Source organism: Hetaerina americana, unplaced genomic scaffold (assembly GCF_022747635.1).
Source record: "Hetaerina americana unplaced genomic scaffold, ioHetAmer1.1.p SCAF_100, whole genome shotgun sequence".
Classification (NCBI taxonomy): Eukaryota; Metazoa; Arthropoda; class Insecta; order Odonata; family Calopterygidae; genus Hetaerina; species Hetaerina americana.
In genome coordinates, this window is record NW_027286071.1 from 94976 (window position 1) to 155923 (window position 60948).

General features: G+C 36.3%; 2 protein-coding genes across 2 annotated transcripts; one reads left to right on the forward strand and one right to left on the reverse strand.

Annotated features, from left to right (window-relative positions):
* Positions 1–26603: 26603 nt before the first annotated feature.
* LOC139700423 (deoxyribodipyrimidine photo-lyase-like) lies at positions 26604–35741 on the forward strand. Its single transcript, XM_071599019.1, has 9 exons — positions 26604–26924; positions 26997–27123; positions 27198–27323; positions 27777–27979; positions 29417–29575; positions 32963–33161; positions 33636–33828; positions 34072–34313; positions 34762–35741. Exons 1-9 carry the CDS (start codon positions 26862–26864, stop codon positions 34926–34928), a joined length of 1479 nt encoding a protein of 492 aa, XP_071455120.1. The 5' UTR covers positions 26604–26861; the 3' UTR covers positions 34929–35741.
* A 6387-nt stretch (positions 35742–42128) lies between these two features.
* Mitofilin (inner membrane mitochondrial protein mitofilin) lies at positions 42129–60684 on the reverse strand. Its single transcript, XM_071599031.1, has 13 exons — positions 60561–60684; positions 60140–60207; positions 59800–60024; positions 59438–59634; positions 58834–59016; positions 55043–55181; positions 51288–51480; positions 49725–49862; positions 48234–48368; positions 46324–46552; positions 44159–44320; positions 43748–44069; positions 42129–43104 (listed from the first exon to the last, which is right to left on the reverse strand). The coding sequence occupies exons 1-13, from the start codon at positions 60603–60605 to the stop codon at positions 42882–42884; spliced, it is 2259 nt and encodes a 752-aa protein (XP_071455132.1). The 5' UTR covers positions 60606–60684; the 3' UTR covers positions 42129–42881.
* Positions 60685–60948: the final 264 nt, after the last annotated feature.

Below are 60948 nucleotides of genomic sequence, written 5' to 3' on the forward strand. Positions count from 1 at the left end.
TAATTTAATTTACAGCAAAATTCACTTAATATATTCAGAAATCCGGTTCATTACCTGCTTGAAATACGTACTACGAGCGTTTAAGTATTTATGGTAACCTCTAAAAACACTCCAAATTCTTTTTATAACTTCCCTAATGACGACATTATACGCAAATGAGTCATGAAAAATTTTCAAACCAATGACACCAAGCCACTTTCTCTAATTAAATAAATGATACGAAGGCGGAGGTTCACTAAAGAGACCGTTGATTTGCGGATTTCAATTAAATTTCTGAAGAAAAGCGTACACAAAAGGTGAATTTTCAAAGAAATTGATTAACAATGTTAATCTTAATTGTGACTGACATGCAAATTCATAAAGTATATCAATTAAATTTGAATATCTAATAGCTAACATTAACGAGATATTTTGCGAATAGTTTTCAACCTCGTTATGCCATTGATAAAAAAATCGCAGTGTGCGCAATCCTAATGCAATTCGACGATTGAATACTGACGATCAAAAGTACCAAACGTACATTCAACGTTTGTGCTAAGCTTCCCCTTCACTTCTTCCCCTCTTTACCAACGGTCATTTTCTCGATCGTGCAGCTCCCCCTCCCCTTCACAACATACCCAATCTTACCAAACTCCTCAACTGTCACTTCAGTCTATTGGCTCCCGTCCCTTTGACCCCCCCCCCCCACATTTCACACTATATATTCTTCGGATGCCCTAAACCCGTTCTCACTTCAACTTGTGTTGTCGTGACGACTCACCTTCAGTACGCTGAAGAGGGCTACTTTGTGGCAGAAATACGCGTACTCGTATTCACCTTTCTCATCCCTTTCTTTTTTACCCTTACCCCATCCTTCGACTTGTGGCGTTAGCCAACTAAATCTCATTTGTACTTTGTTTCGAAAGGTAAACTGTTTACGGCTATTGGGGTTTTTAATGTATTCAATCAGAAATACCGTCCCGAAATAAATTTCCTTCCTGCCCCTCTAGACATCCGTCAAATGAAAACTTCTGAAGAAACAAACCTGTCTTAATTCGTAAATCCTGAAAGGAAAATGAACACGCAACTGCTGTTGATCGCGGGTAATTACATTTAATATACCAATTGCTCCGCACCTTAGGGCAAGGGAAAACGCGAGACGAAGTCACATGCAAACTGACCGAATTCGGAAGAAGCATACGCGCGATGAATTTTTAATAAGAGAAAGATTCACACAAGAGTTGGCCCACTCAGACAAAAAAAAAAACGCTCAAATCCCTCCAGCTGAAGTGGGCGGCGATGTGAAAAGACCTCATTACTAGAGTAAAGCTTTGTGCATCCGCTTCCCATTCGCACCCTCTTAAAAACATCACGTAATTTACAGAAAAAAAAAGAACCACCCGCACTAGCTTCCTCCAGAAACCTTCCGCGATGAGCGGTGTGCCCTTTCTCATCGAGATGTGAGAGGAAAACATGCATTGGGGGTGGTTATGCACCTGAAAGCTTCTTACAGAGGCACGTTGAAGCTTAGCGTTTGAACACCAGTGGGATGTTACTCAGAAGCAAATCCAATTAATCACGGACGAAAACGAAACCTATGAATGAACACAAAGGAAATTCTCTGTGCGTGATCGCACTACAAGTCTTTGACGGAGAGTGAAACGCCTACGGAAGGTGTGTCGGCAAATTTAATTTCCTTCATTGCTTTTAGTTTGCATTAGCGGTGACGGTATACTATAGTACGACGTTGGGCATACATCGCTCAGGGAGTGAACGCCACCATAAATGAAAATGTTTTCGCAAGATTATCATTAAATAGGACAAGTTATTTACGATCGTTTGCGCTATATTAAAAAAATTGTGTACATTATCAAAATAGGCTACGCCCATAACTGAAAAATTATATTCTTACGTAATTATTAGGATTCAAAAACATTTTTGTTTCATAATGAAATGTAATGAAATAATTGACTTTGTAATTCCACACACTTTATTTAAAAACACGACCCAGGTTTAGGCGTTGAACGTCATCATCAGGTGGTCCTCATAGAAGCACGTTATATATACCTTCTGATCATACCCTCCTATGATCAGAAGTTATATATACTATAGTATAGCCAGCGTGCTTCCATGAGGACCACCTGATGATGACGTTTAACGTCGAAACCTGGGTCGTATTTTTAAATAAAGTGTGTGGAATTACAAAGTCAATCATTTCATTACATTTCAATATGTTATGCAAATTCCACAAAGTTACGCCTGAGACAACAAATTTTTGTTTCAGTTCCCCGTTTTCAACACAAAGGAGACAAACCAGGTTGCACTAACAGTAAGTAACCTTGGTGCTAAATGGAAATAAAATCTTAACTGAATAAATTTATGATTGAGTCAGGAAATTTTTAAACCACCAAATACAACCATAATCAAAATTCTCTCTGGGGGCCAATAAACGCATCGCATCTCTTGGGGGGCAATAAGCTTTATTGAATGCCCCAATATCAGCAACTTCCCTTTGGTTCAAGAATCAAAGGTCTCACGAGCATGTATTTCGGTTTCACCCAATTTAAATAAGTAACCTTGATTAGGTAACGATCTCGCTACAAAAGCTTAGCAATCTCTCGGTGTTATGCGAAACTGGGACCCTCATTCTAAGAAAGAAGATTAAAATTCCTGAAGAGGGCTTTACGGTTCCTTTTTGTTCTAGGGAGAACATTTAATGCCGATTGAAGGATTTAAACCCTTAATTTTGTGCTATCTTGATTAACATAAATGTAACCATGTAGATGGGCCTTCTCTTCATCCTTACTTCCTCAGATAATACAATCATAATTGATCTAATTATCTTCTTTAAGTGCTCATTTTGGTTTAATGACTATAATCCTCTTGAGCACCCGGACATCTGCCGTCACTCACGGGTTAATTATTATTGCAGTTATTATGTGCCGAGGAGAAAGCATTTTGGGATTATACCATTACGATTTCCATCTAGTATTTGATTTGAAAAGGATCCACAGGATGAGTAAGCATCGGAGTACAAAAGAAAATACGGATGAGATCGCGTTCAATGGAGCTCTGAAGAAGAGAGCGAATTTATCTGTCCATTGCAATCATTCACTTCAGAGGATGACAGAGCATTGTTTTTCTGATTAAGTCATTTCACTCATCCTTTCCCAACCCAAAACAAGCAATCACCCTAAATTGTCTCGGTGCCAAAACAATACACTGCGGACTCACGCCCTCCATTCGTCCAAATTAAAATTAACGACTGCACATCTCAGAGAGAACAATGAATTAGATGTGAAACGTAATTCAGAGTGTCGTAGTGTATTTAATTCCTAACATTCAGGAAATTTGAGTTCCGAAATCAGCACTATCGTCTGATTTCATTGTCTAGACACTTTTCCTCAGGAGTTTCATCATTTAAAAAATTCATTGTTTTGTTATGGTATGATTACATTAGGTAAACCAGAAACAGTTCCCTTGCGTCTCCGGGGAGTCGATAACGAGGGCATTACCAAGTCAATTTTATATCCTTTCCCTCGCTAAGTTATAATAAAAATTTAACCACTCAGGTCTGGAGGGGATCGAGATGGTGCGGTGGCTATCGTACTGGCTTCCCACCCAGAGAGTCCGGGCTCAAATCCGGCGGTGTTGAATATTTTTCAGTGGTATCTCGATCTCTACTTGAGGTGCCTTGTGGAGGGCACTTTGAGTGCCCTTTATGAGTACGCCGTCCGCCGGATGGGACGTTAAACTGCGGACCTCTTGGCGCCTTTCTTCAAGAGTAGGCTAATGCCGACGCCGGGTTTCTCTCCACCCTCTTCATTCTTTCCTGTACATCCCTTATGGCGCAAATGACCTCAGCTGTCGGTCGCCTCCACAAAAATACTACTACTACTCAGGTCTGGACGTATGAAACGCTCCAATCAACGCCATAGCTCGAACCTCCCTCTGGAAATTTAGTCACACTTCATTTCTCGTCCATTGCGAGAAAACTGCCGAAGACACCTCTCTGTGGGAAAAGCGCCAATCGGCTCCTGCTGATACTGAAGTCTTGCGCTATGAGTTCTAGGCCTAAAGGCGCCAAGTCATATATTGGGGGATAATGTTTTTTTAGTGAACGTATTTTTTTAAACATTCCAGCTTCCTTAGTTCTCGTCTGGGGATAATGAGATAGTAGCCTAGAACTTATAAAGTAAGGGATAAAATTAATGGAAAAACTATTCGGGTATTCATTTACGCCAAAACAACATTGGCTTTTTCCTCGATAATTCTCCTTTGCGATGGCAATTTATTAGTTACACTCTGATAAGACCCAAATATATTTTGGCCCTGAGACTGAAGCTAAAACATACACAATATGTAGACTCAAAGTGAAGAGAAGCCGAGGAAAATAGGAAAACCGGTTGAATACACTGACTCGTTCCTGTGCGAATGTTTGTACGTAAGATATCGGTCAGTGGGAAAGTTTTTAAATTATATTAGAATATATTTTGGCTCTTGGCCTTTGCTATGAATTTGTTTTTTAATATGTTTTATGAAATTTCTGAGCTCTGAAAATTCTTATAAATCCTAGGAACAAGGACCATTGGCACCATATCTGGTACTCGAGTGGATATGCGTTATTGAGATTATATAAAATACCAAACTTACCCTTGAAATTTCACATGTTACGTCCGACATATTCAAATACTGTACCGATAACTGCACTTTCTTCTCAAAAGGCGTTGATGGTATATCGAATGCATGTGGACTGCATTTCATAATGAAAGGAATTCACCCAGCGATAGAGATATCAGTCTAATATTGATCCTGGAATCACGAAACTTTTAAGATCTCTTCTGTGTCAAAATATCAAATAACTTTACACCAAACTCTCCCATTTTTCCATCGTAATTAATCTAAATTCATTTTGACCAGTGCATTTCACACAAAAATGGACTTGGCATCTACTAACTTTCAACGTTTCTGTTAATCACTGAAAGGAGGATATGTGTATTGATTTTTGACCCAATACAGGTTTAAGTTCTGCGAAGTGGATTGGAAATTAGCATACTTCACGACCATTAAGCATCAAGATGTCGGTTAAATTCCACTTTCCAAGGGCCTCTCCAAGTTGTTCATCTTCAATCTTAGTAATAATCTGCCGACAGCTGTGGTCCCGGAAATCACGTCCGGGGAAATTCATCTCGGAAGAATAAGGAACAGTAAAATTAAACCCCATTATTTAAAGAAAGATCTATATAGAGTTTTCTGGTTCACATGTAAGCAATATATCCAACGAATAAGGATTCGATTTACTGGATTTCGATAGTCGAAATAAATCGAATCGAAATATGCGTTTGCAATGAATCCATCGTAGTATTGCCTTACTCGTTTCACTTTGCTTAAATTCTTTCCCAACCAGGTGATGGAGAGATGGTGGCATGGAGAGCAGAAAGCTGTCCTCTTGACTACCAACTCCACAGTTAATGGCGAAAGTAATTCATAGTCCACTTAACGTTCAGTTAAGTGACAGGCAAAAAACGTTCTTTCCAGACATCTATTTATTCTATTTGCCTACATACCAATGAAATTTTACAAATAAAAAATAATGGAATATGATAACTGTTTTTTTATAGAACACATTCAAAGGAATTTTAAAGAAATTTATAATGAGTTCATGATTTTATGTTGATGATCTCAAGGTAGCTTACGTTTGCAAAAATTTAATTTTGGTTTTCTTCGATAGGGATGAACATACTATTCCGCAATTTACTGGTCACGAGTAAAAGTTACTAGAGTGCGAGGTACGTATTATTTACGTTCCATGTATTCCTCTTGAAAGCTTAACTAATGTCTGTCATCACTGCGCCCTTGCCTGTTGCGTAGATTTCGAAAAGGCGTTTGACAGAGTGAACTGGGCAATACTAATGAGTGTATTTCAGAAAATAGGAATAGATTGGAGGGAAAGGAGGCTAAACCGCAACATGTTCATGTCTCAGACTGCTCAGGTGCGAGTCGGGAACGGGGAGTCCGGATGGGCAGTTTTAGGAAGAGGTGTAAGGCAGGGTTGCCCATTATCCCCGTTGCTGTTCAACCTGTATGCAGAGGAAATGATCAAAGAGGCATGGGAAGAACTCGAGGTAGGAATGAAAGTGGGCGGGGAATTCGTAAAATCAGTTAGGTTTGCTGATGACCAAGCTTTAGTTTGTCAGTCAGCCAAGGGGCTGCAAGCATTGCTGAGTGAATTGGAAATTCAGTGCGACAGGTATGGGATGAGAATCAATATTAATAAAACAAAGGTTATGCGATTTTCTAGAAAGAAAAAGGCTAAGCTTAACATTAAAATAGGAGGGCAAAAACTAGAGCAGGTAGAACAGTTTACGTATCTCGGTAGTGTTTTGGACCAACACGGTCAAAGTAGTAGGGACGTAAGGAGAAGAATTGCGCTAGGCAAAGAGGCTTTCACAAGGAGGAGGGAGTTGATGACAGGGACTTTGAGTAAGGATGTTAAGAAAAGACTCGTAAAAACTTTGATATGGAGCGTAGCTATGTACGGCGCGGAAACGTGGTCATTGAAGCAGGAGTATAGATGTAGAATGGAGGCTTTTGAACTGTGGTTGTGGAGAGGTATGAAGAAGGTGAAATGGACAGAGAAGAAAACAAATGAGGAAGTAATTGGTATTGTGGGTGAAGAGAGGGGTTTGTTGGGAGAAATCCTATGGAGGCAGGAAAAGTGGATGAAGGTGGTATTTACCGGCAGTGGGATGTTGAAGACTGTAATGGAGTGGAGAATGTCAGGCAAACGAGGAAAGAGCTGGAACAGGATATGGATGCTGGACGGGATGAAGGGAGGAAGGAAGTATTCAGAGATGAAGAGGGACCTGGTGTAGAGTAGGATACTGGATTTTGTGTTTTGTTTTGTTATGAGTCACAAAATATTTATTTGGTAGTTGTGTCTATCCAAAACCTACCTTAACCGGTAGATTGCCTTGTAATAATAACTGCGCCCGTGAATGAAATCACATGAGTGAATCATGATATATTTTATTTAGTCTTCAGGCTAAATAAGAAAGCCTGATGGCTAAATAAGACTAAATATACATTGATAGAATACTGGAAGAGGAGAATACTGCAGATGATTACGAAAAACACCCCCATGCTAATAAATAAAAAGGCATAAAAATGTGAAAACCGCTTAACATATAATCTCACGATCGATGCCAGGTATCATTTAGTCATTGAGGATAATTCAACCGAGTGGTTAAACCAGTGCCTGTATACCTACTGATACAAGTGATTTCAGTTGTTTTTGTCCCGTGGAAGCATCCAATGAGATAAGGACCGAAATATTTTTAAAATATTTGATATAAAACAAACATATTTATGTAGTTTCCTTATAACCCTACTTATTTGGCATTGCTAGATGTCAAATTAATGAGTGTAGCCTTATAGCTCCTATATATAAGGTGTGGTTGTCTACTGTCATAGTTTATTCCAATTTCCTTAAGCGTTCATCACATTTCCGACGACCAAGTTTCAAAACCTTTATCCAGATGAACGAATGAAAATAGGTCGATTGATCTTTCTGTATCCTCCTCTCTACGAACGCTCAGCAGGCCCTAGTCGCAAAGCTCCGCTACCTAGTGAATGACGTTCAAAGGAAATACTACGTTACGGAAACTTATTGCTACAAAAACGGGGAAAACATCGCTATTTTATTGGCAGTCATAGGCTGATGTTCTCTTCAACATTGATGAAAAAGTTACAATTATAATGTGGCGTGGAAATGCGAATATTACCATTGGGATTTCCTTAACATTTTAATGAATTACGTGTATTTTTACCCTAGATGACCTGTTAGTGATTTTTACATTTATATTTATGATCCGATGACTACTTGTTTTGAAGAGGCGCCGTAGTCCAGGGGTAGATCTTTGAAATACTGACCGGAGGGGTCGGGTTCAATTCCTGGGGATACTTCTCTGGATGCTCTCACCTCCACAAGAGTTGCGTGATTTTTTTCGGGTATCCAGATCTTCCAGGGGAACAATACCCGCCACAGGAAAAGACACTTGCTGGCTCTGGCTCACCTACCCTGATGCGTGAATTCCACACACCGTTGGGCTGAATTTTGTGTTAATTACTACGACTGAAATTTGTGTTAATTACTGTATCGGGCATGTTTTTCATATTTATTTCGCAATAACATTTTTACCAAGTTTGGAGAGTTAACCACTTCTTGTATGGAAAACTCGGCAATATATATAAACTATAGAAAAAGTCACTATGAAACTTTCGTGTGAAAGATTTACGGATGCAAAACGAAAGAAACGAGTTTAGCTTCTCATCTATTGCCACTGTCCGGTATCAATCTACCACAAACGATTTCAAATACCGATACGCCACCGTCCGTCACGGAAAACAAATTAGTGCCGACAAGAATCAACTGATTGGTCAATCTGCGGATTTCCTCACGCCGCGGACCCTTCGTAAGAAAGTAAATATGAAAACAAACTAGGTTCCACTTTCCTAATTCTCTTCCCTTCCCTCCTCCTCCTTGCATCCCGGTATTCCCTATTCAAAAGTGGTGGTGGAATATATTAGTCTGAGGAAGGAGAGATGAGTAAACTTGTTTCCCGATCTGAGGAAAGAAAAAGCCAGCTTTAAGTTTTAGTCAAGTCTCCTCTCCTATCTAAGACTCTTCCCATTCAGACCCAACCGCGTCTTAAGAATTATTTACGAGGGTAAGCTGAAAACTAATGCACAAATACTTTTGGACCACAAACAAAATGACCTTCAGAAGCACTCCTGGTGGCATGTGGAAGTAACATTTTCCCTCAACATGCAAGCGTGGGTTTAAGTTCATAACATTTTATCCAGTTTATTTTTAGAAGGGGAAGTATGGAGACGTGTTCTAGTGCTATGCCAACGCGAGTTGAACAAAAGTGCTGTTATCGAATTTTTGACTGCTGAAAAAGTGACTCCTACTGAGATTCATCGTCGTTTAAAGGCTGTTTATGGTGACTATGCTGTTAGGTTTACTGTAAATCGATGGGTAGTAAATTTTCGTGGTTGCGAGGCTGGAAAAGGCATAATTGCTTAAGAAACTTCTTTTGACTGTGTTTTGGGATGCTCACCGAGTTTATGTGACCGATTTTCTGGAGAGAGGGGCAGCGGTAAATTCTTCTCAGTATATACAGACTCTAAAACACCTCCGACGTCGAGTTTGTCGCGTTAAAGGCAGCCTGGTGCCAATAGTCTAGGAACATGACAACGCTCGTCCACACACCTCGCGCGCAACTGGAGTGCGAAACCTGAAATTTGAACCGATTCCACACCCTCCTTATTTCCCCGCTCTTACACCTTGCCATTTTAATTTTTTTGCCTCAACTCAAGAGACACCTCAAGGTGATCTAATCATTACACCTTGGATGATGAGGTGAAGGCAGCTGTAAAGTCCTGGATTCGAGAAAAGTCGGAAGAGTTTTTCAGTGGCGGAGTGAAAAATCCTGTTACGCGTGGGGAGAAATGTGTTTGCCTTCACGGTGACTACATTTGAAAAATAAATATATGATTTTGAAACTTAAGAATTGTACTTTAATGTACTCTTTGCCGGATCTTGCTGTTTGATTTTGTTCGCGCTCTACAAGCATGTGTGAATTACTTTTCAGCCTACCCTCGTATTTTGTCGATATTATGGAAATCAATTTCAGCTGGGCGAAAAAATTTTCCTCGATCTCTCAAAAAAACAATATGCATCACATTTTTTTCGCACTTCACAATCGGGCGAGATGTTCTTCCGATTGGATTAACTCGATGACTCGCTCCTTCCGTAACAATGCTGAACAAAAGATGGACGTTTTTGCGCACCGCCATTAAAAACAAGCGCCATTTTAAGATTACAAAATACGGGTTATGTCCTTTGTTCCTACATTTCAGATTAGTTCTATGGGAACTTTTCTTGTGTGAGTGACGTATCCTGCTGTCTCGTAATAATTCAGGCATCCGGCTTCAATGAAATTAGATGTTGGTTTTCTATGGGTGTGCTCACGGGGTAAATTTTGAGATGAGAAATCCACTTCGCATAGCACTTGCTCGTAATTGATGATTTCATTTCGGTGAAATCTTTCGTCCAAGGTTTTAGAAGTCACTGAGGTGTGTATTTACCGTTCGAATACAATCAAGGCCTCGTATTTCCCTTCATATTTTGCATTGCACGCAATTAAAAAGCTTTGCATAAGGTCCGGATAATAAACACGCTTTCAAGTTTTCAGTGAACAATATTTTCTCGGCACGATTATTTCCGATAATTTACATTATTTCCAAATTGGATCGGTAATTTAAAACAATTTCAAGTCATTCATTTTTTTCCAAAGGTATACCCTTTATTCAATTTTCGTTTTCTCACATTTTCGAGAAAACTGTTTAGAAAATCTGTTGAAAAATTTACTTTCACAGGTGTTCTCACCCTTTTACAGTAATTTTGATACGAAGCGTGGAATATTCAGGTTTTTTTTAAATAATAGCAGAAAAAAATCTTACTTAGGCATCAAAGATGTTAATCATCCATTTCTATCACCATCGTTACCTCGTCAATATGCAAAATTTCCATCTTGATTTGGATTTGAACTAATTAAAATTCCTAAGGCTATCCTCTTTATCAAGATCATTATCTCAAACCATTAGTGAATTTGATACGCACCACGGAGCGTTTATAATTAAGAAGAGGAAATTTATGGCTCTGGGTGGCCTCATGAAGCATGAATCGTACCAATAAATAAGATTTTAATAGTTAATCTATTAATCTTGCTCACTTGGCGCTAAACTTTTAAGGAGTTTTGCTACAAAAGAGAAAATGGACCGGAAGTTACTAAACACATTCAACTACTCCATAAAAATTCACATAATAAATGGAGTCTTGCTGATTCACTTTCAGCAGGAATCTGGGGCAAAAGGTAATTTTTGATAGCTTCAAAGGATATTCCGCATATTTTGAAATATATTTCCCATCGTGTGAAAATGACTGGCATCTCTTTCGTTTTCTCTTTAATGAGAATGTCTTCCCCTACAGATATCTAAAGGAAACTATTTGTTTTTAATCAGACAATTCGGTAAGAATTCTTTATTATTTATAAAGTTAAGACTTGTCAAACATAGAAGATATAACATTTCAAATGTTCATTCATATTTCATTCTTTGCCTGATTAATTTCATTTTTTAAATTTATCACATTGCTTAAATTTTACTATCATAGTAACTGTATTCCATTGCTTTTCCTTTTTCAGTTTTATTCCAAATTCCAGATTGCGACGTCCTTTCTCTTTCTTGAACGTTACCTTTACCTAGTATTTGTCCTTTGATCTCCTTGTCATATTCTAACATTCCATTATACCTGACGCACTTTTTGATACCACGTTTTCTTCTATGGCCTTCATAATATGATGAAATATTTTAGGAAGGAATTTCGACTAAATTTGCAATTACATACAATCCTTATACCTGGCAGTGGGATGTTGAAGGCTGTGATAGAGGGTAGAATGTTGGGCAAAAGAGGAAAGGGAAGGAACAGGATAGGGATGTTGGACGGGATGAAGGGAGGAAGTAAGTACTCAGAGCTGAAGAGGGACCTGAGGTAGAGTAGGTTGCTGGATTTTGTGTTTTGTTAGGAGTCACAAAATATTTATTTGGTAGTTGTGTCCATCCAAAAACGTACCTTAACCGGGATGTTATCTTATAATAATACATATTCACATCCAAGAAATACTAGACTGGTACGAAAATTTGGGTAAAAAACAGATTGTGGAAAATAGATAAAATGAGAGTCGACAGAGGATACGAATATTAATATTCGGGTAAAAAACAGAGCTTGTGACTGCCTAAATTGCAAACTAATAAGAAAAATATAAGATTTATTCAAAGGGGAAGATGAATGAAACTCGGAAAAACCATATGATCATTCTAATGTTGATGGCTTTATCACAATATCGTCTGAAACATTATAATCATAAATTTTATAAAAGTTAAAAATTGTATACTTAAAAGGTATTTTTTGTGTGAGTGAGTGTAACCATATTTTTTTTCGCCTATCCCTCAACACAAATTAAACTCGTGATCATGGGGTTTGGGAAGAAGAGATTTAATTTACACAAAGACTAGAAATTACCGGGACAAAAAAAAACGTGGCGAAAAAGCAGTAAAGAACAGTAAGAGAACAGGTAGAAATGGGCGCGCTAACGCGAAGGTTAAACAGAATTCGGAAATAAAAAAGGAAAACCTATAGACACTATCAGAAACATACCAGGAACATATTGATCACACGAGGAGAGAGATTCGAAAGGTATTAGGTCAGTAAGTTTAGATATAGAAAGAGAGGATGATATAGATGAGAATAGCTTGGAACAAGACAAACTTAATAGTCAAAGATGAAAAGTAACCAAAAGAAATGAAATCACCAACAAGGAGGAATGAACAGATAGCATCCTTGCAGAATCATTTAAGAGTTTAGGAACAAGTGAAAGGAATATTTTCAGTGGACTCATTTTTGAGGGAAGAGCTTGACCAGAAATCATCATTAGATCAGATTTAATTTCCCATCCCGAAAAAAGGGAAAATCAGCAATTATGGAAGACTAGAAATAACATAACTTGCAGAGGAATCTAAGCTTAATTTTGAAAGCAGACGAAGTAGTGTCGCGCCGAATGAATTTCAAGGAGCAGTTAGTTCGACAGAATGCGGAGAACGAAGTTACTGAACCTGTTGCAGAAAGCTGAATAAAACAAACTGATAACAATAACGAGGAAAAACCTACCCCCAGATTGGCTTATTGCTATATATATAAGTATTTTTGTTGCTTCAGACCTCAAAAGGTACTAATAATCTGTCAGTCGGGCCGAAATAAAATAAAAAAATGTTTCACAAGAGCAAATTAAATTAGGGTTTAGAATCGAACCTCCGTACGGAGAAGTGGGTAGGCTTCTTACTTCTGCGTCGCTATCGAATTGGATTACTGTCATATATATTGATGTGCGGGTTCTTGTATCATCCCAAAGGCATCAAAGGAAAACAAGTTACAGATTGGAAGACAAACTTAAAGGATAATTCAAGGTTTTAATCGCAGTGTTCTGGACCTCAAAATTAAATATGAAATCGCAGAATTTAGAATTTGGCACTTAAAAAGACAATAAAATAATGATTTTGGTAACATTTAAATCACGTTATTTCATATTAACGTATTCGATGCAAGACCCCATAAAATTAGCCCTTCCGTTCAATCCATGACCCAATGTTCGCACGGGCTCAACATTTTGCAAATTTTGAATAGAGATAAGGTGTTTTCCGAGCTCGATGGCTTAGACCATAGCAGTGATTTCAAAAAAACAGTAAAACTTTACCTAAGAAATTCAATTGGATTGAAGTCTTCCTGCATTGAAGCTTGAAGAAGCAGTCGATAAACCGACGGACGTCTAGGTATTAATTAGGAATGCCTACCTTGTGCTCTGTACATTGAATGCCAACACACTAATTATGTCATATACTACGCTCAATGGGCATTCCTCTAGCGAATAATCACCACCTATTAGCGTGATGAAAGGCCACGTAAGGAATGTCGAAGCTAAAGCTTAGCTCGGGTATTGTGTGCATGCGAAATGCATTCATGTTTATTTGGAAAAAAGGGAAAAAATTTGTATGATTTTTGTATTTACAAAGCTCACCGAAATGGGAATGGATTTATAAATATTAAAGAAATAGTTTTAATATACTAAATACCGATAATTAGCTAAAATTTCTTACCCTGGGAGAATAGGAGTACTCTAATTGAAGTTTTCAATGCAGTACGCGTGAGAGACAACGCTTATGCTACTGCTCTCATATTCAAATACTGCCAATAACATATAAAAAAATCGAGCAGTCGGAAGTTTAATCGGATTTATAAGATGTTCCTTGCTGGCACACAAAAATGGAATCGAAGAAACCGGAAACATAAAATCAAGGTTTCGCTTTCGTGAAAATTTTTCGACGGAAGGACCAAGGACATATCTCAGAGTTTTCAAGAACATCACTCGTGGGGAAAGTGCCACGTAATATCACAATTGAATGAAACTTTCCCCAACGCAACTAACTCTTTGGCACGGCTGTCAGCGGGAGCTGAATAATTCTTTAAGTGCATACTGTGAACGAAATCGGCGCCCGAGAACTCTGCTGCCAAACAGGGTGGATTTAATGGGGGAAATTTAGGGAATAAAACCGCTGAAGTGTTAACAAAATTCACCAGAGAACATCCTGAAGGGATCATTGGTCAAAAACACCGATTTCAGTCAACTGAAAAACAAGAGCTACCGCAGCAATTTACCACTCTCGACTGTGGTTGATGGATAATGGCGAAAATCAAATATTTGTTTAGCGTACACAGTGTTAACCATAGCAACAAATAGACTTCGCAATTCCAAAGAGTTATTTCAAATCATTATGCCCCATAAATATATTCTAGAATTATAAATAATCTCATTTCCTAAGCGAAACGGATATCTTACCGGATCTGCGTTGCATTAGAATAGAATGGGAGTGGTACCCAAACCTACTTTTTGGGTAGCCTTGTCCTGAATAAAGTTTAGGAAATCGGTTCGTATATTTCCAATCATATTTTAATTAGGAGGGCTTTTCGATTTTTGGCTTTATACCTATATATTTGAGGTGGGGCGTGGTACCCAGTGAGCAGAGTCATGGGTAACCGGCTGGAGGATTGGAATTTGATTCCCGGTGATGTCTCTGAGCACCATCAGCTTCACCCAGGCTGTTAGATTTTTCAGGTACCATTTCTTCGTGGGAAACCACAGGCAGCACAGGGAAAGGTACTGCCCTTCCAATAATACCCTGATGTGTTAATTCCACTCGCTTCACTAAAGTTGGATTTATTTTAAGTGAACCCTTAAACCACGCATATAAAACCTACCTTTAGGTTGATTACTGCTATTTGTCTGCTCATATGCTATGCAATTAGCATAACACGAAAGTGAAATTCCGAGCTTTTGCTTGTCAATATTTGCTGCCATAAATACAAAGTACCAAATTGCATTCGAGTGAAATTAACACATCAGAATATGGGGGCCAGTCCCTTTCCCTGTACCGGCTATTGTTTCCCAGGAAGATCTGCTACCCGAAATATCCCACAGCTTGAGTGTAGCAGAGGGTGCCCAGATGCATCACGAGGAATCGAACCCAGTCCCTTCGGTCAGAAACCCAACACTCTACCCACTGCTCACTTGATAGCTTGATAGCCACGTTTCCACGAATAAATAACAATTTAGATTTCAGTTCGTGTCCATCTGTCATGCTAAACGACCTCCTCATTCGGCGTACCGAAAGCGCATGAAATACTTCAAGTTTCTCAAATTCGCCTGACTATAGAAGTGATAAATACGTGTACACCTAACAAACCTTCCTAAAAATCTTTTCTCTTCGCTATTATTCTAGTTGAAAGTTCCTTTTTCGAGGAAGATAGGGTAGCCATATTCGATTGTAAAACATACTAAATTATTAAATGCCGAATAAAGGTGGCTGGAAAGGTAATTGTGAAGCATTTAGTTATTATCTTAACTTTTATAATTTTTCGTTACTGCTTAATCAATGCGAGAATCTCGTTTCATTTTAGAGCTTATAAATAATTAAAAGTAAACACCACATTTATGTCAAATAATGGAACACAGAGGATATTATGTCTGTCTCCTTCAAAATTTGTGCTAAGCCATAAATTCGCGCGAATTTTAATAGCAAAAGGAAATTGCTTTTAGCGCATTTTTACGAAAACTACGATCGGTAGACGGTGCTGGTTTGCAAAAATCAAGATACATAAAATTTCATACATTTTACAGTAGCTTTAAACGAAAATACTAGGATAGGCTGAAAACTAATGCGCATATGCTTGTAAACAAAAACAAATAACAAGTTCGGGCCAAAAGCACATTAAAGTACAATTCTTAAGTTTCAAAATAATATATTTATTTTTCAACATAGTCACCGTTAAGGCTAACACATTTCTCTGAATGTGTAACGAGTTATTTCATTCCGTCACTGAAAAACACTTCTGACTTTACTCGAATCCAGGACTTGACAGCTCTGCCTTCACCTCATCGTCCGAGGTGTAATGATTTCCCTTGAGGTGTCTCTTGAGTTGAGGAAAAAAATAAAAATCGCAAGGCGCAAGATCGGGGGAATAAGGAGGGTGTGTAATCGGTTCAAATTTCACGTTTCGCAGAGCCTCTCCAGTTGCGCGCGAGTTGTGTGGACGGGCGTGGTCAATTGTTCAATAATGAAGCAGACACGTTCCTTGGATATTCCAATATAGTTTGCGATACACTTTACAGTGATTTGCCGGTCATTTTGAATCAAATCTTCGACGAGTTTGCGATGTTTATCGTCTGTGGCAGTGATCGGACGTTCGCGACGTGTTTCATCTACAATTATGGCTTTTCCAGGCTCGCAATCACGAAATTTTACTACCCATCGATTTAGAGTAGACCTATCAACATCATTGTCACCATAAACAGCCTTTAAACGACGATGGATCTCAGTAGGAGTCAATTTTTCAGCAATTTAAAATTTGATAACAAAACGCTGTTTAACTCGCGTTGACATATCACTAGAACACATCTCCATACTTCCGCTTCTTGAAATACAGGGTTCGTCCGGAAAATAAGTGTACTGAGCTCAGGAAAAAAAATTTATTACACTTTTACATATCTTAAGCTAATATTCCTCAAAATAGGACCCTTGTGAGTCAATACACTTGTTCCAGCGGCGTTCCCATTCCTGGAACGCTCCCGCGAAGGCATCATCGGGAACCTCTCGAAGACTCGTCGTCGACCTCTTCTCTGCCCTCCACGAACATCTTGTGCCACCGAAAGATCATGTTTCTGGACATGGCCGACTCCCCGTAAGCCTGGTTAATCATACCGACAGTTTCGGTAGACGATTTCCCAAGCTTTACCGCAAATTTGATGGAATAACGCTGCTCCAAAAACTTCGGCATCGCGTTCCGTGACGTGGGTCGAGCGTGGAGGTTCGCGTTAACAGAGCTCCTCACTACACCACAGCTCAGAGCCGACTGCCTTTTTCAGCGTCGCTTGCCAACATACCCCCCTCCAATCGCAGCCCGTCAGAGCGGTGCTGGGCGCGCCTGGAGCGGCGCGCCCAGCCCAGGAGTCAGTACACTTATTTTCCGGACGAACCCTGTACACTGGATGAAAATCAACGATCTCAAACCTACGCATGCGTGTTGAGGGGGAATTTAACTTCCACATGCCACAAGGAGTGCTTCTAAATGTCATTTTGATTGTGGTCTACAAGGATGGGTGCATTAGTTTTCAGCCTACCCTCGTATTTACACAAAAGGAGTAACTAATGCGGAATTTCCCATCAGTCGTACGGCTAATTTAGTTAGATTTTTCATGGCTCAATATCACTGATAAAACTAATCTGGTGACATTCCATTTTTTCCTCCTTTGTGTAAGTCGACGGGCCTTTAGGAACATATTCTACAAATCACATCAAAATCTCTACGCATTTCAAATGATGATTCATCGGCAACTTTAAGAGAGATCGAATTAGACCAAAGAACAAGCAAAGAGTATCTCCGCCAATGGGATGATGGGCGGGGAAGGAGGGAACCGCTTCACCGTGTCGATGCAATTGACGTGGGCGCTGCGGTGAATTAAAAAATCCTTTGTAGGTAATCGCAGACACAACGGAGAAAGTTACAGGGGGGACGACGACTAGAGGCGACGGAGATTGTGTAGCAAACACCCGAGGATGTTCTGCGTGAAAGCCCAACAGCGTACGCCCAGAATCGTGCTCGAGTACCCGGAGACCGCCGTTCCAAATGTTTTTTGCGACAACATGGATCAAGGCTCTTTCACTCGAGCAACCATCCCCCTCACACCCTCGCTCTTCACCGTGAACACGTGTGCTTTCCATTTCTTTCGCCCACGGTCACCAATAGATAGTAGGTTCACCGTCGTGCACCTATGCATTATGCATTAATGAGCGGTTTTCCCTCATCCCTGCCTGGGTAGTTGCGTCAGGCATATCCCGTAATTGAAGTGCCGACTTCGAGGAGAAATTATTGCTCGAAGAAAGGTGTAAGTTGCGAAAAGGTTGCGGCACGTTTACTTCCACAGGTGAGTTTTCCAAATGCGGCACCGCGAATCCAAAGTCTTTAGGAAGTTGAAATAAGAACTCAATGAGAACAGTAAAAAGCACAAAACATATTCCCCGATCTCAGGGGAGGATAGCTGCAAATAATAGTTCTAGGTACTTGGTTTGTGTTGATAACGTTCCTGGGTCTTAACTTTAATATTTTTGTATATATTTTGATTTTTTCGATGTATTTAACAAACTAATTTTATTGATATTTTCCCGAACAGCGGCCGACGATTTGACTTGGTAGAAAAGTCTCTAAATCTTTCACATCTTGAAAAAAATAAGCATTTTTCACATCATCTTGCAAAATTAATACTATCGTAACACTCCCGAATTTCACTATCACTGATGAACGATGAAGAAAGCTTTCCAACTTTCTTCAATTTCAAAGAATCACTTGGGTTATCAAATCACAAAACATGAGCGTTCACATAGGAAATCTTATCCCAAGAAAGGGTTGTGTCTTCTCCGCTCTGTTATCTTGCCCTGACGTGAAGAGCGACCTGGTTCCCTCTTCTTTGCGCCCCTAAACGTACTTCTTGAATGATCTATTGCGAGATTAAGGTAAGATCTAAATTCGGCTAAATTAATCTGTGAATACTTAGAGGAATTAGGCATACAAAAGGATCACATCACCGTTATTCCTTATGAATGTAATGAATGCAGTGAAATGCATGATGAGACGGAGGTATTTTTGGAATCCAATAGGGTTCTGCTCCGAGCCATTTTCCGGTCAAAATTGAAAAATTATCGCTGAAACCACTCATCCAAAGAGAAGTGCCAGCCAGCACATTATTCACCGTTTACATCATCCAATAAGAAAGGGACTACATAATGAGTTCACAATATGCATTAATGAAAAGGAGATCCAAAGGCTAAAGGTATTCTGAAGAAAAACGAGCAACGGAAGAAGCTGAAAATGCACATTGGTGGCGAATGCCTGCGAAGAAGGAACAGATGTCCACATACCATAGGATGCAGGAACTTTGAAATATCTTAGGCCGTGGATATGTGAATAACTGAATAAAAACTGAGTGGCTTATTTGACAAAAAAATTACGAGAGTACCCCCGAACAAAATGAAATTTAATCCAAGAAGCTCAACTAGCAAATTTACTGACAGATGGTGGGGTATCATTGCCGGGTTAGTGTGTCGATCTTTGCATGAGGAGAGATTCACGCATCAGAGATGCGGATATAGAATAATGAGTGGGTGTCGCCCTCGGGAACAGAACAACGAGCGAAGGTGTTGGAAATGAACGGAGAAAAGCCAATACAGTTGGCAAGGCAAGATAGAGGAAGCTGAGAGGGCGTGTATCGTTTGGATCAAGAATATGTGGAAATCTTTCTATATTCATGGAGTGTACTTAGGAGAAACGGGAAGTAGACGGTGAAAGGGAAGATGAAAAATCACAACCAGGATGGGCATGCTCTGGGCATGGTGGAACGAGTTGCCCAAAACAGAAGTAAGTTTCAGATTCCTATGGCCGAATCCCGCCTGTGGATAACAGAATGATATAATTAAAAGGCTCAAAAGGTTGTCTGAACCATAAGGGAACAACAGACGACGAAATATGAGGCCTGCGGTATAGCGAATATTTCTCCTGATCACGAAAACTTACTTCACCCTAGGTTACGTGACATTCTGACCCCCCCAGAGAAATGTTGTTGCTAATTTTATCGATAATGTTCCGTTTCCGTTGTTCCTGGATATTTCTAAATTTTATGGGAAGATCTTAAATACTTTATTTACTCCATGAAAGTGCAGATTTAGATTCAATGGCCCATGCTATGATAACAGAGTATGTCAGTTACAAAGGACGATACGGAAAGGCAAGGAAATCTTCAAGTCGGTACCAATATTAGAATGCGAAGAAGAAAACCTTGCCCATGGCATGAAAATGATTAAGTATGATATGTATCGATTGAAAAAAAAATTATTAAATTACAATATTCAGTCATTGCGAACCAATTATTTCCATGAGTTCTTATGAATCTTTGCGAGATGAGGTTTCCCTTGAAGGAGAAAAGTTGGAAAATGGCAACCGGCTCTCCTCGCAGCGGCCCCGGACGCCTTTTCTCGGTTAAATTAAAGAACATCTAGACCAAAAGTCCTAGACTTACCGAGGTGACACCAAGCACACTGAACAATAGTGAAAAATTGATAGAAGAAACCATGTCTAGAAACATTGTCCAGAAACCATGCTATGGAACAAATTCTATAGCTTTATTCTATTCATTGCAAAAATAGAAGTATAACCATTCATCTTTTTAATAGACGTTATCGTGTTAGGCAATGCAACTTTTTTCTTCAAAGATCAGTTTTTTTTAAGAATCAGTAATTGAACAACGTTCAAACTTCACACGCCACGAAAGTCCGCCTCTCTGCCGATAAAAGTATAATTATTGGACGCATTAAGTTTCAAATTCGACTCCAGATCATTCCCATCAACTTCTATCAAGAAATCCAAGTATATAGTTTATTGAAATCGCTAGCAGGTTTTTTCTTCTTTTACAAATTTAAAGTAAAATAAATAAATATCCAAACTCAAGAGAAGTGTCATCAGAAAGAAAATTAAAGAAAAATTCTCATTTTTATCGTTAGATTTTGTTTTCGCTTCAAAATTGAAAGAAGTTTTACAACTGTTTTCCGATATACTTAAAAATTTAGATGCCGTTCGAAAAGCGTTCCATAAATAACACGTCCTATAGCCATCCGAAGGTGAGAATTGACGAAGGATTTAATGTTGGGTATGGTGCGCCATGCGGGAACAAGAGAGGGACTTCCAACGGGATGTTACGATGCAAACACGAGAGGTAGATAGTAGCATTGGTAGCGTACTAATGTTATCGATATCCTGTGTGTGTTTTTTTGCTTGAATACTCAACTTTTTCACACTCCTCCCGCAAGATATGGACATACGTATCCTGTTATTGAATACTGTTCAATGAGAGCACCTTCTTCTATGCAATTAGCTTTCTTGCAGTGCATGAACGAACTAATATTTTTGTATAGGTGTCATGATTGGGATTGTGCATGCATGGCTGGTGACCTAACACCCCCCGCCACAAGCCCTTGCGGCGGCTTGCGGTGTATTTTGTAGATGTAGATGTCATAAATGGGTATGTAATGGGATTTTTCAATACCAACATTTTGAAATTTGACGCTCTGCGACACCGATTATCTCAAAAAGACAACATTTTCCACACATAGCATAAACACAAAATATTTTTACGACGTCAATATTTATTTTAATCCAACATTTTAATCACTCGCATCTTTAAGCCATGGTATACTGAAGACATGGTGGCCTCGAAACGAGGTTTAGAAGGCTCATGAAAGTTTTACGTTGTCAATAAAAGTAAATTTAAATTAAGGGAAATTGAAATACATAATTCAAATATTTTTTTCAGATTGGAGATGGCAACAATCAATCATCATTTTCATAAATAATTCCAAAAATATTCAGAATAAATTAATAATTTTCGTTGTATTCTTTGCATTCCGATAAGGAAATAAAACTACTGCTTTACAGTAACTTAAATTATCATAATTCATAATGGTACTTTCGTCTTTGGTGAACAGCCTCCCTGCTATAGTAATTAATACAAAAAAATCAGAAAAGACCAGATTAAGAGAGACGTGCATTTGATTTTAAATTGAACGAACAAATAAAAAAAGGCATAAAATTATTATTGCAAGATAAACGAAGACGAATTTAATGGAACTGCTTTCTTTGCGATTTGATCCCATTAGGCGAAGTACCGTAAAATCTCAATAATTGCTTTTATGTTTTTTAAATAAATTGTTTTTATATAGCAAGTGATATAATCGGGTGAACAGGAAATATTTTTTTGATTTTTTTAATGCTAAACGTGGTGATATATGGTAAGCATGGCTCACTTTTAAATGTGGCGGTTAGTATGGTGTTGGATGCGTGTACACTAGTGATTTTTCATCTTATAAAAGTAAAATAAGGGGGGCATCAGAAGTATATGTACTTGGTGTGTTTTTTTATCATTAATACGGAGGTACGCCACAAAGTGCTGCCCGAATCAATTACCTTGATCAGACCGCGAAATTTTTCCGAATGTTTCCCAGCTGTGAACCTTGATGCGCTGCAAACCTCTCTCCAAGGTAACGTATTTTTTCTGTCGCCGTCTCGGCCGCCACATTCCACCCTCAAGACTTGAAATACCATTGTGAACCTTAAAAAAAAAACATTCATCCAAATACCAGCTGTGACCGGTTGAACACACAAAAGGACATTTTTATTAAAATTTTCTTCATACAAAGTTCATTCATTTTTCGAAAACTTTGGAAAATTTAATTTACATAAAATACTTATTAAGATAAAATTTAATATTTTTATAAAAAGTAATTAAGTTTTCCAGGAATATAAAACATCTCGCAGCAAGTGTAAGATGACCTTGGAATAGTAAAACAAATTTCCCGTTACCAAACGTGGAAAGTGACTGAGAAAGACCAACTTCCTTGTTTTAGTGAATATATGGAATCTAGATTGCAAAATTTGCAACGGTAAGAGCTCTGTCTATCACCCTATCGAAGGTTATTTCAGCACTCTAGATCCATTAATCGTAATTCGTTGTAAGAGACACTGCATGTAAAAATACAATCATACAATTAAAAAAAATGTTATTACGCATGAAATCTAGAACGAAATACATTTTATCTTTAATGAGGTTTTTTCCATACACTTTCGTTATAAATTGTCCATAATTGTAAACAAAAACAATTTGGAGCGCATGATTAGAATTCAATAACTACACCAAATATATTTAAGCTACCGTTTCAATAATGGCAACACGTGAACTGCCTCCATGTTATATACTCTTATGTGCAAATATAACGCTTTGTATTGTTAACAAGAAACGCATGGATAGGGAAGATATGAATATTAAAAATATTCAGAAAAATTTTAAAACACTGTTCACGCGGATTTAGCATTTAGAAAACTCTATAGTCCCCTGCTGATAGCCTTCAATCATTTTTCTTGTGATTCAATTTTCGAATAAACCTTCAATACTGGTTAATATTAAATTACCCCGACAGATAGCGACTTAAATAAAATTATTAATCACAATTATTCGAACAGTTCAGGCATTAAAAAATGCGGAAATGAAATCAACGGGGAGTGAAAGGCGAACGTTAGAATCCCTACGCAACAAAATAGCAACGTTTGACCGTCAAGTTTTTCGACATAGAATCACGCTCATAATCATTATTATTATGCCGCAGTTCGTGCCAACTCTCTGTTCTTGACCATCTGTGAAGAAAACACCTTCAATGATGTCCAGGACTTCGCATGCATACCACCATTAATGTTTTCGAGTTTTTGACTTCTGTTTATTAAAAAAAGTTCTAATTAATCATGGCACTCATCGCGTATTACACTAGGAATAAGAAGCTATGGAAAATAGAAGTTAGTTGCCAATTCTGTGCCACTTAGAAGGTTGGTTCTCGTATAGCTTGCAGCTGATGACACACTTATAAGCGTGAGGTATTTTCCTATTACCTTCAATGTGGCACAAACGCTTACGGGCATTATGCTCATGAGCCATAGGGTTACACTGAGACTGTTGAATTTGGCAGCCAAGTTTATTCCTTAAATAATTGATAACTGGACAAGAAAATTAGGTTACTGCATATTTTATGCATAAATGTAATGAATTTGAAAAAAGTATTTCACGGTGGTTCCTCCGTCATGAATCACAAAATTCAATCGCAAAAAAAAAACTCACGAAACAAACGAAGAAAAGAATCAATTATAAATGACCATGCCAGACGATCGTGGTATTCGGCCCAGTTTGACTTCCGGCTAAACATGACAGGTGCGACAAGAATTTTCAAGCCTAACAAAACAGTAAAGCGAAACCTCAATGGCTAACTTCTCATTATAAGAGTACAATACTAGAAATCGCAAATGTATTTCAACCCTACGGAATCGCAATTCGAAAATCTCACCCTTTCCTTAAAAAAAAACCCTAATTTGAAAAAAATAATTACGTGCATATTCTTGGTTTTCTTTAGTCAATCAACAAAATTCTTAGAAGAAAAAGTCGCACATCTTTTTTAGCAAAGTGTTAATACAATAATTATTAATGAATTAAAATTGACTCAAGTTTGCTTTCACGCGTGGAATGCATACACGCGACGACGTGAAGCGGGAAGAGGGGGAGGGGGGAGATAGAGGGAGGGAGAGTGTGTGTGTGGAGAGGGAAAACGTCCTTCGCCAACATCCCCCCCCTCGTCAGCCACCAATGCTAAAGCGTCTTCGCGAGTGACTTTGCCCCACTTACCCAACAGCCCGGATACCCGAAGAGTGAGGGACTCCTCAGACCTTGCCGGAAATCACAATGGACGGAAGACTGAGAGGATTTTCCATTGGTGGCATATCTCGAATGAGGAATCAAAAAAATCGACACCAAGAATTAAAAAAAAAAAAAAATACTGTGATTTGAGGTGCCTGGCCTTCGGATTAATTTCACTCATCGAGAGACGAACTTCGAGGAAATGGGCACTCCCTAAAATGACCGACTAAATGTCAAGGCGAAAGTACATCTGTGTATGTTAATCCAGATCACGGCGTTTGACTGGTCGCCATTAATGACACACAACGCTCAGTGACTAGTCAGTATGTGATGATGAGGCAATGATGAGGCCGGGGACGGTGTTTGATTCCTGAGAGCAATGTTCCCATCCGGATCGGCACCCAACCGCAATTGTTTTCTTGAAACTGGGACAAAAAAGGTCACTCCAAAATTAACACGGCTACAACAAATATTTCTGAAATTTACGTTTTCAATTGATTCTGAAAAGTCTCATTTTTTCGACATGCATGCGCAAACAAAGCTGAACTCGTAAACAAAGACTTCGTGTGAGCGAAGCATTAATTTTTCTAATTAAGCTGAACATCTGTATTCATCAGTTTTTTTTAAATAAATCCAATATTCGAACACCACCAACAAATTCATTTGGTTTCCCTCCTGTCCCCTTCGCTGCCCAGACCCTGTGCAAAGGCATTGTGAGCGATCTCAATTCGACTGTCCGACCGAAAGGAGTTTAAAATCCCACCTTGATTCAAAGTTCAAAATGAAAGGGGAAATGTTTTTCATCAGTTCAACTTATATTTTCCTTTTACTTCCCCCCTCCCTCCTCAACAATCTTATTTAATAAGCTTTTCGGAGGTTTTATACTTATTAACCCTGTAAAATTTCAAATGGTCTTAGAGGTAAGAGGCTTACAATAGATGAAACGTTCTTGAAATGTGGGCGCGGAGAAAGGAAACATGAATGGAAAAGCGAACAAACGAGGAAGCGCTAGGGTAATTCCTCGTTCGTTTGCCTAAACGAGGAAAAATGGTGGCCGGAAAAAAATTTGAGTGCATGCAGAGGCTCTTGATTGGCAATGGAATTTCGAAGGCTTGAAGAGAATGCTAGGCATGCGAGGAAACAAATGGGCAATACGAACGGTATAAAGAGATGCAGAAAGTATTCTTGCAGTGTAAGCCTTGAGATTGTGTCATGTTAGGTGATACTTAAAAATGTTGCAGTGGTTAGTCTGTGTCGATCGATAAATGGCCGGCCACTATTGTAGTAATTTCATTGGTCGCAAAACCTTTACCCAACAATCAACAATCCCATACCCCAATCCACCCAAATAACGCTGTAAAATAACCTCTCCCGCTACAAACCCCCTACTTTGTAGTTCATCAGAGAGTTTTAACCCATTCAATTTAATTTAAGGCAAATAATGAAGCACAAATGTCAATAGATAAATACAAAAACTTTAGTACCTTTAATGTATCCCAGTCTAAGGAGTGGTAAACATTCATAATATGATATAAAAGAGCTTATTTAAATATTACTATTAACCATTTTATGTTTAAAATATAGATTTGTAGTTTAAACAAAAAATTATTTTTAAGCTGATAGATAATCTCTTACTTGCAAAGCAGCAAACATCAGTCCATGAGATGATACATCTTCCACCATACTTCACATTTTGATTGCAGTCAAATAAGCTTTTTCAAAACTATTATGGGCGTATTAAGTCAGGCAAAGAATATATTTGAGCAATTTAAATTACTTTGATTGTCATCTTCAAAGTACTTTTTAGAGTTCAGCGTACTGACAAGAAGTTCAGCGTACTGACTGCTTGATTACTGTACTAAGTGATTACCGTACTTAACTACTAATCCCTTCCACAACCTACTTCCATTATTCATATATTTCAATATTACCATTTAAACTGGAAATGATATTCAAATAAACACAGAAACACTAATTTCACAAAAGTCTTATCCACACAAGACGAAGTTAATCTTATCCAGTGAATTTTCAAAATGCGCTCTCATAAACAGAAGAGATACGAAATAAGCTTGATACGGCAAAATAGTTACCGTTTAAATTGTCAGTTGCCAAAAAAATTTAATGAAGATAGGGCCACGATACCAGCAAAGTTTTGATATTGCTTCAGTATTTCCCTTTTATTAAATTGTGCATATAATATTTAAATGACATTTCATCATCCTCATTCTCCTTGCACTGCATGAGTGACTATGATCTACCGCTGTGTGGTTGTAATTCTTGCTTCCCTTCAAGTTACTCAGTTGTGAAGATTCAGTCATTTACGCCTTGCTCCATACCAATTACTATTGGAAGATTCTCAAAATCTAAAAAATGTATCCCTCCACGCGACATTTTCATGACCTTTCTTTCAAATTGGAGATGGATCGAAATAAGGTAGTGTCTATACATATATGTTGATATAAAGGAAAAAATTAATATAGGGTGACTAATATGAAAGATTCTCAGGTGTCGTCTTCCGCAGCAGAATTCGATTTCAACCACAAAAGAGTAAAATTACTTTCTGAGACGGGACAAATTCCCGATCGTATGCAAGGTGTACTTTACTGGATGTCGAGAGATGCTCGCGTGCAAGGTACTAGTTGTTTTTTACTGTAATTGGCACACATTTATTTGGTGCTCTTGTGCGACTAATTATATTGTTTTCAGATAACTGGGCCATGTTGTACTCCCAGAGAATAGCTTTGAAACACAGAGTTCCCCTTCATGTTTGTTTCTGTCTCGTTCCGAAATTTCTTGATGCAACCATCCGTCACTTCAAATTTCTCCTTGGCGGTGAGTATGTACACTGGTGTGTATAATAGTTTACACACTCTTCGTATACCTAGTCGTTTTGTATCGTTTTTTTGTTAGTACACATTTACATGTATTTTGTACACAATCAGAAAAGGGATTTGTAATAAAATGTTTTTTTTTAGTTTCATGGTAAGCAGCGTTGATTTCTATTATAACATTCTATCATTTTTTGTATTGAGTTTAATTTATTAAGATAGATTAGCAAATGCTAGTAGGCAAAGGGATATTTATTGCCTTAGTGGTTGTATAGGATTTGTGGGAACCCATTATTCAGAACTCTTGCTAGTGTAGATTATTGTCCTAGCTGACAGAAGTAGGCTGATAGCATAATGGATGGATTGGGCCCATATAAGACTCCTGGGCATGACCTCCCATTATATTCAGGATGTATTATAATTGTGCAACTATTGAAAAATTGTTTAATTTTTTTAGGTCTTCGTGAGGTGGAATCTGAACTGAGAAATTTGAATATTCAATTTCATCTTCTACGTGGGAAAGCAGACGTTGTCCTGCCGGAATTTGTTGAGAACCATTCTATTGGAGCTGTTGTTACTGATTTTAGCCCACTTCGAACCCCCTTGAATTGGGTGAAGTCATTTAAGGAAAAATTAAATTCCAGTGTGCCATTCTGGCAGGTAGGTTATGCTTGACCAAAGCCATCATTAATCAGGACCTTCTGTCCCGATCAATCTGACCTGAAGTATCAATGTTATTCACATATCGGTACATTTAATTGTTGGTACATGATGAAAGAGACTTATGGTGGATATATTGAACAACAGTTCACCATCTTGGAGGCGGCAGATCATTTTCAGTGGTATCCTAACCTTACTTGCGGTGCTTGGTGAAGAGCACTTGAAGTGTGTACACCGTCCATTGAATGGGATGTTAAGCTATGGGCCTCTTGGAGCCTTTCGTTAAGAGTAGCCTAATGCCAATTTCTCTCCACCCTTCCTCCATTCCCATCCATTCCTAATGGTACAAATGACCTCAGCTGTCGTTTTCCTCCCCTAATGTTACCACTGAATCAGTGGACTTGTTTCCCCCAAGAAAGTGATTTTATTTTGTAAAAATAATAATTTACCTTAGATACCCTTTTTTTTGCCAAAAACCACAAAAATTAGATATTTTTGCTTCCTTACAATTTCATTAATGTAAAATCTTGGTGTATTTTTTCTTTGGTTGGTATACTTGTTCTTTCGCGTATCGCATTTACTTATATTTGTCACCTCCATTTAATTAGTTTTATTGAATAATTTAGAAAGGCTATTTCTGGAGCTTGTATCTCATTACTGGGTATTTCCCATAATCACGCGGTTGCAAAAACATCAAATCAGTAAGTCAAGTATGAGTGATAACTTCAAATGAAACTGTGGGAGGTGCCGCAACAGTAGCTTTTATTGGAGTCATTCGCTAATGCACATTTAAATGCAACAATGTCAGAGTGTAAAAATCATTTGCCTTGACTGGGATTCGAACATGGATACCTCAATGTCTGGTCGAGTGCTTTAGCCAGTTAAGCTATCGAGACGTCCTCTTAAACTCTGAAATTTTGGGGTACTTGGGAGAACTCAACCGGAATCCCAAAATTTCAGAATTTAAGAGGACGCCTCGATAGCTTAACTGGCTAAAGCGCTTGACCGGACATTGAGGTATCTGGGTTTGAACCCCAGTCAAGGTGAATGATTTTTACACTCTGAAATTGTTACAATGACTGATATCATTTAACTTCTTATCATTACTCTATATGCAGACATTTTTCTGTAAGTAGCTAGAGTTGGAAGGGTGCATATCACTCACAAGATGTTTTATTTGTTAGATTTCTTCTACATGCTAGAACACTAAACAAGAGCCAACAAATTATGCATGAGTAAAACTTGTTAAAAAGTTATAACAGTGGTAATCAGTGCTGTTTTTGTTATTATTGGTTGTCTACCATTTAAAGTAGATTTTGGATAGATGCAAATGGGTTGTTTTCATCAACATAATATGCAATGAGAAAAAATGGAGAAAGGAAGGATGCATAAGGTTTCATTCTTAGGAAGAGTCTTTAAAAATTATTTTCATTTTAGGTGGATGCACACAATATTGTACCATTGTGGGTTACTTCTGATGAGTTGGAATATGCAGCGTATACCATCCGGGGGAAGATAAAGCGGAATCTACCGGAGTTTCTAACATGTTTTCCTCCAGTCATTCAGCATCCTTACCCTGCTGCAGTAATTCCAGAGGTATGTTTTAGAATTGTTATCATAAATTACATAAATATGACCAGCTAAATGCCTGTCTTCAGTGCAACAATTTCAGAGTGTAAAAATCATTCGCCTTGACTGGGATTCGGATCCCTCAATATCCGGTCGAGTGCTTTAGCCACTTAAGCTACCGAGGCGTCCTCTTTCTGAGATCTGGGTTCGAATCCCAGTCAAGGCGAATGATTTTTACACTCTGAAATTGTTGCATTGAAATGCACATTAGCGGATGACTCCGTTAAAAGTTACTGTTGCGGCATCTCCCGCAGTTTCTTTGGAATTTGCCTGTCTTTAGGCAGGTCTTGGTGGAATTGTATTTGCCAGGTGCCTCCAGCTTCAATCATGGTTAGGTCCATCTCTGATTAACACCTGTCAGCATTTAAAATTTCCCCCTACTCTTCATGCTTAAATTTTCTTCTACCTACTTATTCTCCATTCTATGGCAATCTTCCTCGGAAAGTCCGTCGTTATGATTAAGAGTGTAAGGTCCCTTGATAAAAACTTTGTTGCAATCTTCCACAATTAAAACTTTATTAAACCATGGTCGAAATAAAGTTTTAATTGTGGAAAATTGCAACAAAGTTTTTATTATGTCTTGATTCAACAACATCACGCCTGACTCTTCACTTTTCGTAAGGTCCCTTGTGTTACAATTCTTTCATGTGTGGTACATTTATGGAAAATTTATACAACCAGAACTCATATAAACTCACCAAACAATTTCTCTCTCCACTTAATCACTCTTCATAAGTCAAAGAGTTCAGGTCATATTATTATAAGGTCTGAACTAAGAGATATTATATATCCCTTATAAATTGATGAAGTTAATATTTGCCTTTGAAGAATTCCACAAAGTTACTTCTGAAACAAGAAATTATTGTTGATATTCTACCGATTAGGGTAGATTTTGGGTGGGCACAGCCTATACAAAGACACATTTCCATGCCTCTCGGAACAAGATTCAACCTGACAACCAAGTCTAATAAGTTATTCATTGATTCCACATCCTTCTTCTTTTCTTTCCATCCATCATGCGTATCCAATGTCTACCTCTTCCCTGTTTACCAATTGCTTTGCCCTATTTCAGTCTTCAACGTGCCCTTGTGAATCATTATGCTGTGTATTCAAATCTCCTGCCTCCTTTAACTTTCTCCCAACAATCCCTTCGCCTCCCCCAGTAAGCATAGCTCTTCCTTATTTGTTTTCATTTCTGTCCATATCACCTTTTCCATCCTTCTCCACACCCACATTTCAAAAGCCTCCAACCTACTCTTACCATCTTATTTCAATGATTATTTTTCCGTGCTATACAAAACCATAGGGGATCGAGATGGTGCGGGGGCTAACGTACTGGCTTCCCACCCTGAGGGCGCGGGTTCAAATCCCGGAGGTGTTGAATATTTTTCAGAGGTATCTCAATCCCTACTTGAGGTGCTTTGTGGAGGGCACTTTTGAGTGAGTACGCCATCTGTCGGATGGGACGTTAAACTGCAGACCCCTTGGCGCCTTTCGTAAAGAGTAGGCTAATGCCGACGGCGGGTTTCTCTTCACCCTTCATCCTTTCCTGTCCATCCCCTATGGCGCAAATGACCTCAGCTGTCGGTCGCCTCCCCTCAAAACTACTATTACTACAAAACCATGTTCCATATCAAATTTTTAATGAGCATTTTCCTTACATCGTTCCTCAACATCCCTGTCATCTTTTCCCTCTGCCTTTGTGAAAGCATATTAGCTTGGTGTAGATCTTCATCTTATGTCCCCTACCACTTTGACCATTTTGGTCCAAAATACTTGCGAGATAGTTGAACTATTCCACCTACTCTAGTTTATGAACTTCTATTTTAATATCAAAGTTAGCTTTTCTCTGTATAGAAAACAAAATAATGTTGTTTTATTTTCATCCCATACTTTCAAATTTACTCAGCAATGCTTGCAACACCTTGGCTGGCTGGAAAACTAAAGCTTCATCATCTGTAAACCTCACTGATTTTATGAATGCATCACCAACTGCCATTCTTATCGCCAGTTTTTCCCATGCCTCTTTAATCATTTCCTCCACAAATAATTAAACATCACAGGTCATAATGCCTTCTTACTCCTCCTAATACTGCCCATCTGGACTCTCCATCCATCACTTGCACTTGAGCAATCTAAGGTGAGGTACAGAAGCAGATAAGTCCCCTATACCTCCAATCTGCTGCTATTTTCTGCAATGCATTCATTAGTTTTCCCCATTTTACTCTTTACAAATGCCTTGTAGAAATCTACCAAACAAACAAATACATCCAGATTGTTTTCTACGTGGGTAAGTCAATAAATTACTCGCAAAACTGGATAGAGACGACAAATATCAAAGTAAATTCCTGAAATGTATTTAAATTTAATGTATATTGAGCTTTTACACTCAAACAATTATCCCATCTCTTTGTCAAGTCCTAAATAGACGGTAGCAAATAAGTGTTTTATAAAGGTGGATATTGCAAGCGTTCCGAATGAAATGTTTCTGACAGCTTATAGCAGTTTGTAAGAGATGTTTGCCACTTATATATTGACTTACCCTTGTACATTCCTCTCTATTATTGATCTTATTACTGCAATGGCGTCACACGTGTCTCTCCCCTTCCTAAGCCCCTATGGATCATCTCATAAGCAATCATTTGCCCTGCTCTCCATCCTGTTGTGGATGATCCAGAGAATCACTTTAGCTGCATGCAAAATCAAGCTTATTGTTCTTTAGTCCTCACATATTGCTGGCTTTCCCATTTTTGGAAGGGAACTTACCCTGACCTGATCAACACTTCCAGCTAAACTCATCTTTAATAAATGTTATGAATACATCCATAAAAGCTCATCCTCCCACATTTTCCTAACTTGAAAGTAGTTCCAAAGGAATGTTGTCCAACCCCTAAGCCTTATTTGATTTCAATTCTCTTACTGTCCTTTCTATCTAGCCATCAAATATGCCTGGACCTAAGTTATTCTCAAACATGTCATATTTTCTTTCTACATGTAAAGCTTGCGGACCTAAAGAGGCCTCAATATTTTATGTCATTTAGCATAGTTATTATATTTGCATGGATTGTTTGTTTATACCACCTAAGAAAAAAATTATTTTTTCATGAGTTATGTTAAAATATTTACATGAAGGAATTCGCTTCAGTACCATGGTTTGATGAAGGCCGTCAAGTGACCCTTTTAATTCTCTAATCCAAGTTGCTCTAGGATTTTTAAAATTCTGTTTGTAGCTCATTTTTGTACCTGGGGTATATAGAGGCGTTTTACTATAGTATAACAATACAGTTTAGTATTTGTAGAAACTTTTTCAATGTTTTATTATAATATGAAGATGTATATCCTTCACTGTTGCAGCCTGTTGACTGGGATGCTGCTGAAGCCTCTTTGGATGTTGATCAGAGTGTGAAGAAAGTAAACTGGGCAACTCCGGGAACCTGTTCTGGTCTTAAAATGCTACAATCCTTTCTCTTAAGTCGACTGCACCTCTATGCTACTAAACGCAATGAGCCTACAGTAGAAGCTCAAAGCAATTTATCAGCTTGGATTCATTTTGGTATGATATCACCCACTATTTTATAAGTTTAATTTTGCAAATGTGTGACAAGAGGTTAGGTGGTAGAATAAACTCCATAGTTTCAATCTCACCCAATATAAAGACCTATATCTATTATTTATGCATGTCTATCTATGTATAACATACTGGCTCAAATTTTCTCTGAAGTTCGCTGCAGCTTACTTTGATGCATTCATAAAACCATTTCCAAAGAATTGATATTGTACAGGGTGCTGCAGCATAACTTCCTTTATTTCAATTCAAGTTTGCATTGAAAAAGAAAATGTATGTTGCTGCACCCTGTATTTATGTTCTATTAGCTTTGGATCAGGTGGTAAAAACTTGTCTTCAAAATGAATGTCCAATGTCATAAGAAGAAGAAAGCTAAATTATCCCATATTGCTCATGTTCATGTTATGGGAAATTTTGCATAAACTCTACATTATGATTTCATACTCTGTGATAAATTTACAGGGCAGATTTCGATACAGAGATGTGTTTTAGAAGTACAAGAAAAACGATCAAAGTGCCCAGATAGTGTAGATGGCTGGGTTGAACAAGCAGTGATACGCAGGGAACTAGCTGACAACTTTTGTTACTACAATCCCAACTATGACAATATCAAAGGAGCTGACAAATGGGCTGTGGATACTCTGAACTCCCACAAGTTAGTGTCCCATATTTAAATTTAAATAAATTATATCTCTATTACTTTAATGCCTTTTGCCTAAAACCTACCTATTTTTAAGCAGTGCTTCAGTAAATAATCTTTCCAGTAATGAAATATGCTGTGTGATACCCTAAGTTGCAATTTTATGCTATTGCTATGCTTTTAATATTGTATTCATCTAAACTAAAATGATTTTTTTTCTTTATTATTATATTATTTTCCCCTTTTTGTGTTCTCTAGAAAAGACAGGAGGCAGTATATGTATTCGCTCTCTAAATTTGAGGCAGCACAAACCCATGATGATCTGTGGAATGCATCTCAAATTCAAATGATGAGAGAGGGTAAAATGCATGGTTTTCTTCGAATGTACTGGGCTAAGAAAATTTTGGAATGGTCAGAGAGCCCGGAAGAGGCATTATCCATTTCGATATATCTTAATGATCGCTATAGCCTAGATGGTCGAGATCCAAATGGTTATGTTGGTCAGTATGACTCAAATTTATTTCTTCATGCTTGGGTACCATCATTATATTTTGCTTATATTGCAGGAATAAGAAAAAAAACTTCAATTTTTAATTAATGTCATCTTCATCGAAATTGAACATGCCTTCTAAAATCATATGTTAAAAATATGCAGCTGGTTTAATTAGCCATTGACTATGAGTTAATGTAGTCATAGTTTTTCCATTAATTACTTAAAGTTAATTATGTATTAAATCATGAAAATGAAATTAAATGGCACACATCAGTTATACCCCACATATTATAATCGAAATTCACATTGCAGAACTTCCTAGATGAAATGTCAGATTTGTGTTTGATTAAGATTTTAAATGCCAGTGTTTCTTAATATATAGTTAATAAGTGCTCTTCTAAAATACTGGAGAGTGTTATTTAATGTACTGTAATATCCTTCTCACTTTTTTGCAGGCATAATGTGGTCAATTTGTGGAATACATGACCGTGGATTCCCAGAACGTCCCATTTTAGGATGTATTCGATGGATGAGTTACGAAGGATGCAAACGCAAATTTGATGTGGCCTCTGTTGTTTCTCAATATGGAGCCAGGAAATACAGATATGAAGGGCATAAGTAAAAAATTGCAAAAAATGTACAGTTCATGAAAAGTTGGAGGAAAAAATCTTGCCCATTATGCTCAAGTTATTCTCTCTTGCTTTTCAACATTATTGCAAAAAGGTTTTACTGCACTTCAAGGTTTTCATTTAACTTTTCATTATTTTTCAATGACTTCAGCGACCTGCAAATAATGTACTTACATTGACTAACTTTATTATTTTAGGAACTTTGGCGTACATTTGTTGTGAAAACGGTATGGCACTTTATTGATAGTTTTCTTCCTTCTCATGGGTTTGCTTTTATTCTTAATGACCAAGATTACCATGTCGCTCATTACTTATTTTAATGTAGTGGCTTGCTATTTCCATTGTTGCATATGCGAAATGCTGTCTTCTTTGCTTAACCAGGAGCTCTTGCAGAAAATTTGAGTTCACAAGTTTTTTAGATATATGTGTAATGAAATGGGACTCCTGAATGAAATGCTTTTAGTTGAACTTTTAAAGTTTTTGAAGACACTACTGTACTGACTCAGTACAGTATATCTCAGGGTAGCTCAGCATTTTTCCCTTGTTTGTATTTATTAATTTTTATGATTGTTACTTATGTACTGAACTTTTTCAAATCATCACAAAAATATATCAAAGAGGAATTATATTTACTGAAGCAAAGACCACAAAGCATCTAATGTTCAAGTGTTCTTAGCAAACACTATTTTTTAAATTAATTATATGGTTTTGATAAACTAACAAGTCCCTCTATATTGTCTATGATATTTTCATAGCAATGGCTCATTTTTGTTAAATGATATACAAGCATGTATAAAATACAAATTTTAAAACTATTGTGAATAAATAATGTTTTGTTTGTAATCTTTGAAGTCTTTAATTTTCATAGATCTATCCAGCCTGGATTATGTCCATTTACTTGCAAGCACTGCAAAATTGATGTTTTAAGGCTATTGTAATTGGACATTAACATGTAGCAAATTTTACATTTGTCATAATATGCACAATACTGGACAAATTAATGAAACACATTGTGTCATACTAGCCTGACTGGCTTAGATAAGACTAGCAATGTGGAACCATTATAGGAGATCCTAATTGAGGGGGAAGGAGCTTGAAGAAGTTCTGTTCGTTAAGTTTTTTTAATTACTCCCTTGCTTTCTACTGCCAGATCTTTTAGATAGCAATTTTGAAATTGAGAATACACATACTGAAGAGTAGAGTGTATGATTTGAAGGCAAAAACATGCAAAATAATCCATTCTTTGTGAATTGGTGCACATTAAATATATACTGTAAATGAGATGAACTGAAATAAGCTGCCAGTATTTTTCATTCTTAACCATTCTTTCATCCTGGACCATTTATAGTTTCAGTGTTTCAGAATTTTAAATATCATCATCAAACATCACACTGAAAATTAAATTTAAAGTTTCAATTGGGCTTCCCTTTCAATCCTGCCATCACAATTAATTAGATTCATAATGCAAATTATTAATGGATACTCAAACATTGATTGCCAATTTCATCTTTTTTACACAAGTTGTGTTGTCGACTGCTGCAATAATAATAGCTACTGAGCTTCTAATATTTCATTAATTGAATGGAAACCCTTTGATCTATTATTCTGCTTCAATACCCAAATAATTTATGTTAGAAACCAAAGAATATCAGGATGTAGGTAGCGTTGAAAATGTATACGCTCTAAGTGAATGGTCAAAATCTAATCATCTTTATCCCATGAGACGTCAACATTTGGCAAATACACTGCTTAACATTCTTTTCCATTTTCATTTTTGGAGAGAGAAATTGGAAATCTTTCTAGTCATTGATTCTAAAATCGATCCCTGTTATTATTCGAGTTTGTTCATTGCAAATTGTGTAAGAAAATAATCTAGGAAAATTGAAATTCTTTTGTTTCTGGAAGTAAAAGTAATTTTGCTTTAGGTCCATAAAAAAGTCAAGTATTTAAAATCACATAAGAAACATCAGAAAATTGAATTGTAATACCTGTAACAGAAATGATAGGTACGTACTTCTTCAATAGTCCAAATTCAAGACAACAAAATTGAACTTTTTACTGCCAGAGAAGTGGCAGTCCAAGATGTAGAGCAGAGGGCCTTGGTTTGATTCTCGGATATACCCCTACACATCCTCAGCTATATGATGGTCATTTGATTTTGTTGGTACCAGATCTTCCAAGGTAACCATAGGTGGCACAGGAAAAGGAACTGACCCCCCTACCCTGACGTGTGAATGTCGTGCACCATTGGGCTTATTACTATGTGAGCTCTACCCTACTAAATCACACAAACATTTGAGTCAATGAATGTGGCTTATGTTTATGGGTGAAGAACCACAGAGGTTAACTGTGAGGGCTTCAACCATATTAAAAATATTTGATGTTAATAACAAGGAAGATGCAGATAAAAATATGAGAGTATAGAAGAGTGATAAACTGTAGAAGTAAATAGTTAATCAGCAGGAGACTATGTATGTGAAAAAGTTGATAACTTAATGTCAGAAAGACAAGAGTTAAGTCATTCCAAATGGAGGAGGTTGAATTACTAAAAATGTTATTGAAAACTAGCTAACTACCAGCTAGTAACTTTTTTGAACTATGCATATACCTATAGAATCATTATACCTGCATTGATAGTATTAGGAATAATGGCCAGAATAATTTCAAATTTCTTTCCCTAGAGAAGACTGGGGGAGATCACTTGGTACTAGGTATATTTCTCAAATGTTGCAAGAATACAAGAAAGGAGAAATATTGCAAAGTAGATTTGTCTAAGTTTAGTAGATTAGTCTCTCAAGCACATTTATATTTTTATACCTAAAAATAAAAAGCCATTGATCCATAACAATTTTCCACAGAATGCATTATGACAGGAGTTCACAAATATGATATCCTCTTTTAGATAGTGAACTTAAGTGTGATGCTTTATGACTGTGAAAGGTCACTGTGCTGTAGTAGTGAGTGATATCCAGAATGGATCAATTATAAGTTGGTTTGTTGACAGATAGTGACTCCATATCTAGTTTTGGGAAAAGATGAAAGGAGAATCAGCCAAAAAAAAATGCAAATTCAATCTAAATAAAATTTTAAACTTTCCTTTACCAACAAGATCCTATACACTCCTGACTACCGAAATAAAGATGATATCACAGTGCTTGCACATGATCAAATGCACATCTTTTAAATGTCTTTAATGGTACATTACTTTTAGTACAAAAAGTACTTACGTTGAAACTAAAAATGATCTGTTGATGATAATTAACTTCATACTCAAGGTGATAAAATGATTCAACATTTTTATTCTATTTTTTTAATTGTATTTTAAGGAATTCCAAGGCAATTATTAGATCAGTATTTGCATCACCTAAAAATTTCCTATTGCCTAGATTTCAGTCATAAGCACCTCAGTACAAACAATTTTCAGAAAGGAATTAAACCTTGTTCACATAAACTTTTTCCAGATTGATATTTATAAAAAACTTATTCAGAGATGAACTTATTCTTAATGCCGAATGCCACACATGCCAAAAAACATACAAAAATCTGCATTAACATTTTTAAAATTACATGTAGTTAATTTGTTAGTTTTTGTTGCAAATGTAATAAGAGAAAATACGGCCAACCCTTGCTAATCTAGACTATATGAGGTCAGAAGTTGCCTGAATCATGCAAAATCTGGAGTAAGGGGGGATTTGGCACCCGTAACCCCAGGGAGTATTTTTAACACTATTATAGTGCATATTTAATCACATATGACAATATGGTGAACAAGAAGACTCAATTGTAAAAACATTTTACGTTGTGTTGGCAAAATCTTATTTAAATAAAATACATCAAAGAATGTCTTCAGTAATCACCTGTGATTCGTAAGTAACTTCAATTTAATTTCAAGCCATTTCATGAATGATATTATCACATTTGATTATCTACAGACATACATACCTACAGAAAGTGAAGTGATCAGTTTTTTATTTAATAAGTCTCAGTTTAAGTTTAGAAATTTACACCTGTGTTATTTTATAAAATTTAGTAATGTTGGCACAATGCTCGGTCAACTATTCTAAGGCATGCTTAAATCGTACCATTCTCAGAAGAAACATACATATGATACAAACTCATCTTGCAGAAATATTTAAGGATATTACAGCTGAAATTTTTTTATGAGACAACATAATTTGGTTAATGACCATTGAATTCCATTATATTTTATTAAAGATAGCAGGATTCTATGCACAAATGAAGATGACCAATTGTGAAAAAATAAACCTAAGTAAGTTCCACTGATTTTTATTTAAAAACGACTGGTTTTCTCAAACAATGGACAATATCAGGTCAGACTGGTCGTTTTAAATAAAAATCATTGGAACTTAGAGGCTTAGTTTTTCACAATTCATCATGAAGTTCCATTAAGTTGAGCCGAATGTCATCGTGAATGGATCAGGTGAGCTGATTTTTCAACAGTCTCCTATTAAGTTTCTGAAGATAGATTTCCCATGGCCGAAACACTAACAGCCATTTCTTCTTCTGTTAGTGTTAGCAAACCCAGATCAACTTCATCAACATACAGCCAGTCCTCAACATTTCTAATAGTCAAGGATATTTCCCCTGCAGTTTGCCTAAGTTTCCCATCATGATTACGTTCAAATCATGTGAGGCAGAAATCAACCTCACCCTCATATTACGGTTTCACCTCCATCCAGGAACCAGCCCAGTTGAAATAAAGACATCAAATTGTATTTTTGATTCAATATTGTTATTTGTCCCCTGCACTCTTCCATCAAATGATATATTGACTTTGCCTCTTCTAAAACTTCATTAAAAAACTTTTTCCTTGTGGAAATGACTTCAAGTAGTTATAGGACAGTCAAAAATTTTATAAATTGTCCTCCACTTCCATAAATGTCCTCTCAGGCTTAACTACTTACAATACATTATTTCCTTCTTCACACATACTTTCCAGGACATGCTTTCACAATTTGCCAATTTTTAATTCCCTTCCTTCCTCCCAATACATTCTTCATCCACCTTAAATCTTGTTTGAATTTTACATAAATTCCAATTACATGTAAATATTTTGTTTCCAGCTTTTACAATTCCAAAAATAAAAAATATTTGGGAAAGTTAGACACATAAAATTTTGTTAAAGTCAAATTTCCAGAGGTTTAGCATTTGTGTTGAATGTTATCAATCGTAAATATGACAAAAAACAACATTGGAAAAACGTACAAATTTATTCGGGCCATGATATAGCAAAATAATTTCCTTAACCAATAAAAGTGAGGAAAATGCCACAACTGGAGTTACACGGGCTTGAGAAAACATCCTATATTATTTCAATTTTTACAAAGAAAGAATTTTAATAACATTTGAATAGACACTTAGGTCTTCTAATTACTGTTCAGGGTCGTTACAAATGTCAGGAGTGTCCTTTTTAATTAGAAGCAAATGTACTGCAAGTATATACCAGATCATGTCATTGCAAGGCATTCTAGTTGGCACATCCACTCAGAGATTCATTAAAGGAAAATGGGTAGTGGGTGTAACTGAATTACTTCCCGGAAACTGGGAGAATTAAATTCTAATCACAGTTGGGTAAAATGATTCTATTAGTACAAATTCCTATGCCACAATAGGATATTAAATTCTTTTAAGCTGAAACATGAATGTGACCATGGCAATAACAATATCAAAAGTAATTCGATTATTATTTATAATCACAATTAAAAAAGTGATGAGCCCAAATGTTGGTTTTCCTGATGACAAAGTGGAGTACTACACTTCTTACTAAACCATTTTCTCCAGAAAATTCATACATCCACATGATGAACAATAGCTGCTTTTCTTGTACTGCTGTTCCAGTGCTGTTTTAAATTTCAAAAAGATCTGTGGTCCAACAAATCTCAATGTCTTCATTTTGCTTAACATTGATTTAAGATTTGAACCTCCTACATGCTTACCAATTCATTTTAGGTGTGATGATAACTAACAAAGAAATTAATGATTCCTACAGAATTATGAAATTAAAATGTAACCTTCTAGGTGACCACCACTGATTCTAGTAATAGTAATGCCACTTGAACGGTAATTAAAACTGTAAGAATTGAGAGTGATACATTAGATCCTGTATCACCCAGTAAATTTATTACTATACATCCCTCAAGAATTCCTTGCAATACCTAAGTTGAGATTTAAAGTTCCCCATTCAAAGCTTCATTTCTTCAGTTCCAAAATTTCAGCTAATCAACATTTCAATAATTCATATCATAAATAAAATTAAACGTTATCACTTAATCGTCGAAGCAACTATTAATTTCATACACATAGCAGTGTATCTGAAGAATGATCAGTGATGCTCGTTACAGATACATACAGAACTGTATAGATGAGAGGTTTATAAATATAATAAAATGTATTGAGGTGTCACACCTAATAATTCTGGCTTTAAGATACAAACTAACATGTGCACATTTTCCATGATTGTATTATATTTGTAGGTTATTCGATTCCATGAAATGGGTGAAAATTTTACCATAATTTTCAGCAAAAAATTTGAGACTTGTGACTGTTTCATGCTTGTTTAAAGTATAGTCTGCCCAATTTTACTCACATCTCTTTTCTCCTTAATATTACCCAATACATACTAGTAGAGTAGAGAAATAGGCAGGTTTTTAAATGTAATTATATGGAGCTAAAATTGTTCACAAACTAGTTTGTGGCAAAGGGTCAATTTTTTAAGGGAATATCACACAATATGGTTCCTAACTGATTTTTGTAAATACTCCCAAATAACTTGGTTATCCAACCAAACTAATATTGGTTACAAATATGCGTAAAAAGTGAGATTTTTGACTCTTATCCCATTTTAAGAATAACTCTAACCGGAACTCCCACAAAAATCCTCACCAACAATATAAGAAGCTAGCAATGCCCAAAGTGAGCATGCTTACAGCTAGTGATTTTTTGGAAGCACACTTTTTATGTTATTCAGGATACTTTAAATATTCCAACTGAGTACATTATTAGAGCTGGAGTACCAAGTAAAAAAAAACTCAGCACCAACTGTGTAATAAAGTCCCATTTACAATGTCCACCTAGTAAATCCCAAGCATACCTAACATTGAATTAATATTAATACGAGCAAATAACATTAACCTATTGACAAAAGCAAAAGAATTAATAAATAAAAACCTAGGTTGTACTCATTATTTTATTTTTTCACCTATATACATATTGCTTCATATAATTAAACACTAAAAATTTTGGTACTCCTCTGTCACTCAAATACCCAAGGCCTGTTTAAGAAAGTTGTCAAGTTAAAAGTGAAGAAAAACTAATTGGTAACCTCACTATCTAACAACAACCGATGGTAATGAATAGCAACACTTTCATTTAAGACCATGCAAAAATCGCATTGTGTAATCATGTTTCCACCATACTTTCTACTAAGGGGGTCATGCACGAATTCTTAGTCCTTGAAATACTTGCCCAACATTGAATTCATAAAAAAATTAAGTCAAGTGGAAGGGAAACAAAAATATTCAATGATGTAGTATGTTCAATTTTCATCACTCTCGTGGACAATTCTGAGTGAAGAAGAACTCAAGTATGCAATAAAATTCCCCAACGCTGGTCAATTGTAACCCTAAAACATCAGTTAGTTGGCCAGATGGAAAGATGTAAAAGGCATTTTTTGTTGTCATATATTTTGTTAATGGAAACATATTCAGCAACAAAAGCCAATTTCAATACATTATCCAAAAGGATAAAAAGCCTGGAATATTACTGGAAAAACTTTCTCAGATCTAAACAGGTAGTAATTATTTCATTTAAACAATTGAATCATCCCATTATGTTTTTCAAAATATTTTAACAGCTCTTCATGACAGAAGCACCAATAACAACAAAACCCACCATATATCCGCTCAGGAGGACTACAGTACCAATTACTACTTCTCTTTGCTCATCTCCTTTGATTTCTCTGGTTTTGGAGGGCAGACATGGTGGCCAGATGAAGCAAATGCATGTGCCGATAAGATGTCTGCCACCTGCTTAGTCTCAAGTAGTACTCTGGCTTCAACAATCCAGTCATGCGCTACGACCCTCGGAGCTCCTTTCAGCAAGTTCATGTAACGCAAAGCTTGGCCCATGTCTCCTCTTTCCAACCAATATCTGAAATTACAAACACCATCAGATCTGGATCCTGATACACTCATTAGTTAAGGCACAAACATGACATGGGGAACTAGATTATCCATAATTTATTTTAATAGTAAAGGTTCCATTCTTATCACATCCATAATAGTTTGACTCTCCTATGATAGGTACAAACACATTAACTGCTCATACTTAAGAAAATATCAAATTGGCCTATGTTGGTTTGAATAAAATTTTGTAACAAAAACATTAAGTCTATAGGTTAAATAATTCATTACTCAAGTAAGTCTATCATTCCATATCAGAGCAAATTTCCTAGGTCATTGAAATAAACAAAAATAATGTTAATAACTTGAGAGGGCCAATTAAGTTAGACATAGATAAACCAGATTATAATGTACCCAAAAAACAATATTATCAATACAATTAAAACAATTAAGAAACAAAAAAAAGCAAATGGATTTAATGTGTTGACTTGGAGTAGAGAATAGATTTCACAAGTAGTAAGAGCAAGGAACTATGAGATAAAAGATTGATATCATTAATAAAAATGAAAAAGCAGATTACAATTCAAATGTGTAGAGAAGTTCCCCCACCAATTAGGTAATAAAAAAATCAGACCTGGAGGCATGAATAAAAATGCACCCTCAATTCTAACCTTGCTCGGTCCAGCACATCATAGGTATCTAGTTTCCTGACATCCACAGGGCTATCTGCCAGCTCCTCTTCTGGAATTCCATAGATGGAGGAACCACCTCCGGCACTACCACCAGCACCACGCCACACCAACATGCTCTGGAGGAAGGACAACAAGAAAACTGGGAGAGCAGCACCGTTTTCCCCAACCAGAGCCACTCTACGGGCAACCTTTTCAACTTTTAAGAACCGCTCCCTCAGGGCATCTTCTGGATAAACCCCTCGAGCAATTGCCTGATGAGGGATTCCAGCCAGCACAGTTGTTGTCAATTCATCATGGTTAGCTAAAATGAGGGAGAGTGAATTACTTTTACCCATTGTAATAAAAGCCTTCATTTTCTATTGCAATTAATTTACATAAAGGTGAACTCACGAGCTGATGCATGAATAGCTTCAACTTCAGCCTTGAGTGGCTTCAGCCGATCTTCCCATGGAAGTGAGCTTGGTGGTCCTGCTTTCAGGGCTCTAAGTAAAGCCTGACAAGCTGTCCATAATAGCTGAGCTCTGTGTGCATTTTCATCATCTTCTACACGAGCTGTTGAGTGAATAAAATGATTAGAAAATATATAAAATAATATAATTTAAAGGTGCTGAGTTAAAAACCATTGTCTTTTTAAATGCCATTTTGATCATTCTAATCTCAACTCTCTCTTAATTCCTTTGCACCCAGAAAAAATTGGATATGCCAAAAACATGCACATGCTTTTCTGCCTGAATCAACCGGTATTACACTTGTAAGTTATACTGGGGGTTTTTAACCCAATACAAACACTGTCAAAGGTGGAATTGCAATGGTTTGAAAAAAGAGACTAACACAGATTTTATCAAAAAATAAACGTAAACATGGCATCACAGAACTAAAAATCTTGTATTTAAACCAATTTCCTTTTAAAACCTTTAATATAATAAATTATAAAATGTAGGTATGTTTTAAATGTAAGTGAACGGTACACTCAATAAAAAATAGACAAAATTTATTTCCAATAATTTTCCTAATCCAAATGATTTGTTTCTCCAAGGCTTTGTTATGTGGGTGAAAGTAAATGCTAATTTATAACTTTACCACAAAATTTCTCAGTTGATAAAATTTATGAACTTATTGCTCTAAGAATTTTGCCATTTTAAGTGAAAGTAACAATATATACAAATGTAAATATATAAAAGGAAAAAGTTACTGAGAAGCTGTAAGTGTATAATCATACTCAAACGTGACACCAGCTGCAATTTGGGTTGATGATGTGATTTTATGAATGAATCAGTACATGATGATGGTATTAATATTTATTATTTAAAACTGACAGTTATTATAGCTTCCTTTCTGTTGAAATATCTACAAGCTTAAACTTTTTCATGTATGGTAGCTCTAAGATGATCAAACATGAATTTCAACAATTTTGGTCCCTTTGCATGGTTTCACATGATACTAGATATAAAAAAGTTAGATCAATAATTTAGCATGTACTTAGGAGATACATGAAGTTTTCAGGATCTGTATATTATATGTACTTTGCTCTACGAAAAATGTGACCAGAGTAACACACTTTCAAAAGGAATAATCATCTCTTTTGAGAAAGCATTGAAAACATTTCCGATGTATCAAGAACAAATTAATTCTATTTATCCTTAGCTACTCAAGCTGAACCCATTGATATCTCCTAAAACTGACAAAGATTAAGGTTACATTAATTGTGAAATAGTAATCCTGTTGGACCTTTTCACACCATTACAACAGGGGGAGCATAAAAATCAATACAGGGAATGTTTATGTTATGAAAGTGGTAGCCATCATCGCAGAGGAGGAGGCTCGAGTGAAGATGGTCAAAAGAAAATCTTACATGTTATCAAATTTAGAGTTCAATACAAGGGTCCATCTGGCAAATGTAAACCCAAGGGAGTCCTTTCCCTGACGCTAGAAACTGACTGCTCCACTTGAGAATTTGGAACAAAAACAAGAGAAAGCAAGTGATAAAGCAATACCTGAGCCTAGAGCTTTGCGCTGCACTCATTTCACCAAATGGGGCTGCGAGCGTTAGGCTGCTAAATTAGCCTTCTCGATCATATTAACTCCAACAATAAAGAGTATCTCAGATCTCACTTGATTCCTTTAATTAATTTTACCATGAGTGCTTTGACCACTGCATCATTAAAAAAAAGGACATACATACTACATACTTTGCCTATTACTTTTTTAAAGGAAATTTCATGAACAATGTACAATGAGTTTAGTGTATGCTTCATTGCAATGATTTCCGCACTTTTACATTTTGTAAAAATCTTACGACTCTTTTGATATCTATTAAAAAATTATTCTCATCAAGAGGCAGGTGTCTTTCCTTGATTTTCAATCATTAATTGTGGTCTCCTTAAGAGTAAAACATAACTATCCATTGGGAATTTGGGATTGTATGTACATCTATTTTGTATGACAAGACATCAATTGTCAATTCACTTTAAGGTACAAAGGAAAATTTAGCAAATACATGAACATTGACCATCTAACTAACACCAGTTGGAAGGATTACCTGAATCAATACTAACCTTTCATTGCTGCATCAATACCTTGCAGCCGGCCCAAATATGATGCCAATTTGGATTTGAATTCCAGTTTCTCTGAAGTAACTTTCTCATCCAACTCACGCTTGTACCGTCTCTCCAGTTCTAACGTTCGGGCAGTGACAGCATCAGCTAAATGCTTAGCATGCGCATCGGAAGCTTTTTTCATTTCTTCTTTGCACTGTTTGCAAAGCAAGTCACGAAGCTGTGTCTCCTGAAAATTCATTAATTACATTATCTCTGTGCTCCATTTCACAATGCTCAATGAATGCATATGTAATTACAATTGTTGTGGAAATATCTACAGCACCAGTGCTAAGGTAAAATCACTGATATAGTTTTAAAATAATTACAGCACCTTCCAGTTGCATTTAAATATCAAGAGTTGCTCTTCATGAGTATGAGCTCCCACTCTCGTTCAATACTAAGTTAACAAAACTTTCAACAAAAATCACTATTTTTAAAGTTGATGCACTTTTCCAAATGATAGATACCATAATGTTTTTCACTGGGAATCATCAAATTATGAATTTTTCAACATATGACTCCATTAAAACTTGCAGTTTTCATTTTACAATGACATAAGTTGAGTAATTCCAGGTGTGATGTGGTATATTTCAAACATAATAAAGAAAAAATAGTTACAATTTTCCACCAGATAAGTTTAAATTTATCTAGGGGAAAATTGTCACTAAATTTCTTTATTACACTGACTTATTCTCAAACAATATCCTCACTGCATCTGTGCTTCACTTTAGGCCACAAATCACATATAAACAGGTTTCCTTCATGTATGATTCAGTCAGTGCCATAACATGTTCCATTGTCCATGAATTTCTGCTCCTATTTCAATAAATCATCTCAAAAGAACACAATTCCGGTACTGAGAGATCACGTGATGCACTGCTGTTCAACATTGATTGGCTGATACTAAAGGCCATAAACAAAGCAAGCACGAAAAATAGCACCGGACCTACAACATGGAAAATAAACTGTGTGAGTTAGTCTTTAGAAGCTGCAGGGAGGAGTTAGTTCTTCATTGAGAAATTAGAGGTCCATGAAGGAACATAAAAAAAACCCCAAAAAAGCATAGCATATATTTGCATAAGACAAGAGGTTCAAGATGAAAATGTGGATGAAGAAATTGAAGTGTTTGTTCCTAATAAGTGAACCACAAGGAAAAAATATGAAAAATTGGTAGGTGTTGCTTTCATTGAGAGAAACTAAGCCACAGGCACCTGACACTGCATTAACAATGAGAGAAAATTATGGCATTCTCGCAAAATTTTTTTAATTAAATAAAGGAAAGGGGCAATCTTTACCCAAGGAAATGTAGCAAAAGCTAAAAATAATGAATTATTTGAAGTGCCGCACTCATGAAAGAAAAGGTAATTTCAAGGAAATCTTAGTTTTTCCTGATGTTTCAAATATTGAAAAGGATTTTTGCCACCAAAACAGTGCTCATGAAGTTACCCACCCTGATATCACACCAAGGGAAACATTTCCTGACTTAACAGAAAAACACTTGAATTGTTCGCCAACTTTCATTCCTATCTCCAGTTTTCCCATACCTCGTCGTAGTAGTAGTAGTAGTTTTAAGGGAGGCAAACAACAGCTATGATCATTTGCACCATTTGGGATGGATAGGGATGGAGGAAGGGCGGAGAGAAACCCAGCATTAGCCTTAGACTACTCTTAACAAAAGGCACCAAGGGGTCCAAAGTTTACGTCCCATCCGAAGGACCACGTGGTCACTTAAAGTGCTCTCCACAAAGCACTTCAAGAAGGGATCAGGATACCACTGAAAAAGATCTGCTGCCTCCAGGATTCACACTTGGGCCCTCTGAGTGGAAAGCCAGTATGAAAGCGAAACAACCAGTTAGTATTATACTCACAGCATTTTGATACTGCAACTCTAGTTTCCTCCTCTGGCGATCCAATTCTTCATTAATGTTTGCTTTGCTGAGATCAGAGTCAACATCAATTCCACGCTGAGCAAGAGCCTTACTCAAGGCATCCCGGCCCAGGGTCTGCACATCAGGATGAAAACAAAAGTTACCTCTTAGATAAATAATAGCCGAGAGATATCTTCATGAGCAATTTGCCCAAATAAATTACCTTAATTCAACTTAAGTGACACTTCTTTAAGCAATAAAAAGTTTAATATTTCTGGGATAACATTAACTATAACACACGGTGAACCCAATTCACCTTTGACACTTGGAACATATACAGTGGAACCTCATAATACGAGCATAATCCATTCCATGACCTTTCTCGTAAAGCAAAACACTCATTCAGTGAAACAACTTTTTGTACATAAATTAATTTAAAAAAAAAAGCGTTCCATACCCAAAAAAATTAAGAATGCACAAGGTTTATTCAAAGAAAATTATGCACCAATTTTTTAGGATCACGCATCAAGTTCACCTTTTCTTCTATTATGGAATGAAGCAACCGGGAATGTAAACTCGATTTGTAAAAGCAGAAAAAAATCGAATTAAGTTGTTATTTATGATACACACCTAATTCCTTTTTACTGGAAATCGATCTTGAGACAGTTGTTTTCACCAATGCTGCAAAATTTGGTAAATCAGAATGATCGTTAAATAAATTTATGGTTTGCATCGCCAATGCCTTATTAGACTAATGCCTCCTACCATGGTACAATGCCAAAGTTTTCCATGACCTCCACATCTCATCTGTTTTGGACTTAACACTTCTTGATGGCTAGTGAAGTTTCTAAATGGTAAACAAGCAAGAGTATGATTTTCAAATCGCTGCTTGCATTGGTGCAAAATAGCAGCGTGAGATGTTCTTTCATTGCCTATTGGTCGTGAAGCATCTATTGCCTCTGTCTTGTCTATGTTCTTGAAGAACAATCCAATCATTGATGTCAACCAATTGTTGATGTGCATACAAGATCAGCCATGCTCACACCTTGTTCCTGATTTTCAATGATTTTAATTTCCATTTCTACCGTTATTTTTATTCTCTTATGGCATTCTTCCAACGGATTTTTCTTCAGGGTCAATTTTAAAATTATGCACAAAATATTATTCAACTTTGCATAAAAAACCACCAATAATATGTTTGAACACAAGTTTGGAAAAACGTATGATCACTAGCACTAGTGCTAAAATGTTAGCGGAACGAGTGCAAGAGACAAACTGCAGTAGCAGGTGCGAAATGAATTTGGAAATTCCCCTCTCTTTGTCACTTGTTATGCGAAAAGTTACTCATTAATTCAGTCATATTCAAAATCAATATTTTTGCTAATTGTGCGAATTACTCACTCTACAAGGCACTCATTAAGCGAGGTTCCACTGTATCTGATATGAAGTCAAGATTATGTTTACTTTTATAGAAATAATAAATAAAATCACCTCCAACTTAGCCAGCTCTTTCTGGTAGAAATTTAGCTTTTTGCACAGGTGATATGTGAACAAATCAAATTCATCAGCTGTCACATGTTTATTCTTCTCTCCAACTTTAAGGGCTGGAAGCAGGGTTGAAAACTCTGTCTGAAATTAAGTAAATGCTGTAAACATATCCGTTTGGTAGCCTTAACATAGAACCCACAAATAATATTAAGAAGGGAAAAACATTGTTATTGTATAAAATGATATTCATCTATACATTCCAATTTCAGTCCAATCAATAAAAGAATAATAGGATGGCCAGCAATTTGAGGATTTTTGATTCAAGGATTTTTTTAAGGATTCCAAGGATAAACAATCATTTTTCAAGATTTGGCCCTGCCACTATTTTTCAATGAAATCCAATGGACATTGTAAAATTCACATACACTAATAGTTCTTAATTTTCTCCCACACCAGTGACATTAATGGGTAGATAATGATTTAATAAAAATAGTTTCTAAAGTCCAATAGCTCACCAAACTCCAAATCCTGCTTACCGTAGAGAGATTTCCTTGTTGCAGTTTTGGAGTCCTACATTGGATTTCTTTACTTTTTTAAGGATCTAAATAAATGTCAATGATTTCCTATACACCTATTTGTATTTTTACTATTGCTAGCGAGTGATAATGCAGAAGAATAGCAGTAGGCACCTAAGTGCTAGAGAAAATAAATCATTCCCACTATGGAGTATTTATCTACTGCGGTAATTATAACTTGAAGAAGTAAGTACCTACAGATTACTACTTGTATATGGTGCAGCAGTAGGTATACAAACAGGACACTTAGCCCAATTAACTGCATGCATGCTTCTTCAATGAACAAACACAGATGGGATGCCATATTCTTTACCTTCTTGCAGAATATGAGGCATTGAAAGCCACTAGTTTTTCTGAATCACTAATTGGCGATTCATACTAAGATTAAGATAGGTAATTTTTTCCAATGTCCAGTCTATTTTCTGACAAAATAAAATGACCAAAATTGTCAAAAGTCAAGATTTTACTCATTAATTCCAGGTTTTCAAGGATGGTTTGCTTTCCTGCTCTACATTAATATAATATGTTAGTATCATTAAGACCTACATATTATAAACATACTTATCTAGAGCATAATATCATTAAAATAAACACCCTATTCAATTAACATTAATCCTTGTGTAAAGGAAGCAGTCAGGTTGTGATAGTCCAGGGGGTAGAGCATTGAACTGCTGACCGGAGGGGTCCGGTTTCGATTTCCGGGCAAGGCACTCTGGGCATCTGCAGCTCCACCCAAGCTATGTGATTTTTCAGGTACCTGATCTTACTGGGAAACCATAACCGGCACAGGGAAAGGAACTGGCCCCCCTACCCTGATTAGAGAATTTCACACGCCGTCGGGCTTAGTACTGGGTGAACTCTACCATCACCTACCAAACCGACCTTCGGGTTGAATACTGTGTTCATGGTTTTTATACTGATTGATTATTGAGAATTACCAGTAAGATTATGCATTCCACTAGCTGGCACAGAATTAATAATAGATACTTGCCTCAAATTGCTTTCTTGCAGCCTCAACACGATCCCTGTACTGCTCTGTTAGAGTTGCATGAGCCAACTCCTTCTTAAACTCCAGGCCAGCCTTATTCAGTGATGTCAGAGTTTTACTTGCTTCTGCACGAGAACTCTGGGCAGTATTTCCCACAACCCCAACCAAAGAATCCCGCAGTTCTTCTATCTTATCTCTTGACCAAAAAGAAGAATTATTTCATATTAGTACAGCCATAATTAGAATATACCATTAGCATTTGTAAGTCACTGGGAGTAATAATCATAATGTAGTAATAACTTCGGGGAACAATGATTATTTCCTCAGAATATCTTAAAATGTTAGGGCAAATTTTGTTTTAGCTTCAAGAGCAAAAAGTTATTTTAAAATACATACAAGACAAGAGTATGAGGTCATGCCCAAAATCGAACAATATAATGTTATTAATACATCAACAGTATTAGGGTAGAATTCAAAACAAATATCAGCAACCAAAAGTAAAGGGTTATCAACAGTGAAACTTATAATAACGATCACCAATGTATTTGGTGAACATTTACATGGCTAATTATTCCATTGAAATTTATAGAACCAATGCTATTGTAAGCATCAAACCTTTAACTTTAAGCAGGCTGTACATCTGCTATGTAGTCACTACCTCTGAAAAAAATGTTCTGTTCTAAAAATATAGGAAATGAGTTCACCTATTCAAATTGAATTGATTATTGTTATTATTATTATTGGCAGTAATTTTAAGTCCTGGCAACATAATCTAAAACATCTTCCAACCCCTTACTAAATATTACAATATCTCATCATTTAGCTATACATACCTCAACCTTCCTTAATCCCATCAAAAATGCCTATTCTGTTCCTCTCTCTATTTCACTTTCCCAGCAGTTTCCTCTCTATTACCATTCCATTACCCCTCAGTATCTATCCTGCAATAACTTGCCAAGCTTCATTGGAATTTCTCCCAAAAAACCTTTTCTCTTCCCCTACCATGTTTATCATTATTTCACCACAGAATAGTCACCTAATTTTGCAGTTGTCAATTTTCCAAAAACATCTTTCACTGTTTTAAATTTTGCAAAAAGTGGTAAGTTTTTTGGCATAATTCACATATCAAATAGTTATTTCCAAACTTTTTAGCACGGCTGACTCTCCATTCTCAGGATGCCAATGCGTAGGTTGTTTTTTTGGACAACATTTTCAGCCATGTTCTAACAAGTGACTTCAGGTTGAAGACAACTTTGACCTGAAGACACTCATTGGAACACAGGCAAAACTCTTATCCAAAAGAACAACCTATGCCATGGCATCCCGAGAATGGAGAGTCATTCATGTGAACGCCACAGAAATCTATGATCTAATATTTTTAGTACAGCATTTAGCTCTAAAATCACTTAAACTCCTTTAAATGTTGGTCAATAAATATCTATACATATGCCCATGCAAGGCATTCATTCATACTCTGCATTTGATCACCTTTTTAGGGACACCAATAATAAATAATTAAGGATAATATTGCATTCAGATGACAAGACATACAGGAGTGAGAATTCGTAAGACTAACTTCCAACATTAAATGAATAGCACCATTGCTTTGTTTCTTGGTCAACATTTTTACATGGCAAATGATTACACTGACAACCTCTTCTATACATGGATGACTGAAATGTCAGTTTCATCAAGCACCAAGTTTAATTTTATCTTATGTTTGTACAAATCTCCCCATTTGTTCACATGTTCAAAAACATTTATATACCATGAAGCAATTAACTCCCTGAATTATCATGCTAACTTGCTCTTGATAGATTATTTTTTTAGAATAACATATTTGATAAAAATTAATCAGACCAGAATGTTATGAACTCCTATAAATCACAAGATTTACCCATTTTGAATGTTTTAAACTATTTTACTTTCCACTTAATTCAAAGAAAGAGGTTAATTTTTTAAGTCTGAACTGGATTTCACCATGAATACTTTAAAGAGAACAACAAATGTGCAGCTACACACTGTGCAGGAAATAAAATCTATGACTGTAATTCATTGCTTAAATGTCAAATTTTCACAATTTTTAGCAAAATGCCGAAAGCTTCCATTCTGTGCGTGGATCACACAAGCTCACTGCACAGGCTGTTTCACTCTTGCTAAACATAATACACCCACATTTGGCATATATAGGATTAAATTTTATTCGAAAAACTTGGGAAAGTCTTAGCATTTCAAATTAAGTTCCTAATTTATAACAAGAAACAATAATAGTTTACCCCTGACTTACGTTGATCCAAGTTAGATGGATCCACAGTTATAAGGTTCGGTAGTCATATGACATAAATATTCCATGTTTTAGCTTGACCTTCCTGTATAGTTTGCTGGAATAGTTGATTGGCTACTTGTCAAGTGGCACCACTTGTACAATAGAAATCAAAGGCAGGTAGGCTTACTTGCATTCCCATTTTACCAAAGATATCCATGACAAGAGGGGATTCCAAGAGCAAAATGTACAAGATTAACTCGTGGGAATGTACAGAGAATTAAACGTGAGAGCCAAATGATTTGGTAGTATTTTTACAATTAGGCACAAATGAATCGTGCAATGAAAACTTTAAGGAGCTGAGTAAGAAAGGTGAAATTTCCTAGATAGAACAGAACGCTGAGACATAGAAAACCTGTCAAAAATTTGAAACTAATAAGATGGAGAAATGTTTTCACAAGCTAGAAATTCACTAAGAGGTTTATGAGACACGTGACACGATCTTTCAATGCCTTACCAAAGCACCCACAGCAAATGAATCTGCTATTTTGTGCTATAAAATTATTTAATATGAAAAAATGTTGAGCACACATTTAAACATCACTCGACAAATACACATATAAAACAGAAATTAATGAAATGCCGCCACCATTAACTTGTATAAATATGTAAGTAGGCATGCAATTGGTCATGAACTTATCCATTAATTTTTCAAAAGGCACCACTAGACATCACTATCATGTTTGTGATAAATCAGTTTGTGACTTTTCTTTTTTCCAATGAATCTTACTTTTAGCAGCTTTAACTATTAATAATGAGAACATTAAATTCATACAAGCACTGCATGTATCAGGTTAACTGTATTCACTCATAAAATGAGATTTTTGTCTTATTTACATTTAGTATTAAAAATTATGCAACTAACGGCATTGGAGTGTATACTGGTGAAAAATTCTTCATGTGACATGGTTTTCAAATGACACAGAAATTTCCAAACTGAATTAAACTCCTAGGTCAAGTAATTAGTGTAGTTGTACATATTATTAGGGTAGGCAATTCAAATCTGAAATTATTGACACAATTACAAATAGATCAACAAGTTGGTAACAGGTATCGGACCAACAGATAGAGCAGTGCACTTAAAGGACTCTCCACACATCATTTAGCTGGGGATGGGAACACCACTGAAAAATCTACCACGAGGAGATTGTGAAACTAGGCACTCAAAATGGAGGTCCAGTAGAGAGTAGTAGCTTCCTCAATAATTTGATATCCAGAAAGAAACTAATGCCACACTAATCAATATGAAGGCTTGTTTAATACACAAGGGCAGAGCTTGACTAATATAGGCCCAATGGCATGCGAAATCAACACTGAGGTTGATAAGTCAAGCACTGGACTACCACATGCTCACCCAGAAAGAATAAATTAGTTAAAATTGAGCAGAAATAAAATTAAAAGAAAAAACTACATATGCAATCATTTGGCCACTAACCTGGCTAAATCACTCTTTTCTTCTGCCTTTTTAATGGCTGCATCTCTTTTCTCACTCTTCTCCTTCAAAGATTTCCACATCCCCTCATCCCACCTATCAATGGAATTTTCGATAGCACAAAAAACATCCTTTGTGTGAGCTGAAAATGAATATTTCAATTGAAGAAATTTCAAATTAACCTTCACTGAACGCATAGATATATTATGACCAATTTTCACTAGAAAACATTCAAATAAGCATTCAAACAAATGTTTGTAACACTTTATATTAAAATATGGTTTAGTACTAAATTTTTGTCAGCCTTAATTTTATTAGATCACCTCATATTAAGATCAAAATGCAGAGCTTCTTATTTGGCAATAGGATGTCGATAGAGGGGAGATTGTTAGGCAAACAAAGAAGGGGTAGAAATGGGATAGGCATGTTAGGCAGAATTGAAGAGGGACTTGTTCTAGTGTCAAATATCAGGTTGAGCTTTGTTAACAGCTTTGTTTTGTAGCGACTCAACAAAACATAGCTCTATCTTCATGGATTTTAACTTGTTCAGGGAGGGTCATTGTTTACATTTAGTATTTTGTGATTTTTATTACTAAAAAGCTTCTTTAAAGCATATACTTATGATAGGCTTTGCCTGCCGCATACTTGAGCAAATTACACAGAGAAATACATCTTAGATCAATTTCATCCTACCATTGTGGGTGAAGTTGATCATGTTGCATAAATAAAAGCCAGACAGCCAGACAACTTAAAACATAACTAACATGAAGAAGATGCATGATACATGATATATACAAAATTAATGTTTCTCTAACAATTAAAAAAGATAGGCCATGAATACCTTGACAAAATTGATCATTTAATTAACTTTACTTGCATTAGAGTACCTAGTCCAAAAATCCATTCTCACTTATTCATCCATAAAAACCAATGAACAGCCATGATGTCATTAACTACCCTTATATTACACCATGCTTCATTCAAATCAATCACTCTAGATACCATTCACTCTTATAACAGAGTCAAGGTATCCTGGAAAAATTCATTGAGCCTCATGGGCAAAAAATTGATAACTCCGTGGTTCTTCAAGATGATTCCAGCATTCTGAGTAATGACCCAGATACCATTGCCTCCCATTACATAAATCATATTTTTCACACCCAAGCAAAAAGAGAGTATGTGGCATCAGCATTGTCCTCCATTGTTACAGGGAGAATTTTTTATTCCTTGAACCATGTTTGGAAAATGAGCTGACCGGTCAAAATGAAAAAAGTCTTGAAGTTGATGATATTGCAGACAGATCTCATAGAAGATACACTGTTACATGAAATGAATGAATCTCGTAGATTAGGAATATTTATATCCTCTCTTAAGAGTTCTAAAGTTGTGCCAATTTAAAAAAGATAAGGCAAGGCAGAGGAGGTTAACGGCTACAGCCCACTCAACCATAAAACAATTTGCTAAGATTTTCACAATATTTTTAGCAAATGCTTGCCTAACTTTCTTGATGGCAACAATATTCTAGCTGCCGGTCAAGTTCATTTTAGAGACAACAAAGCCACTAAATATGCAGTGCATACTGCTATGAATTACTTATTAGCATGAAAAAAAATGGAGATAGTGGAATTACCCATGGATTTCTTCGAAGCTTTTGATTCTACTGATCATTAAATCTTACTTCATAAACTTAACAGGCATGGTATAAGATGAACTGCACATCATACTCAAACAAAAGAAGCTCCAAAGTGTCAATTCAACATAATGGCCGACAGTGTTTATCTAATAGCAATAACAATGTGAATATTGGAGTACCAGAACGGTACACTTTGGGACTTTTATTGTTTCTAGTACATATAAATGGCTTGCCTGATTACCTCAGCTCTGTCAATAGTCCTCAACTAATTCTTTATGCCGAATATATTAAATTAGCGTTATCAGGTGAAACTCAAAACCATTTGGTATGTTAAAGAAAACTAGTTCTGCAGGCAAATAGGACTTTGAAGTGCAGCTAACAACATTAACATTAATAGAGAAAAGCAAAAATGATAAATTTTTCACCTGAATAAAAATGTAATGGTTTAATATGACAGCTAAACAGTCTCTCAAGCAGGTTAAGCATATGAAATTCCTGGATTTATTTTGAAGATTTCATTTTCAACTGGGAAAAATATGCTCATCAGCCATTAAATTCAGTACACACTGCTTCATTAGGATGTTTAAAGCAAACTATGATACTAGATGATTACTATGTATTTCAATGAATTAAATCCACAACTTGCACGCATCCCTTTCTGGGATGCTGTATTTGCAAGAATTTTCAAGATAAAAAAAGTTTTCAGAATTCTTGCAGGAAAATTTATTCATTCGCCTTGTCTTTTATTTGAATCTCTAAATGTACTTCTTCTTCCGCCACCATGAATACATATTATATTTACAATAGTATTAGTCTGGGAAAATAGTGTTTCACTCCCTGAAAATTTTACTAACTCTAATTACTTGACCAGACAAATGATTTGCACCTCTTTCCTATTAATATAAAAAATTGCCAATGCACCAAGAGAGGTTGGTAAGAAGACTTTTAATAAACTTCCCAAGTCCATATAAGATGTTAGCCTTATCACAACCTGAAATGCACCTCCAAAAAATCCCTACAGAGGAAATTGCATTAGTCTAGCAGCAAGTACCTTAATGAAACTGCATTGCAGTCACCATTGTATACTTAAAGTACATGCACCTACATTCATTTGCATCTTTCTTTATTTATTCTACAAACTTTGCCATGAAATTATATTAAATCCCATTATTATTATACTTGCTTTGTTATTTTATTGCATGGGTATTATAACATGCAAAACCTGTCCCTTTACATCATATTCTCTCAAAATCTCTGGCACCCCCTTTATTTAGTCTACCATGTGCCTTCTCCAAATGAACAAAGTGTCACAGCAAAATATTCTATGATAGCTTCATATGAAAAATATTAAACTGCTGTTCAAGAAATATAAAACTCTGAAAAAATATTAGGCATATAAATAACAGGCATATAGACTAGCAGTTAACAGCCCTCTGGCAAAGAGGTGCTAGATCACATCCAGACAGTCCACAGTGTAGGGAAAAGAGAAAATGTAAAAAGCTAATGGCAGAAAAAGTGGAAGACTCGTAATAAAAAAAGGAACCCATAGAGTGAAAATAAAGTGTCAACACTAATGATTTACAAGGAGGTTGGATTTGAGTTAAATATCGCTTTTGGCACTTCAATAAATGTCAAACACATTTGTCTCAGACCATAACTTCTGATCAAACTACAGGGGACCTATAACTTTAAAATCTCTCTAATTGTGGTGATTGACAAAAGTAAAAGACATACAACGCAGGAAATAAAAAAATTTCAAAGGAATAAGGGTAACATTGAACTTCACACAAAGGTTTCATTCAGTTCTACTTCACAAATGCATCACTAATTAGCATCAGTTGTGCAAGTCAGCACAAAATTCAGATTGCCTAAATTTTGACAGTTTCGCTAAAAAAAACTTTTAATCTCCCAGGATAAAAATTAAAAAGTTTATATTATTAGGTAAAAAACTTATAAACATAAATTGGCCATTCTTCGGAATTCAATGCGATATTACAGATAATATGTGAAAAAGTAAATACTTTAATTCCTAGAACATTAATTCTTTAATACAAAAGTTTTACTGAATTTATGAACGATAATGACTAATCTTTGATGAAATATTGCCCCAGTTTAACTGCTTAATATATTGGGAATAATTGGAAGCATAAATATTACTTACTTGCAAGGATTTTTGTAGCTTCGGTATATGCGGCTAATGCTTCTGAAGATGCTTCTAAAATTTCAGCCTTCAACTGATTCAAGTTTTCTGGAAGTACTGTTGTCGTTTGTTTTTCGGTAATAATAGGCTCTTGATGCCGCACTTCAGGTTCTTTACTAGGTTTTGGAAGTACTGTACCTTCAACTGTAAGTGAGTTAAGAATAATTAACTTACGGAACATATAAAATACTCATTCACTGTGCATAATATACACGAATACCAATAACCTATGACTGGAAGGACAGTGGGTTAGTAAAGGTACATGCAAAACATAAAGACTAAAATGAACCAAAACAATTCACCACTAAGCCACACTTACCACTAATGGGATCAGGATTAGGGTCAGTCTCGGAAGGTTCGGGTAAATAGCGAATTTCAGCGTTAGTATTTTCACATTCAGAGCTAGTATGAGCAAAAAAATTCCCAGTTGGATTGTGAGGATAATCAACTTGAAGGATGGGCAAGGTCTCTATAACATTGGGTAGGAAAAAACATAAATGGAGCGTGCACAAGAAAAAGCAATCTAGGGTTAGTCATGGCCAAATGGGAAATAAAACTTGAATACCTATGCTAGGTGCTTTTAATACTGTTACTTCGGGCGCCTTAGCTGGTGCATGAACAATATCTTCCACTGATTCTTTAGCTTTAGGCGAAGAAGGCGCTTCTTCCTTTAATTTCTTTGAAGCCTCTCTATCCAGCTTTTTCTTCAGGAGACTATCCTCTGCTTTCTTGTCTTTGTCACCAACTAAAGTCTGTGTGATGCTGTAAAATTATTTTGAATAGTAAACATATACGTGTTTCTCCATTTGTAAAACAAAAAATTAATCACCTTATTACGACTTCATAGTACTCGAACAATAAACTACAACAAAATCATTTTGTCATTTACAATCAAATCAATTCCTTTTCTTTAAGATACAAACTTACTCAACAGTTTTCTCTTTGACCACTTGAGTGACACCTTTGATTTTATCCAGGACCTTATCAGAGTAATTGTCTTTTAAAACATTATCCAACACCACTTCGGAATAAGGCACATTTTCCCTCAGCCATTGGTTAAAGGAGTTATCGTACTTTGCATATGCCAAAGTACCACCACCCACAATGGTCAGACCACCGATTGTATACAGCAATGCTCGACCTCCACCTCCCCTATAATATGAGAAATAATTATACCAATTTTAAAGAAATTATAATATTAGAATTGCAATGCACTTCACTAGTAACGCGAAATAATGAATATAAAAAATAACAAAGTTAAACATACCCGCTACCCCCATGTGTGGAACTATTTCTGATTACAGTGTGAGATCGTTTTGGGCTATATAAGGGTACCTGCAATATTAAAATGAAAATAGGTGCTTGATCAGTGTAAGAAAAGAATGGTTCTATGCCCGAATGGAAGAGCAAAATACATTTGCAATAATATAATAAATATTCAAGCACTTTGCCATACTTATCATAGCACATCAAAAACGATTTAATTTTTCAAAAAATGACAATCTCATTATAATAAAGGTGAACAGAATAGATTATAAGCAAATAGCACTTTCACTTAATATACTAATGACTACTAGTAGCAACAGTCATATTGTAATGTCCATTGAATACACAAACATGGTCTCACGGTATGTGAGGGCAATCTAAACGAAATATGTATAAATGATCACAAAAATATTCAAACTCACTCGATTTAGCCCACGACACCTAAATTTTATCAATAGACTATACATTTCCAGGCGCCTGGACCGGCTGCCGAGTGACAGAGAACGTTGGGTAACGAACAAATGAGGTAAGAAACTTTATTATGGTTGCCAACCTAAGTGTTCTTTACATGCGGCCGCAGTTAATTTGGAATAACTGCAGTTTTATTTAGTTTGTTAACTTAACCCTAGTGACGTGGATCCGAAAATGCAATTATGGTTTAACCTTAAACTTTATTTACCTGAAAAGTGTAATGTATATGATTTCCCTAACGTAAATGATAAAATAAAGTACCGTCGATTGAAGGTGCAAGTTCTCCAGTTATTTTTGTGATTAAGAAGAATATTGGCGATATTACCAATCTGTAGTATT

What these genes read in the sequence shown, in the direction of transcription:
- LOC139700423 (XM_071599019.1), top strand. Translation starts at nt 26,862, where the DNA reads ATGTATCCCTCCACGCGACATTTTCATGACCTTTCTTTCAAATTGGAG. An exon ending in GAGAGATGCTCGCGTGCAAG is followed by an intron (nt 27,124 to 27,197) that starts GTACTAGTTGTT and finishes TATTGTTTTCAG; the next exon opens with ATAACTGGGCCATGTTGTAC. An exon ending in CTTCAAATTTCTCCTTGGCG is followed by an intron (nt 27,324 to 27,776) that starts GTGAGTATGTAC and finishes TAATTTTTTTAG; the next exon opens with GTCTTCGTGAGGTGGAATCT.
- Mitofilin (XM_071599031.1), bottom strand. Translation starts at nt 60,605, where the DNA reads ATGTATAGTCTATTGATAAAATTTAGGTGTCGTGGGCTAAATCGA. An exon ending in GGTGTCGTGGGCTAAATCGA is followed by an intron (nt 60,208 to 60,560) that starts GTGAGTTTGAAT and finishes TTAATATTGCAG; the next exon opens with GTACCCTTATATAGCCCAAA. An exon ending in AAGAGCTGGCTAAGTTGGAG is followed by an intron (nt 48,369 to 49,724) that starts GTGATTTTATTT and finishes CCTGATGTGCAG; the next exon opens with ACCCTGGGCCGGGATGCCTT.